Below are 62500 nucleotides of genomic sequence, written 5' to 3' on the forward strand. Positions count from 1 at the left end.
GAGTTTCATTGTGTTGGATGTCTTTGTCTCGTTCTATTTTAAAGTATTTCAGTATGTATTGGACTTTACACAACTTAACAGGCCAACTGAATGTAGGCTTATATCACATGCACCCAAAAGGTTCTATCTATACAAGAAAATCAGAAAAAGAGCAACACTGAGTCCCTTTTGATCATCTATCGCTCTTGAACATCACCAGTAGTGCTTTGAGATTGCCATGGTAATGTTGGCACAGAACCAGAAGAGAGTGGGTTGTGAGAGCGCCTGTCTGCTGACTCTCATGGTCACTGTAGCCCAATGTCTATCTAGTACCAGTGCCGAAGTGAGGTGAGGCAGGTTGTTGTTCGTAACACTGTGTACTCTGTGCTCCAGAGCTGTTGAAACGGCGCGGGTCACATGTGCCACTTCCCCCAGTGGCATATGGCGGTTCTCAGGGGGGATGTTGCTGGCTAACCGTTGCCCAGGCTGGGCTTCCGGCCTATGGGCAGCTCAGCCCACAGGTGCCCCTCTCGCCCTCCAGCACCCCCGCTATCATCCCATTCCAGACATCGTGCCAGGATACTGTGGTGACACAGCCCTGGGCCCTCGGTTCCTCCCATGTCAACAAGACTGAATATGGGAAATTGGCTCCAATTCCATTAATATGATTAAAATACTATATGCCAATCCCTCATCCATAGTTATAACAGGCAATATCTGCTCTGCTCTGTTCAGAATCATTAGAAGCAGCAGATGGCGATCCGATTTCTCCTTTGCTATTTTTATTATTCATGGAACCCCTGGCCCAGGCAATTTGTCAATCAAAGGAAATAACACACATTTCCCTTAAATATACTGATCCTTTCATCTCATTATACATTGACAATATTTTGCTTTATCTAGGCAATGTATCTCAATTTCTCCAAAATGCTTTGAAGATCATAGGATAAATTCAGATTCATCTCAAATTAGCCCCCAATGGACTCCATCTCTACTTATGGAATCCCAATAGTTTTGTAGAAAAATATTTGGGAGTAGATATATTTCCTCCCTTAGGTAAAACCATTGGCAGAAACTTTAACAGAGTGCTCAAATCAATTCAATTCAACCTCAGTAGATGGACAAACATTCCAGTTCCTTTAACCGGTAGAAAATCTATTGTCCAAATGAATATATTGCCATGGTTTAATTTCTGCAGTTCAATGTTTCCCATGTCGCCCCCTTCTGGCTATTGAGAAAAAATATATAAATGAGAAAACATAATTTAGAAAAATATTTAACATATTTATAGGGCCCCTCTTAGAGTTGTTTATTAACCATTATTCTACCATGTACAGTACATTCAGAAAGTATTCAGACCCCTTGACTTTTTCCACATTTTGTTATGTTACAGCCTTATTCTAAAATGTATTAAATTGTTTTTTTGCCCCCTCATCAATCTACACATAATACCCATAATAACAAAGCAAAAACAGGTTTTTAGAAATGGCTGCAAATGTATATATTTTACTCAGTAATGCCTTGCATCCCCCCAATGGTCCAAATATCGAATCCGTACCCTTGCCAATGTCATGGATAGTAATTCTTTGAGAACATTCACAAGATTTGAAAGACACAAACATTACCAGACAAATCCTTTTTTTCTATATTTACAACTTAGGTTAGCTATGCTGGTCTATGGAGTCCCTTGGGAAACCCAACCAAACCATCTAATGATGGGATTCATGAACAAATTATCTGGGCTACCGAAAGGACTCATTTCGGTAATATATAAACAACTTTTGGAAAGCTCATATTCTCAGCTAGCCATTAACAAAGTATGGACCACAAATGTAAGTGAATCTGAACAACCATTTAACTGGAACAGAATATGGAAAAATATGACCTTGGCATCTCGTAATCTGGGGGGGCGACTGCAACCAGGGGAGAACGACTGCCCTTCATTGAGGAGATGGGCAGTTGTTGGTTGGATTAGTTTGGGGGAATGGGATGGGAGGTTGGGGTGGAGATATGATATGAACTAACTATATGAATTTGTATATTCAACCTGTAACCCCCCCTCAATGAAAAAATGGCATAAATAAATACATTGATCAACAACAAAAAAACAACCCAGATGGGAGGCGAGGAGAAGGGGAGAGAGATGCTTACAGGTATGAGGAGTTACTGAGTGACAAGTGTTTTTAATCATCAATGTAGTGATCTTAATTGTGTGTAGTGATCCAATATTCCATTGCCATATGTTCATATGTTCTGAGATAGTCCTCTCAATTTGAACATGTTCAACTCAGTTCAGCGATTCTTGCACGCCCACAAAACATTGCCCTTGAATATTACTGTAACTCCATTATACTACATTTCCATTGATGTCATGTAATGTTGATTGTACCAGTGGCAGTGAACTTGTCAGTTTTGATCCTAACTAAATATTTTCAGGTCTGAGTTTGTCAGCACTAATAGGTAATGAACCTCATAGAGGACAATATGCCTGGTTTGGTTTTACTCTTTGTAACTCAACCCAGGTATCAGTGATTAACAGTTCTCTCCAACCACAAGGGGGCAGATTGTCTCTTATCCCACATCAAGTTACATTAAAGCCAGAACTGTCAATCAATGACATGGCAAAAGAGACATCACAGGAGTGTGTGTGTATGTGTGTATGTGTGTGAGAGAGAGATATAGATAGAGAGAGAGGGAGATAATGATAACTGAGGCGGTATGATCAAACCATGTCTGTGAGGGGAGAAGCCAGCTTGAAGCCTCTAATAGAGGCTTGTCTTTATTAAGCCAAGCACATCATGCACCTCCCATTCGTGTGTGTGTGTGCATGCGTGCATGTGTGTATGTGCGTGCATGAGCATGAAAGTAGTGTTTATGCAGAAGTACTGTGTGGTCAAGTTTGCGTATATAAGAACTGCACCGCATATAGTGTCTGCTATGCTGAGGACAGTGTTTGTGTTTGCTTTGCTGCAGGCAGTATGTGTTTGTGCTTGTCGGTTTGTTTGTATAGGTAGTGTGTGTGAAAACCTGTGGCTAGTTGAGAGCCTGCCTACCTGCTGTATGTCCGTCTGTTTAACCCAACTCGTAGTTATTATTAGCCACTCAGACTGGCAGCTCATCGCGAACACTGCTAAAACGGGCAAAGCAGTTAACACACCCCCTCACCCACCACCCCCACATAGCCTCACCATCCCCCATACACACACTCACATCCCCACACACCCTGTACACCCCCCCCCCCCCCACACACACACACACACACCGCTCACACACACACTCTAAACTCCCAAAAAAGCTCTGTGAACCACAGCCAGAGGGAGCCGCCCGTCTGACGCCAACTCCTAAGGACAGCCGGGGGTCAGTGTGTGTGTGTGTGTGTGTGTGTGTGTGTGTGTGTGTGTGTGTGTGTGTGTGTGTGTGTGTGTGTGTGTGTGTGTGTGTGTGAATATTTGAGTGTGTGTGTGTGTCTTTCTCTGTGTGTCAGAAAGTGTGTGAGCTCCTAACGCCATCATTGTGTGGGACATTGGTGTGGGACAGTGTGAAAGCTGTTACAGGTTATTTGTGGTAGGAGAAGGGGAGGCCCTTTACCAAAACTGAGCTGTTCTCTGTTGACTGTCATAGCATCATTTCAAAAGAAAAGACAGTTAGGGTTTGGCTGAGCAATCCCACAGCTGGAGTCAGAACACAGGGGCCTGGAGACCTAGGGGTAGAGAGCACTGAGTTGGCTGTCGGCTGCCCCTCTGTTGTACATTAGCACGTTAGCATGTTATCGGGCCATGGCTTTGAGGGGTCTGAGTATCACCCAACTGATAGCTGACCCCCCTCTGCATGAACCTGGCGCCAGCTGACCCTATATCCAGGGGGGAGAGAACAGGAGAAGCAGCCACCATGAAACTCTGACTATCTAAGTTTTATAGTGTCATTTTTTGTGAAACTACAGACCTGAAAAATGAAGAGGTGCTTTGCTAAAGTACTATACTCAACTGACAGGTACTGTCACATACTCTGTAAAATGTAATTTGTTACATGATGGGTGAGGGGTCTTTACTTAGTTTCCTGGTCAGCTAATTCTCCTGTTGAGACTGAGGCATTCCTAATATGGACACCTTAAGAGATTATCAGATGGTTGAAATGAATATGCTTGTTTGGGTGATTGAATTAAACCTGTGTAGAATGTCATATGTATAGACCTAACAGGACACATGGATGTCAAGTACCTTTCTTACATAACTTCAAACTGATTTTCAGGCCGAATCTGTTCATCTTTTATGTTTTTATATGTTGACATATCTTATTTACCCCAAATAATACTGGTAAACCATATTCAGAGACACAATAACTCAGTCATTGGTTATAAATGTTATAGAAATGTATTTCAATAATAATTTCTCTATACTAAAGGCCTGATTGTCAATGTACATTTCTACATTTCATTTTTGTGGAAAGATTTGCATAACATACTGTATGAAAACTTTACTGTCGTTTAAATATCACAACAAAAAAAAGATGTGGGGTGGCACAGTATATGGCTCGAATGATGGATAATAAAAATGAAGCAGGGGTGAGGAACCCATGAGCCTTTATGATCACATATTCTGCTGGTTCATGGTGTAATTCAACTTCTTCAACACATACTTGAATTATAAATAAGGATAGAGACATCTAACCACTTTTCCATTTAACACTATATACACTGCTCAAAAAAATAAAGGGAACACTTAAACATCACAATGTAACTCCAAGTCAATCACACTTCTGTGAAATCAAACTGTCCACTTAGGAAGCAACACTGATTGACAATAAATTTCACATGCTGTTGTGCAAATGGAATAGACAACAGGTGGAGATTATAGGCAATTAGCAAGACACCCCCAATAAAGGAGTGGTTCTGCAGGTGGTGACCACAGACCACTTCTCAGTTCTTATGCTTCCTGGCTGATGTTTTGGTCACTTTTGAATGCTGGTGATGCTTTCACTCTAGTGGTAGCATGAGACGGAGTCTACAACCCACACAAGTGGCTCAGGTAGTGCAGCTCATCCAGGATGGCACATCAATGCGAGCTGTGGCAAGAAGGTTTGCTGTGTCTGTCAGCGTAGTGTCCAGAGCATGGAGGCGCTACCAGGAGACAGGCCAGTACATCAGGAGACGTGGAGGAGGCCGTAGGAGGGCAACAACCCAGCAGCAGGACCGCTACCTCCGCCTTTGTGCAAGGAGGAGCAGGAGGAGCACTGCCAGAGCCCTGCAAAATGACCTCCAGCAGGCCACAAATGTGCATGTGTCTGCTCAAATGGGGGTTGTGCTTACAGCCCAACACCGTGCAGGACGTTTGGCATTTGCCAGAGAACACCAAGATTGGCAAATTCGCCACTGGCGCCCTGTGCTCTTCACAGATGAAGCAAGTTCACACTGAGCACATGTGACAGACGTGACAGAGTCTGGAGACGCCGTGGAGAACGTTCTGCTGCCTGCAACATCCTCCAGCATGACCGGTTTGGCGGTGGGTCAGTCATGGTGTGGGGTGGCATTTCTTTGGGGGGCCGCACAGCCCTCCATGTGCTCGCCAGAGGTAGCCTGACTGCCATTAGGTACCGAGATGAGATCCTCAGACCCCTTGTGAGACCATATGCTGGTGCGGTTGGCCCTGGGTTCCTCCTAATGCAAGACAATGCTAGACCTCATGTGGCTGGAGTGTGTCAGCAGTTCCTGCAAGAGGAAGGCATTGATGCTATGGACTGGCCCGCCCGTTCCCCAGACCTGAATCCAATTGAGCACATCTGGGACATCATGTTTCGCTCCATCCACCAACGCCACGTTGCACCACAGACTGTCCAGGAGTTGGCGGATGCTTTAGTCCAGGTCTGGGAGGAGATCCCTCAGGAGACCATCCGCCACCTCATCAGGAGCATGCCCAGGCGTTGTAGGGAGGTCATACAGGCACGTGGAGGCCACACACACTACTGAGCCTCATTTTGACTTGTTTTAAGGACATTACATCAAAGTTAGATCAGCATGTAGAGTGGTTTTCCACTTTAATTTTGAGTGTGACTCCAAATCCAGACCTCCATGGGTTGATAAATTGGATTTCCATTGATTATTTTTGTGTGATTTTGTTGTCAGCACATTCAACTATGTAAAGGAAAAGTATTTAATAAGATTATTTCATTCATTCAGATCTAGGATGTGTTATTTTAGTGTTCCCTTTATTTTTTGGAGCAGTATATTTACACCTAGAACAAGTGATTTTGTGGCCCACCATCCCAACATCATCCAGTGAATCAAACATCCAGTCATCTGCTGATTAACAATAACCTTCACACAATCTGCAACCAGATTAGGGTTTCCCTAGCTGGGGCAGATCACAAACAGATCTGGGACCAGGCTATATTTATATATACAGAACCTGGCTCGGAGTATGTAGTAGGCCTACATTTTACAGATTACTACTTCACATTAACTGTCCCATTTCAATCTGCTCCCAAGTCATTCTTTATTAGAAGTTGCGTGGGCGTGTCTTCATCGCCACACTCTTAAAGGAGTAGCGCTCTCCACTGCGGCTGTCTGTCAGGATGTACCAGGTGCCCCAGTAAATGCCGTTGGTCAGCCCGCTGTAGCGCCCGCGGTAGTACCGTCCATTCAGGTTAGCCGCCAGGCAGGCATCGAACCACCAGCCCGCACCGTAGTACTGCGCACAGTTCCCCGAGGTGTAGCGGTCATGATCACGGTCGTTGGTGCTGAACGCTCGGCCGTCGTGGTTGTAGTGTTTGCTATAGCTCAGGGCATTTCCCGCGTCACCAGCGTACTCCCGTGCTGTCAGACGGTACCTGGGAGAAGGAGAGACAACATTTACTCAGCGTTCATAACCAAGTGGGAAGGTGGTATTTACCACATACGACTAGGAAAATACACTTGAACGCCCCTCCAACTGGTAATTACTAGTGGGACACTCGTCTATCATCCCTGATCTCCGTCTTCTCCCACATACTGACCTCTGATGTCACCTACTAAGGAAATTACCTCAATAACAGGATTTTCAGCAGTTAAATCCAACAACAAAATACAATTTATAAAAAGCTATCTATTAAAAGTGTTTTTGAACAATATAATTTGTTTGCGAGCACGACAGTGTACTTTTAGTTGATGGTTGCCGCAACTTGTTTGCCATTAGCCAATCTCAATGAGTTCAAAGCATGTGAATGCATCCAACTCATATTTATTACTTCACAACTGGAAATTGCCACCTTCCCACTTGGTTATGAACACAGCATAACACCATGAGCGTATTAGTGTATTATATGTATTATATGTTAAAGAGATATTATGTTCACTCCAAAATCAAAGTTTGTCAGATGTTTACTGACGTCAAAAGAGGTCTAATGTTGAGATGAGTCCACGTCATACTCCATCAGTTGTGTAGATCCAGATACAAGCATTAAAGATAGGCACTGTCTAATTTCAGGCTGTGCCTATCTTCCTATTCAGATGCCGTGGGACCTGAACTGATCTTGACATTATCCCACTTTTGTAAAAAAATAAAATATATATATATATAATTGGTAATCTTTCATTTTGAGGCAAACAATTTCTTTAATTTGTGTATAATATACACTGTATATCTTAGTCTTCCTATCTATCTGTGTGTTTCCATTACTTCTGTGTCTCTGTTGCCACTCTAAAGGTGTTGTAGGTGGCTTGGCGTTTCTGCTTGTGCCAGTCCTCCAGTTGAATACGCAGTAGGTGTTGACCAGTGTTGGTGAGAGCATGCAGTGCTGCGTTCCCCAGCCAGTGTTCTCCCTGTGGGGAACCAAAACCCTCGCGGTACTCCTGCCACGTCCGATTGAAGTCCACCGAGCCATCTCTCCGACGCTGGAACATCGTCCACCCTCCGCCTGCCGTCTCCATGTCACACTCTGCCTGGGGAGGGGCAAAGGTAACAACTCTTGGACATCCGGCACAATAATGATGAAGTTTCCCTGACCATTGGCAATAGTAGAGAGAATATACGGGGTGATTATTGAGATACAGTATGTAACGCATTGAGAAATGTTTCTGTAATCAGTGGCCTTGTGGTTTGAGTGTCCGCCATGAGATTGGAAGGTTCGGAGTTCCATCCCCAGCCGAGTCATACCAAAGACTGTAAAAATGGAACCCGGTGCATCTCTGCTTAGCACTCAGCAGTAAGGAGATATATTTGGGGTAAGGCCCTGTGATAGACTAGCATCCTGTCCAGGGGGTGTACCTGTACATCAAGCTGCCTTGTGCTGCAGAAACAGGAGATAGGCTCCTGCTCCCGTGAGCCGTTCTGGCTTGCACAAGCAAGGCTACTTTACTACTGTAATCTGTAAAGTCAGCTCCCTCGCCTGTTTTTTCTCGCTGTACGTTCCCCTCCAAGCTCTACAGATGGTGCATAACACACATACAGAGTGTGTTAGTATTAGGAGGTACCTGGACTGCAGGTCTGCGTGGGTCAGGCTGGATGGTGTAGATTCCGTTCTCTCTGACCCCCAAACCATAGATCTCAGCACAGTCCTGAGGATGCAGCCTCGCTGAGGGGGCCACTGCAACACACACACACACTTGCGCTCTTACATCTGTATATTCTGTACGCACATGCGCACACATGCACTCAAGTACACACAAGCACGCACACACACACACACACACACACACACACACACACACACACACACGCACACACACACTGCTCTCACCTGTTGGAGGGTGTTGTGTGATGCTTCTCAATAGTAGTAGCAAGTCTTTCTCTCCCTCTCTCCCAACCGCTGCCCCCTCTAAACACATAAAACAAGAAGAGGTTGTGTGAGATTGAGGACCCATCCCACTGTCATTACATATAGAGTTATCTTCTGATCTGTTGTAGAAGTTATATGGTGGTTTTGTGAAGGTTAAAGAGTTGTGCACTGGGTTGTGAGATACCAGTGAACTATCTATCTGCCTTACTCATCCCACACAGAGCCTTGCATTCCTGTGCACTCACCTCTGACTGACACAGACCAGGCCTCACTACGACTTTGTTAACTGTGAGTGTGTGTGGCCCTCTTAAGAGATAGGAGAGACACCGTCATTGTGTGGAGAGGGATCAAGAGAATGAACAGGAGGATACACAAAAAGAGAGAAGATAGGTAGTAACAATGTGTGCATCTGTGTGTGTATGTATGTGTGTGTGTGTGTGTGTGTGTGTGTGTGTGTGTGTGTGTGTGTGTGTGTGTGTGTGTGTGTGTGTGTGTGTGTGTGTGTGTGTGTGTGTGTGTGTGTGTGTGTGTGTGTGTGTGTGTGTGTGTGTGTTCGCCATGCTCCTCACCCAGTCGTCTGGCCATAGCCCTGAGGGCCTGGCTGTGACAGTGGAGGTCACACTCTGTCAGCACTGCAGCCATCAGAGCCAGAATGGCCCCCAGCGTGTCCCCTCCCTGGCCTCCCTGGCCCCTGGGGGCCCACTGCTCCTGGAAGGAATGCATACAGCGCTGCAACTGGAACAGACGCTCCGACACATTCCCTGCCTGCAGAGACCACACACAACATTACAGTCATGACATGACACACACACGCAAGCATGTACCAGCATTACAGTCACATCACACAAACACAAACCGACACGAAGGCATGCAAAGTAGATGACTGCCACAGACTCAATCACTCAGTCACCCTTACATCCCTCCTAGCCATGTCAGTGGAACACCTGTCATTGCATGAGCTCAGCAAAGCCATATGATGAGGACATTTATAAACCCAAGCCTAATTTTACTCCCTCTTTGATCGTTATCTCTGGAAAGCATCTGTCAAGTGGTGCCAAGTGAAAAGTGCCCCTAATCCCCAGAGTAGGGACCTGTTGCCCGCTCTCCACATACTGTACCACTGACACTAATGCTTACGACACCAGACACTACCCACTGGGCACAGACGTCAATTCAACGTCTATTTCACGTTGGTTCAACGTAATTTCATTTAAATTACGTGGAAACGTTGATTCAACCAATGTGTACCCAGTGGGTGTCTATGCCACTATGCTACAGAGTTGGGCTCAATTCCATTTCAATTGGCTGAGTGACGTTATGTCCATAGTCACTGTTTCAGCGGCCTAAACTTTACACCCGCACCACACAAACCAGAGGGACATGGTGTGTCAGACTCAGAGACTCTGCACCAGCATTATCTAATCACTCCTACCAAGCAAACATTGTCCAGGCCTTCCTCTGTGCCACCCAGCTCAGAATGCTCATTGTTTGGTGTGTACAATACCTGAGTCAGTTATATCAATACCTCACTCATTCAACTGGGAAAAGCACAGGAAATGACTTCAGATTGACCTGGTGATGTCACTCACCTCGGGCTGGACCTGCCGGACTTCTTGTCTGTGTTCCTCCCTCAGAGGGGGGTCGGAGGCAGCCAGGGGGGCAACCACCACCCTGCAGCCCGCCGTCCCGGGGCTCCCCTCACACCACCCTGACCCTATGCTCGCTAGCGGAGCGGCAACCAGACTGTCCCTGCAAGGGGGGTGGGGACAGACCGGGGGTGCGTCCGGGGGGGACAACACGGCCCCCACACACAGGGACAGCAGTAGTGGAACCACGCCGATTGAGCCCAGTAGAATCATGTGAAAACTCCTAAAAGAATTTGAAAAGCTGGCAGAATTCAGTCTCTCAGACACCTCTGAGCTTCACCGTTTACTGTCCCTCCCGACACCGGTTTTCACCTTAAAGCTGTTCCATCTTGCCAGCCTCTTGGATTTGGGTGCCCACACCTCTTTGGTGCCACTTGTCCTTTTTTAAATTATTTTTTGTTGTACTTGATGGGTTTCTCCTCCACTCCTGAGTCTGTCGGCTTGATGCTTTGTTTGAAGCCTTGGATGGTGTCCCTCCACTCTCTGCCCATATAACCTTCTTCTATTTCTGTGTGAACTTCTTCATCTTTATCTGTCTCTCCATGTCTATCTCTTTTTTTAATCTAATCTTACTGTGATCCCGATCTCTCTGTCTGTCTCTTTCTATCTTTGTTTCTATGTAAATACCTATTTCATCCTCTCGACTTCTCTTCCTATTTTTTCTCTCTCCCTCTGTTTCTCTTTCTCTCTCTCTTTCTGTTGGTGAGGTTCTTTTGGCTCAAATTCCTAGATAACTGTGCCTCTCTATGCTGTCTGGCACGCACTAACGCACACACCTCCTGATTCACCACACACACACACACACACACACACACACACACACACACACACACACACACACACACACACACACACGGACGCGCACGGACACACGGTCACACACAATCCATCCATCTCCTTGACCCATCCCCTCTCTCTCTCTCTCTGACTCTCTCTCTCTCCCTCTCCCTCCCTCTGTTTCTGACTCTCTCTCCCTGTGTGTGTGTGTGTCTCTCTCTCCCCCTCTCTCCCTCTCTCTCAGACTCTCTCTCTCCCTCTCTCACTCTCTCTCTCTCTCCCTCTCTCTCTCACACAGTTTATGGACACAGAAACAAGAGGAGTGTTCGAGGAGCTTGTTGTAGAGTTGCATCCCTATCTCAAATGAACAGACATTTTCAGTAGACTGGATTTTTACTCGCCTCTCCATTTGTCTCTTATCTCACACACATGCTCAAGTCACATGTTCCTCCCCCTCCTACATCCCTCTCTCTTTTTCTCCTTCTCTCTGTCTCTCTTTATCTTTCCCTCTGACAGTCAGTGCCTGCCTTTAACTCTCCCCTGTTAGTGTGTCTTTGTGAAAAATGTGTATGTGTATATTTGTGACGCTTTTCCTCCAAGAGGCCAAATCTTTTCTAGCACTACCCTCTCTTGTATATCCTCACCCCATACCTTTAGTTTATTGCTGGATGTGTTTACCAACTGAGTTCCTACCAGGTCTTAAAGACTAGGCACTCAATAGTGTAGAGCAGTCAGGAATTCGTCCATTAACTCTAGGGTCATCCCGACTCATTAGCAATGGTGTAAAGTACTTAAGTAAAAATACTTTAATGTACTACTTAAGTAGTTTTTGGGAGTATCTGTACTTTACTTTACTATTTATATTTTGGGAAACTTTTACTTCACTACATTCCTAAAGAAAATAACATACTTTTTATTCCCTACATTTTCCCTGACACCCAAAAGTACTCATTACATTTTGAATGCTTAACAGGACATGAAAATGGTCCAATTTACTCACTTATCAAGAGAACATTCCTGGTCATCCCTACTGCCTCTGATCTGGAGGACTTACTAAACACAAATGCATCTTTTGTAAAATATGTCTGAGTATTGACGTGTGCCCCTGGCTATACGTACTTTTTAAAAACAAGAAAATGGTGCCATCTGCTTTGCTTAAAATATAAGTGATTTGAAATGATTTATACATTTACTTTTGATACTTAGAACCAAATAGTTTTTGACATTTACTCAAGTAGTACTTCAAGTAAAACTTCCACTTGTACTTGAGTAACTTTCTATTAAGGTATCTATACTTTTGCTCAAGTATGGCAATTGGGTACTTTTTCCACCACTGTTCATTAGGATGTGCCAAATGGACACACTAACAGAATACACACCCACGGACACACAGTCTGCCCACAGCCAAGGGGCAAAGACACTTCCAGTGAACTGACCCCCATTCCCTTTGACCTTTTCCCTCTCACTGTCAGACAGTTTGCATACTTCAACCACGCCCTCCCAGTACGTGTTAAGTCAGTCAGGAATGGAGAACAGTCCATCCTCCCTGTCCCAGTGTCCCTTCTTTGAATGCACATACAACCATGGAGGACTGAATGACTTCAGGGATTTCAGAATCTCAGAAAATATCAGGGTAAGATTGGACACAACAGCACTTTGATGATGAAGTACAGAGCTGAGCAGCTGCATTCTAGATCAAAAACCAGACACAGAACAGAACCTTGAGTTAGAATCAGAGAGTTCTATTATGGAGCCTTGATTGAATATAATTGTTATTTTATTTATGAGATTCATTATACAAATCATTCAGCTGCAGACAGTAGATACAACAGAGAGTAACTCCTCAACATCTGTGGTGATGATGATGCTCAGGCAAGATAGTAATGATGAGTAGATCAGTTCTCTCAATAGGCCCCCCCAAAAAATCAGTACTGGAGATGATTTTTGGCCTGCACAAGAACGCCCTCTTCACCAGTATTCAGAGCCTCTGCCAGAAATGAACGAAGACTGCCCTCTAGTGGTGCTCATATTTGCTGTCTTCATCACAGAAATGTGATAATAACCAATAGCACTCCTAAACTACATTTTCAGCCCTACATAAAAAACAAAATAGGCTACTCTTCCAGATATTAGGCTAGGGGATATATTATGCTATGGCCTATAGACTACAAATGTGTGGTATGTTTCGAGCCAGTCTGCTTTGGGTTACATAATAAATCCAATCAAATCAAATGTTATTTGTCACATACACATGGTTAGCAGATGTTAATGCGAGTGTAGCGAAATGCTTGTGCTTCTAGTTCCGACCATGCAGTAATATCTAACAAGTAATCTAACCTAACAATTTCACAACAACTACCTTATACACACAAGTGTAAAGGAATGAATAAGAATATGTACATAATACGCCATTGTTTTATGGAGCATAGACTGTCATGCCAGGTATGCTGTTCTTTTTTCCAAAACAAAATGCATCTTCCATAAAAACATGTTTAGGTGCTGTCTGCCTCTCTCCTAGTGCTCATGGTGTTATTTAGCCTGGCATGTTATATCAGAGCAAATGTGCTATTGCAATTTGGAGAACTTTTATGAATAGATTAATTTGTACAGTAAAAAAAAGCCAAGGTATTTACAAACTTACTATAGATCCATCTCTGGTGCAGTAAGTGGGCGTGGTGTATCCTGTTTGTGCGTGATTACGTTACAGCGCGGTGACGCAAGACTAGTTGTTTTGGAGGAAGTGAGAAAAATAAATCAGTCGCGAAAAGAAACCAGGGAAAAAGACAAGACAACAAAATCTGAACAAAAATTATATACCTAGATATATGTATTTACACTAATGTGAAGGGAATCTGAAAATACTAATCGGGGACGCTGAATATCAAAGAGCGATAAGCATCGCAAGCTACATAAACCAACTCGATACATTAACATTTTAACTGGGTAATCTAGCTAACGCATTAACGTTGACTAGCTATCTATTTCGCTCGTGACAGTTATTCAAATTCAACAAGAGGCTCACCTGAGTCGATACAGCGGTCTGGTGTGTTGGAAGTTGAAGGTAAGCTCTAAGATGTAATTTACTAACTAATGACTGCGACATAATATAACATTATTTCATACGGAAAGCTTTTGTTCATGGTCTAACGTTACCGGGGGAATACAAGAAATGGGCGACCGTCACAGTGGGGCGGCCTCTTGCAGACGAATTGAGCAATATGTTGGAAACGGTGTAGCCGTGGGCCTACTGTCCTGTCACCTCCGACGGAGTGAACATTGCGTTCTAATGTGGACATGACTGAAAATATTTTCTGTTGTCCATTAACCACTTGAAATGGAGTTTGAACAACGACGCCGCAAATGGAAGGTTCAGGACATTCCAAATAGCTAAGCTTCCATGTTTCAAAACAACATTTTATGGAACATTGCATATCATTTCTTTGTACAAAAGATTGATTCATGCTTTGTTTGTTAGATATGTCACACGTAGGATCCCAGTGAGTCGATTGTAAAACAAACGTCTTGTCGGCCCTGAGCTTGTGGAAATCTTTCTCCCATGTGATCCGACTTCTATAATGCAGTGTCATGGGTTGCAGATTAAGCGAGGACTGGGGTTGTTACAGTAACAACTAACTTTACAGTAGGATTCCTATAAATACAATTTAACAATTATACTAGTTTATATTATGACAACTATTCATTTGTATTTTGGTTATATTCAGTTGGTTATAGTTCCACTACAACCTAGGCATGATACTGTACTTTCCAGCTAGACATTTTGTCAGCATAGAGATGACTCGGCACCCTTTCCCCTCGTTAGAGCATCAGTGTGTCACACTCACAGTATCTCCAGCTGCTGGAGTCACACTAGCAGGGACTCAGGTGCAGCTGTCAACCTGGTAACATTGAGGGTGTTAAGTATGTGACATGTTTGGAAATGAGTTAATCTCATCAGGGTTATTTATGCACAACACATCTAGCCTATATTTAGACTTTGTTTGTGTCTGAATGTGCCACTGTATCTGTGGGTGTATCTGTGGGTGTATGTACATACAAATCATTGAAGTGACTGGTCCCAGCTGTCTCTCCACCTCTCCCTCCCTGTGCAGTGTTTAGAATCCAACATCATGGACAGAGGGAGGGCAGAGGGCATCAGACCATAACCAAAGAACACTGTTTGGGATTTGCTGGAGTCATCATGTTATGCATGATGTCATGCTACTCCCACAAGAGAACAATGCATACTATATTAATGACCGTGAAATATAACCATGATTCACTGCCTAGTCTAGCACAGTCAGACGATCAACCCAGTATTTTAGTAATCCATTCTTCACGTTATGGAGAACCTCTTTACATACTGGAACTCAAGGCTACCTGACCCCTAGCCTCTCTCAGTTGGAGGTCAATGGTCAGTAGTCTTCTCTGATAGTCATGTACGAGACTGTGGTGTTGGCAGGCCCAGTGGGCCATCCTGAAGGGCTGTTCTCCACGCTCCAGAGTCAATACACTGGCCCTGTTCGAATGCTTTAAAAGTTTGCTCTTTATTCCTTGTTTCCTTTGGGTAAACACAGGTCATAAGTGTTGCATAGCCAATGAGTCCTTCAAAGAAGTGAGAAAGCGAGGATTTTCATCAAAGTATTCAAAAATGGCCCCTACCTCACCACACTTCACTAGTTAATGGAGAGCAGAGCAGGAGGACTGAAGGGGTTCTTGTACTTAGAGGAGAACTAGAGTGTTTGCCAACTCTGGTGTCTGTGCAGTGCCGTAAGTTAAGACTATTTGTAAATATAGCCGTCATTATCATATCAATGTTGGATTTATGAGTATGGCTAAACAATCTTTAAAAGTCTCACAGGTGGAGCAGTTGTCTGTAGTTAGATGTCTGCTGGCGGTCGCCTATGGGTTGTATTATGAGTACAGATCCAGAGGCCTAGTTAGTAGTTTATCAATAGTAACACAGGGCTTGTTAATGCAACCGCTGTGTCAGATTTCAAAAAAACTTTACGGCGAAAGCAAATTTTGCAATAATCTGAGTACAGTGCTCAGATATCAAAACAAGCCGTACAGATACCCGCCATTTTGGAGTCAACAGAAATGACAAAAATTACATTATAAATATTCACTTACCTTTGATGATCTTCATCAGAATGCACTCCCAGGAATCCCAGTTCCACAATAAATGTTTGTTTTGTTCGATAAAGTCCATAATTTGTCGAAATACCACCTTTTGGTCGCGCATTTAGTCCACTACTCCAAATGCAGGAAGCGCGTGCAAAATGTCACGACGAAAAGTTAAAAAAATAGTTATATTTACGTTCGTAGAAACATGTCAAACAATGTATAGCATCAATCTTTAGGATGTTTTTATCATAAACCGGACAATTCCAATGTCTTCAAAAAAGAAAAGGAACACAGCTAACTCTCACGTGAGGCGCGCCACTGTGCTCATGTCATGTCATTTTCTCAGTCATCTGACTCCATATGCTCTTATTCTCTCCCTAGTCACAGTAGAAGCATGAAACAACATTCTAAAGACTGTTGACATCTAGTGGAAACCTTAGGAAGTGAAAAATGAACCCTAAGTCACTGTATATTGTATAGGCAATCACTTGAAAAACGACAAACCTCAGATTTCCACACTTCCTGGTTGGATTTTTCTCAGGTTTTTGCCTGCCATATGAGTTCTGTTATACTCACAGACATCATTCAAACAGTTTTAGAAACTTCAGTGTTTTCTATCCAAATCTACTAATAATATGCACATCCTACCTTCTGAGCCTGAGTAGCAGGCAGTTTACTACGGGCACGCCTTTCATCCAGACGTCAAAATACTGCCCCCTACCCTAGAGAAGTTAATGGCTATGGCTTGTTCACAGACCGAGACTAAGAGTGGGTCACAGGGCCTGGACACGAAGTGTCACTTACCCTGTTTCTAGGCTCTGACCCCACAGAGCCACAGCTGGGACAACAGAGAGAGAGAAAGACAGTGACCACTGTCCAGGGGGTTGTGTAAGTGTTGTTATTTTGGAACCTTTTTTACAAGTATCAGCTCTGAAAATGGAGAGAAGTGTCAGGCTTTGGCCAGATGGGACATCCCTGTGTTTCACTTAATTAAGGGTGAGTGGAGTGCGGGCTGTGGATGGTAGGCTTGGGCGGTATACCGGGGTATTTGGAAATAGCCGTTTAGAAGGCCAGCATCTTGGAATCGCCTCTTCACTGTTACATTTACGTCATTTAGCAGACGCTCTTATCCAGAGCGACTTACAAATTGGTGCATTCACCTTATGATATCCAGTGGAACAACCACTTTACAATAGTACATCTATATCTTTTTTTTGGGTGGGGGGGTTAGAAGGATTACTCTTAGTCAGTTGTGCACCGGGACCTCCCACTCCTCTTTCTATTCTGGTTAGAGCCAGTTTGCGCTGTTCTGTGAAGGGAGTAGTACACAGCGTGGTACGAGATCTTCAGTTTCTTTGCAATTTCTCGCATGGAATAGCCTTCATTTCTCAGAACAAGAATAGACTAACGAGTTTCAGAAGAAATGTCTTTTGTTTCTGGCCATTTTGAGCCTGTAATCGAACCCACAGATGCTACAGATACTCAACTAGTCTAAAGAAGGCCAGTTTTATTGCTTCTTTAATCAGAACAACAGTTTTCAGCTGTGCTAACATAATTGCAAAAGGGTTTTCTAATGATCAATTAGCCTTTTAAAATGATACATTTGGATTAGTTAACACAACATGCCATTGGAACATAGGAGTGATGGTTGCTGATAATGGGCCTCTGTACGCCTATGTAGATATTCCATTAACAAATCTGCCGTTTCCAGCTACAATAGTCATTTACAACATTAACAATATCTACATCCTCTTTTTGATCAATTTGATATTTTAATGGACAAATGTGCTTTTCTTTCAAAAACAAGTACATTTCTAAGTGACCCCAAACTTTTGAACAGTAGTGTACATATACAGTACCAGTCAAAAGTTTGGACACCTACTCATTCTTGGGTTTTTATTTATCTTTAATATTTTCTACATCTTGGCATTCTCTCAAACAGCTTCATGAGGTAGTCAACTGGAATGCATTTCAATTAACAGGTGTGTCTTAAGTTATTTTGTGAAACTTCTTTCCTTAATGCATATGAGCCTATCAGTTGTGCTGTGACAAGTTAGGGGTGGTATACAGAAAATAGCCCTATTTGGTTAAAGACAAAGTTCATAATATGGCAAGAACAGCTCAAATAAGCAAGAAATGACATGGAGGTCAGTCAATCTGGTAAATTGTGAGATGCAGAGTAGGTGAACGGATGATCTCCGCATGTGTGGTTCCCACCGTGAAGCATGGAGGAGGAGGTGGGATAGTGTGGGGGTACTTTGCTGGTGACACTGTCTATGATTTATTTAGAATTCAAGGCACACTTAACCAGCATGGCTACCACAGCATTCTGCAGCGATACACAATCCCATATCATCTGTTTTTCAACAGGACAATGACCCAACACACCTCCAAGCTGTGTAAGGGCTATTTGACCAAGAAGGAGAGTGATGGATTGCTGTATCAGAAAACCTGGCCTCCACAATCACCTGACCTCAACCCAATTGAGATGGTTTGGGATGAGTTGGACCGCAGAGTGAAGGAAAAACATCCAACAAGTGCTCAGCATATGTGGGAACTCCTTCAAAACTGTTGGAAATGCATTCCTCATGAAGCTGGTTGAGAGAATGCCAAGAGTGTGCAAAGCTGTCCTCAAGGCAAAGGCTGGCTACTTTGAAGAATCTCAAATAATAAATATATTTGACGTAAATGTAAATGTATTTTGATTTGTTTAACACTTTTTTGGTTACAACATGATTCCATATGTGTTATTTCATAGTTTTGATGTCTTAACTATTATGTAGAAAATAGTAAAAATAAAGAAAAATCCTTGAATGAGTAGGTGTGTCCAAACTTTTGACTGGTACTGTATTCAGTCAATTAAAAAGCTTTTGCCATTTTAATATTAATTTATCAGAACTGTCAACTTATATTACACTACTGGTCAAAAGTTTTAGAACACCAACTCATTCAAGGATTTTTATTTATTTTGACTGTTTTCTACATTGTAGAATAATAGTGAATACATCAAAACTATGAAATAACACATATGGAATCATGTCGTAAACACAAAAGGTGTTAAACAAATCAAAATATAGCCACCTTTTGCCATGATAACAGCTTTGCACATTCTTGGCATTCTCTTAACCAGATTCATGAGGCAGTCACTTGGAATGCATTTCACTTAACAGATGTGCCTTCTTAAAAGTTCATTTGTGTAATTTATTTCCTTAATCCATTTGAGCCAATCAATTGTGTTGTGCCAAGGTAGCCCTATTTGGTAAAAGAACAGCTAAAATATGCAAAGAGAAACGACAGTGCATCATTGCTTTAAGACATGAAGGTTAGTCAATGTGGAAAAGTTCATGAACTTTACAGTTTCTTCAAGTGCAGTTGCAAAAACCATCAAGTGCAATGATAAAACTGGCTCTCATGAGGACCGCCACAGGAATGGAAGATCCAGAGTTACTTCTGCTGCAGAGGACCAATTCATTAGAGTTACCAGCCTCAGAAATTGCAGCCCAAATAAATGCTTCACAGAGTTAAAGTAACAGACACATCTCAACATCAACTGTTCAGAAGAGACTGTGTGACTCAGGCCTCCATGGAGGCGCTCTCTGTGATTTATTTAGAATTCAAGGCACACTTAACCAGCATGGCTACCACAGCATTCTGCAGCGATACGCCATCCCGTCTGGTTTGGGCTTAGTGGGATTATCATTTGTTTTTCAACACGACAATGACCCAACACACCTCCAGGCTGTGTAAGGGCTATTTGACCAAGAAGGAGAGTGATGAAGTGCTGCATCAGATGATCTGGCCTCCACAATCACCCGACCTCAAGAGTGAAGGAAAAGCAGCCAACAAGTGCTCAGCATATGTGGGAACTCCTTCAAGACTGTTGGAAAAGCATTCCAGGTGACACTGGTTGAGAGAATTCCAAGAGTGCAAAGCTGTCATCAAAGCAAAGGGTGGCTTTTTGAAGAATCTCAAATATTAACTATATTTTGATTTAACACTTTTTTGGTTACTACATGATTCCATATGTTGTTGTATAGTTTCTACAGTGTAGAAAATAGTAAAAATAGAGAAACCCTTGATTGAGTAGGTGTTCTAAAACTTTTTGACTGGTAGTGTATGTCGTGGAACACCATCTTCAAAAAGACAGCAACCTCAGCAGTGGCACTTGCTTGTAGAAGACTATGACTGTGCTGTGGCATAGCCTTGTTTTGTTAATTTAGCAGGCAAGATGCTCTTTTTTCCCCGAGCCCTTATCACAGTCAAGTCACAGCTATTTTATAGTAAAAAACTATATGATGTAATATAACAGAATTAAATTGACCAGAATATTTTTCCTAATAAAAAAAGTTTCCAGTGCGAAGTGATGTGTATATCGTGCCTGGAACAGTTATTTTCTGTGATCATTTAAAACTGGTCTCAATTTAGCGAGTTGAAAGACAATTTTTTTTCAGTGTTACAAACCAAAATTTGTCTTTTCAATATACAGATATTCGATTTAGTTTATTCTGCCTGTTCTTTGGAATTTTCAAAATGGATTAACAATTCCACATTGAACACTGCATGGGGATGAATTATTGCCAGGACATCTGCTTGGTGAGTAGGCCCAGGCTTAATGATTCTGATGAAAATTTGCTCTGTCTTTATCAAACTAATGTTTTTGCATATTTTCAATGTGGAACCGGTCTATGTTTAGGGGGGTTGTAGCCTAGGCTAACCAATTCTAGATGGCACTAGCAGTTTGCAAAGTAGCTTACGCGGAAAATAGATGGGATGCAATTGCAGCTTGTAGCTGGAACACGTTTTCTACTTCAATGAACCAGTCCATTTTGAATTTGTGATGAAACTGTTTTTTTGGCAAGGAATGTAGCTCTTGTATCCCATCAGTTAAATATGTTTTTAAAGGCATTTATTTCTGTTGGCCTAACGGGAGCTTGTGTGCACACTCAGCACACGTGAGTGAATGAGACAGAGGGGAAAGAGAATTTAGGTGGAAGAACGGTGTGATGTTTGACTTGCTTTCTTTTTTGTTGTGCCCCGCCAATGCAAATGGAATACTAGAGTCAAAGCAAATTAATGTTGTGAAGACAATTTCACTTGCCTGTTTGGGCAGCCATAAATCACATTCCACCAAATAGTTTTACAGTATTGGATAAAAGAAATCTCTGGTTGAAGATCGAGATTTGACGTCCGTTCAAGTACTTGATTACTCATGGCCATCCCTACCTGCAAATAGTTTGTCAGAGACTGTTTGAAATGTTCACATTGTCCTCGTTAGCATTTAGCTAGAGTTCTCTATGAGATTGTATATGTATTTGTTAGCATTGTTAACCTTCGGATTCGAGGCTGTGTGGTCTGAAAGTAGTGCCCCTTGTGTCCAGTGCCAGTATTACCGAATATCCTGGTATGGCACAAGGTTGGTATGACAATCTGGATACCGCCCAAGCCTAATGGATAGTACATGCAGGGGAATGTTGGGGATTGTGTAGTGGTAGCCTAAACAGTCATGTCTTTCCTCCTTGCTAACTGGCTAGTTACTCTCTTTGTTTAGACGGACATATATCTTGATGGTAATAGGCCGGACAAAGGCTGTTGTACTCCTTAATCTGACTGTTGGCCTGGCTGTTACATTGTTGTTTCCCATGATAAGCACAATATGGATTTGAATGGGTCACTCTCATCATTGTTTCAGTATAACATTGGGGGGCTTTTCTATTATTCATTATCTCAGTCAGTGCCAGATAGGACTGGACTGGGTTATTTCCCATGACACTGCACCAGGTGTGTGTGCCTTTGTGAGAGATCTCACCTAGATTGCTCCATTGAGAGAATGTGCCCTCAAAGTTAGGATGTTTGACGTTTAGTATTGAAGCATAATCACTTATTAAAACTGCAGTTTGGGAACGGCCACCCTGGAAGTGATTGGGAAAGAGTAGAGTTTTGTGGTTGGGTCGTTCTCTCGCCTCTGACGGGAAACATGATCTAGTCCTCAGACTCACTGTGTGTGTGTGTGTGTGATATATATATATATATATATATATATATATATATATATATATATATATATATATATAAGGGAACACATGACTGGAATGAATAGAGTTCAAGTCTGATTGGCCCAGTGGAATAGCACTGACTCTACACACAGTGCTAAATCACACACATTATAGCATTTTCTGACGCTCATTGTGCGGAGCTATGGATTTCAACCCCAGCGATCAGTTTGAAACTATTTGAAAAATATAAAATGTCTAGAGAAATCAGGTCAATATACTTGCAAGAACTACTTTTTCCAGGTATGTGCATGTTTTTGTGTTTAGGTAGGGCAGGGGTGTCAAACAAATTTTGCCCCAGGGGCCACGCTGAAAATTTGTTATTTCCTCGCCGTCAAAGTGTGCAAATAATGATCCACTATCCATCATTTTTGGAATTTCAGATGCTCCCTTACTGTCTAGCTTTAGTTTTGATGATTGTTAGCGAGTTGGACACATTGAAGATACATTATAATGTCTACACAGTTTCGATTTGGTTTTAGTCATTTGGAAGAAAAAATGATAAAAATGATATATTTTTTTGTAACTTAAGACATCATGGCGGGCCTTATTAAATAATCTCGTGTGCGTGCATAGTCCAAGTCCTGGGTTGCATCCAAATAATGAACTTTCTCCCAAAGTATGGATTTGAAAGGAAATGACTGGTAAATGGAAAATCCCTCTTGGCCTACATCAATACAATGCTTTTAAATGTGTAGGGAGTAGTGAACGAGTGCACACTTCAGGAGGAAGGAGAGATTATTGAGACGCAACCCTGATTTTGTGTGTGTGTGTGGTCTCTCCTCAGACACGACAGAATGACGTCCAGGAAGAAAGTGCTCCTGAAAGTCATCATCCTTGGGGATTCTGGGTTAGTCACCAAATATTTGTGTTCTCTTCCTGTTTGACCAGTGTTTTGTTTTCCACTTTGATAATAGACTGCTGTTTGGGTATTCCAGATTAATTAGAAACTGCAGTCTACTACAGTCTTCCTGTACAATCAGACTGCTGTTTGGTTGTGCCACACATCTACAGGTAACTGCCAAAATAAAGGAAACACTAGAGTAAGTGAGGGGTACAAAGTATATTGAAAGCAGGTGCTTCCACACAGGTGTGGTTCCTGAGTTAATTAAGCAATTGAAACATCCCGTCATGCTTACGGTCATGTATACAAATCCCAGTTGACCATTATTTTGGCTACCATGGCTAGAATTAGAGAGCTCGGTGACTTTGAAAGAGGGGTCTCAAAGGAGCATAGGGGGTTTAAAGGGTGTGTGTATGTCTGTCACCAGATCTCAACCCAATTGAACACTTATGGGACATTCTGGAGCGGCACCTGAGACCTCATTTTCCACCACCATCAACAAAACACAAAAGTATGGAATTTATTGTGGAAGAATGGTGTCGCATCCCTCCAATTGAGTTCCAGACACTTGTAGAATATATGCCAAGGCACTTTGACGCTGTTCTGGCGGCTCGTGGTGGCCCAACGCCCTATTAAGACCCTTTATGTTGGTGTTTCCCTTATTTTGGCAGTTACCTGTATGATTTATGACTGTACTTTTTATTTCACTTTCCCTCCCCTCTCACACTGTGTAATCTGATGCTGCTGTATTGTCATTGTGTCACTGCATGCTCAGCACTGCAGAGGAGAACTAGAGAGTGTGAGTGTCCACAGTATTGCATCAGAGCACCTCTAATGGGGTTTTAATGGTGTCTGATCTCTCTCTGCTCCTCATTGAGTTTGGCTCATGAGCCATCGGCCATGGTTCCTCTTTCACTGTTAGGACTGAATGGATAGATGGAATAATGCAGCCATATCAAATAGATGAATAATTATCTGAACACCTTTCCCCTGCTTGTTGTCCACCTCTCTTTCTCTCCGTTCATATCTCTCTCCTTCTCAGAGTTGGGAAGACCTCCCTGATGAACCAGTATGTGAATAGGAAGTTCAGTAACCAGTACAAAGCCACAATAGGAGCTGACTTCCTGACCAAGGAGGTGATGGTGGACGATCGGCTCGTCACAATGCAGGTACAGAAATGTGGCTACAGCACCACCATCACAGCCACAATATCCAATAATAAAGATGGCGCCGACAGACATGGCCGCCTTGTTTCAGGCTCCTAAGCTACTTTGTATTTTATTTTTATAATATTCTTTCTCACGTTATTAGCCCAAAACGTTCTTTGCATTATTACATACAGCCGGAAAGAACTTTTGGTTATCAGAGAGGCGGTAACTCACCAGCATTTCGACTTTCCTGAATTGGATCCTTTGTTCGTACCGTCCAAGGAGTTTTAACTTATCCCAGAGGCTGCTCCAAGACGCCGCCGGCGCAGAAGAGGTATTCGGAGTGGATTTTTAGTCCGACTCAGGAGGTGTGCACACCATCCACCGCTTCCGAGTATATTAGTCGCTAATGTTCAGTCCGTGGAGAAAATAAAGGATCTCCTTCCAGAGAGACATCACGGAATCATGGCTCTCTCCGGATATACTGTCCCCGTCCATACAGCCAGCTGGGTTTTCATGCAGATAGGAATATAGTACTCCAGGAACAAGGAAGGTGTATGTTTCATGATTAACTACTCATGATGTGATTGTGGTAACGTACAGAACTTAAGTCCTTTTGTTAACCCGACCTGGAATACGTCACAATCAAATGCCGACTGCATTACCTCCATACAGAATTTTCTTAGGTTATCGTCACAGCCGTGTGTATATCTTCAAGTCAATACCATGACCGCTCTCAAGGAACTACACTGGACCTTGTGCAAACTGTAAACTGCATATCCTGAAGCCGCATTTATTAAAGCTGGGGACTTTAATAAAGCAAATCTGAGGAAAACGCTACCGAAGTTATATCAACACATCGAACTGCAGTACTCGCGCTCCAAAAACTCTTGACCATTGTTACTCTCCCTTCCGGGATGGCTACAAGGTCCTCCTCCGCCCTCCCTTTGGCAAATCAGAGCACGACTCCATTTTGCTCCTCCCTTCCTATAGGCAGAAACTCAAATAGGAAGTACCCATGCTAAGGTCTATTCAACGCTGGTTTGACCAATCAGAATCCATGCTTCAAGACTGTTTTGATCACGTGGACTGGGACATGTTACAGGTTGCCTATGAGAATAACATTGATGTATACACTGATACAGTGACTGAGTTCATCAGGAAGTGTATAGGGGATGTTGTTCCCATTGTGACGATTAAAACCTATCCAAACCAAAAACCATGGATAGATGGCAGCATTCGTGATAACTGAAAGTGCGAACCACCACATTTAACTACGGCAAGGTGACTGGGAATTTGACCGAATACAAACAGTAAAGTTATGCCCTCCGTAAGGCAAACAGGCAAAACGTCAATACAGAAAGAAAGTGGATTCCCAATTCAACAGCTCAGACACGAGATGTATGTGACAGACCCAAGATTATCACAGATTATGAAGGGGAAAACCAGCCACTTCGCAGACACCGATGTAATGCTCCTGGACAAGCGAGCCTTCGCCAGCTTTGAGGATAACAGTGTCACCGACATGGGCCGCTCCCAAGGACTGCCAGCTCTCGTTCTCCGTGGCTGACGAGAGTAAGACATTTAAGTGTGTTAACCTTTGCAAGGCAGCCGGCCCAGGCGGCATCCTCAGAGCGTGCGCAGACCAGCTGGCTGGAGTGTTTACGGACATATTCAATCTCTCCCCATCTCTGTCTGCTGTCCCCACTTGCTTCAACATGTCCACCATTGTTCCTGTACCCAATAAAGCGAAGGTAACTGAACTAAATGACTATCGCCCCCTACCACTCACTTGTGTCATGAAGTGCTTTGAAAGGCTAGTTAACCTACACAGGATCGGTGTCTCCCCCGTGGACGGTTGAGCTAACGTAGGCTAAGTAACAAACAAAAAATTCACAGGACATAGACATATCTGATATGGGCAGAAAGATTAACAAGAATTTAAGCTAACTGCACTGTCGAATTTACAGTAGCTATTACAGTGAAAGGATATCATGCTATTGTTTGAGGAGTGTGCACAATTATGAACTTGAAAAATGTATTAATAAACCAATTAGGCAGGAATCATAAATTATGGCCTTTCTCTTGCATTTAAAGAGTAGCAAGTGTAGCAAAATGCTTGTAGAACAAACAAAAAAATCCTAAAGACTAGAAGCGAAGCAGCCCTCTCTGTCGGCGCCATTTTTCCCTGCATACAATCCAACAATAGATCCACAGATGATGCATTCGCCGTCGTACTGCACACACTGCCTTACTCCATCTGGACAAGAGGAATACATACAGTTGAAGTCGGAGGTTTACATACACCTTAGCCAAATACATTTAAACTCAGTTTTTCACAATTCCTGACATTTAATCCTAGTAAAAATTCCCTGTCTTAGGTCAGTTAGGATCACCACTTTATTTTAAGAATGTGTAATGTCAGAATAATAGTAGAGAGAATGATTTATTTCAGCTTTTATTTCTTTCATCACATTCCCAGTGGGTCAGAAGTTTACATACACTCAGTTAGTATTTGGTAGCATTGCCTTTAAATTGTTTAACTTGGGTCAAACTTTTCGGGTACCCTTCCCACAATAAGTTGGGTGAATTTTGGCCCATTCCTCCTGACAGAGCTGGTGTAACTGAGTCAGGTTTGTAGGCCTCTTTGCTCGCACACGCTTTTTCAGTTCTGCCCACACATTTTCTATGGGATTGAGGTCAGGGCTTTGTGATGGCCACTCCAATACCTTGATTTTGTTGTCCTTAAGCCATTTTGCCACAACTTTGGAAGTATGCTTGGGGTCATTGTCCATTTGGAAGACCCATTTGCGACCAAGCTTTAACTTCCTGACTGATGTCTTGAGATGTTGCTTCAATATATCCACATAATTTTCCTCCCTCATGATGCCATCTATTTTGTGAAGTGCACCAGTCCCTCTTGTAGCAAAGCACCCCCACAACATGATGCTGCCACCCCCGTGCTTCACGGTTGGGATGGTGTTCTTCGGCTTGCAAGCCTCCCCCTTTTTCCTCCAAACATAATGATGGTCATTATGGTCAAAAAGTTATATTTTTGTTTCATCAGACCAGAGGACAATTCTCCAAAAAGTATGATCTTTTTTATGGTGGTTTTTGAGCAGTGGCTTCTTCCTTGCTGAGCGGCCTTTCAGGTTATGTCGATATAGGACTTATTTTGTCTGTGGATATAGATACTTTTGTACCTGTTTCCTCCAGCATCTTCACAAGGTCCTTTGCTGTTGTTCTGGGATTGATTTGCACTTTTCACACCAAAGTACGGTCATCTCTAGGAGACAGAACACGTCTCCTTCCTGAGTGGTATGACGGCTGTGTGGTCCCATGGTGTTTATACTTGCGTGCTATTGCTTGTACAGATGAACGTGGTACCTTCAGGCGTTTGGAAATTGCTCCCAAGGATGAACCAGACTTGTGGAGGTCTACCATTTTTTTTCTGAGGTCTTGACTGATTTCTTTAGATTTTCCCATGATGTCACGCAAAGAGGCACTGAGTTTGAAGGTAGGCCTTGAAATACATCCACAGGTACACCTCCAATTGACTCAAATGATGTCAATTAGCCTATCAGAAGCTTCTAAAACCATGACATAATTTTCTGGAATTTTCCAAGCTGTTTAAAGGCACAGTCAACTTAGTGTATGTAAATTTCTGACCCACTGGAATTGTGATACAGTGAAATAATCTGTCTGTAAACAATTGTTGAAAAAATTACTTGTCATGCACAAAGTAGATGTCCTAACCGACTTGCTAAAACTATAGTTTGTTAACAAGAAATGTATGGAGTGGTTGAAAAACGAGTTTTAATAACTCCAACCTAAGTGTATTTAAACTTCCGACTTCAACTGAAATTAAATTGGGGTTTCCTCTTAATTTTAGGCTATGCTGCTGCTGCCTCTGCTGCATTGTTCTCAATCCCAATATGCTGGTTAACTTTGCAATTATGCACGTAGCAACATGGGGAAAGGCGCCAATTCTATGGCATACTGAAGATAATATTTCAGAACCAGCAACCGTATTCAACGCGGGAGAAAGTGCATTTGTTCTAAATAATATTCAATTTATTAGTGTTGCACCATTATTTTTGCATAATCTAACCATATACAATTTCAGTATCACATGGAGTGATGGACTATGCCATCCCCGTGGTCTCCGCAATGGATTAGTCCACTGAGACAGGTGCGAATCAGACAGGTGTCTTGTGCACCATTAGAAAAATTCTAAATTGCTACTGCTCGACTAAAGAAATGTTGGTCGACCAACAGCCTATTGACCAAACAATCGACCAGTCGACTAAATGAGGTCAGCCCTAATAAACAGTATATCATTGGAGCACTTTATATTATTTTTTATATATACCCTTAATTTTGACAGGGAGTAATGTTGAGACCAAGGTCACTTTTTAAAAATGAGCCCTGTACAAAGATACACATAATTTTCAGGCTGAGAAGAGCCTTTGTAGACTGGGGAAGTGATTATGACCTGGCTACACCAGTACTGCCAAACAGGTACACCTGTTTTGTCTGATTTACATATATTTACATTTTAGTCTTTTAGCAGATGTTCTTATCCAGAGTGACTTACAGTAGCAATTAGGGTTAAGTGCCTTCCTCAATTGCACGTTGACATATTTTTCACCTAGTCAGCTCGGGGATTTGAACCAGCAACCTTTCGGTTACTGGCCCAACACTCTTACCCTTTAGGTTACATACTAAGGAAATGCAAACAACTTGTCATACCAATGGGTGATCAGCATGATTTGATCAACAGTTAATTATGAAGTACGCTTTTGGTAACACTGATGCAAACTTGAAGTGGCAACCAAACAAGTCTGATTACATGACAGTGTGAGTGTGATTAGTTTAAGATCTTAGTTCAGAAGAAAACATGTTTCCCAACAATAGTTAACCCTCTTTCCTTCTGTCACGGTTTCCCTCCCTCCTTTCTTCCCTTCATCGCTCCCTCCACCTGTCCTCGTGGTCAGATCTGGGACACGGCAGGGCAGGAGAGGTTCCAGTCTCTGGGTGTGGCGTTCTACCGCGGGGCAGACTGCTGTGTGCTGGTGTTTGATGTGACTGCTCCTAACACCTTTAAGACTCTAGACAGCTGGAGGGACGAGTTCCTGATCCAGGCCAGCCCCAGAGACCCCGAGAACTTCCCCTTTGTGGTGCTAGGCAACAAGATCGACCTGGAGAACAGACAGGTGGGTGACAGATGACTATAGGCGTTACCACATCTAATGTTACCACCTCTAGTACTACAGTCATTGGCCCTAATGCTAATGTCATCTCCAGTGGAGTTTCCATACATATGATTCAACGTTTCTCAGTAGCAGGGTACGATCTAATGTGTGTTTTTCACCAATATTGGGGTCTCCTCATAGTTCTCATCTGATGTTTGTGAATGTCTTTCCCTCCACACCCAGGTGACGACCAAGCGAGCTCAGGCATGGTGTCAAAGTAAGGACAACATCCCCTACTTTGAGACCAGTGCTAAGGAGGCCATCAACGTAGAGCAGGCCTTCCAGACCATCGCACGCAATGCCCTCAAACAGGTGGGTGGGGCCAGGATCATCATAGCAGCTCACAGGAGGGAATTTGGGTTTTTGGTGAATGAATGACGTTATTTTTGTGTCAAATCGCCAGTTGGCAACCCATTCCTTATGGGATTAATTGACACACAAACAAACATTACAATAATTCACTGTGATAATTCAGTGCGCATTGCATGAAGAGTAAAACAATAAATAAGTTAAATAAGGTTATCCAAACAATAATTATATCCCTAGAGCAGCACAAATATATAGACAGATACAGAAAAATGAAACAGAAGGCATTTGAACCCAGTCTGGCACAAAGAGAAGATTCAAGTGGGAGACGGGCCTTTGTTTTGTTGACTGTTCTTTCAGAGGACTACTTAAGTAGAAGAGCAAAACTTAGATCCCAGTTTCTCTATCTTCTCATCGTTTCTCCCTCTTTTATTTTTTTCAGGAGACAGAGGTGGAGCTGTATAATGAATTCCCGGAACCCATCAAGCTGGACAGGAATGACCGAGCAAAGCCTTCAGCAGAGGCCTGCAGCTGCTGAGGCGCAACATGGACTATCTTCTGTCTGGCTTTCAGGAACAACCCCCTTCTCTCTTTCTAAAGGAAAGGACTGCCCCTCTGGTTTCTGCATGCACCCATGTCACATTCCCCTCCCACCAGAATCCCAACGAGTTTCCAGTTATTTACATGTACTGCACATGATGGGTGTATACATACAACTCTAACACACATTCATTCACTCCCACACATACACATCTTGATGAATCCAATGCCGTTAGAGAAGAATTGGTACACCCCTGTAGACTCCACTATTCTTGCCCGTTCCTGAATCCATATCATGAGTGAACCCACAGCCTGGCCCACCCTGTCTGACTGTGTCCCCTCTCTGTCTCTCACATTGGGGGTCCAGATGGAGCCATGTCCTAGGAGTGCAGTGGAGAACTCTAAAGTGGTGGCTGAAGCTTCTTGACATGAGATTATGATGATGATGATATTTTTGTCTCATTGCCCTGAGACATCTAATCCTCTGTATTTTCTGTTCTTCATAATTGTTTTGTTTTCACTTGAAGTTCTATATTGCCTACCTTACTGTTGACAAATAATTAGCTGTACTATCATTTTTTGTTCGTATTGGCTGTCGATGTTAAGTCTTAAGCCAATCGGAAGCTTATACTTGTCTTTGCACTGTTGTTTTACTGATATTTGTTATAAACTCTTATTTGGGCTTGACTGACAACAAGCCATTAACAACACTGCTCCCACCATCCTTCTCTACTACCCCCAGGAAGCCTGTTGATGCTATAAAAAAAAAATGCACAGGTGGCTGACAATGACCTTTGTTGGGAGTGCGCATTGGTTGGTTTAGTAGCTTATGTTGCAGGGGAAATATTCATAAGTAGGCGATGACAAGAGAAAAGCTGACGATGCAAACACAATGAAAGACATGGAGAAACTGCTACTACTATGTTCTATATGTCCTTTCCTTTGTCAGCCAATGTGTTTCAACACTAGAATTACAGCTCTTTCCCTCTTTACATCTGTCCACTGTTATGCCTGTATTGTCTCTACTGTATCTTCCTCTCTGCTGGTAGCTCAGGTTGGCAAGAGTTTGTTAGTAAGTGCTTGATATGACTTAACAGATTGTGTACTACTATTGAGTCTGGATATAAAAGGAACAGTGGGGAAAAGATGAGATTAAACAATTGGATGTTATTTCTATCAATCACAAAGAAACAGTCCAAGGATTTGCCCTGGTATTACTCCTCTTCTTAACGAAATAATCAGTGCTATGCCAATTCAGTTGAGTATTGGGATTTCAAAAGTAATGAAAATAAAAAAGTTATTCAATATAAAAAAAAATGTATGATTGTTTTACTGCCATGTGTTTTAAAATGCTGGTGAGTGAGTTGAACAGTAGGGGTGTGTGGATAAAATCACTGAGGAAGCAAAGCCAGTAAAAAATCCATATTACAAACGACTGTAATTGCGTTGTTTGCTTTATAACCCATTTGTTCATATGCCAGCATGGTATACAATAAGGCTGTGACAAAAAGAAAAGTCACACAGTGGTGCAATGAATTAAATTACCCACATTTATTTTGTCACAAAACCAGAGAGCAACATCTGTCCAGTGAAATCTACAAAGCAAATATTGCATGTAACAAACAGTTATGACCTGCAACATGGTCAAGGAAGTTCATGTTTTAGACAGTTTACTAAACAACTACTGATTTAGACCCACGCAAGTCAGCAAAAAGACAACAGGAGCACTGCCTCTGCTATTTCAGCACCATTTCATCTTAGATATGATCAAATCAGCAAGGCAATATATAGTTTAATACACTGAAAACAGAGTTAAAGATACCAAAAAAGATTTAGTCCAATCAATGTTACAAAATATCATGTTGCTGTCCATGGTACTGATTTCTCTGTGTGTGTGCACAAGTAAAACATTTGGACTCACCCTACTTGTAGACTAGTTGAATGTCAATGCCATCCTCTCTTTCACGTTGGCAATACGGTTTATGGCTCTGTCATACAGTACACTTTTAGTTTTTGTTGTCATAGGCTAGCAAGCCTAACTTCCTCACATGGGCAACAATGATACAGGTAAGTTAGCTAGCTAGTTAATGTAAGCCTAAAAGGGATAGGCTACATCTAGGATACTTATTGAACTTCAATCGTATCAGGCCAGTGGCACAATATATTAATTTATGGTTAGATCAGAATTGCCATCTTAATCATTAGCCTGTACAGAAAATTAAGTCAAAAAGTCAAAATCCCCAGCTTAGGAAAGGGCTGATTTAGCAAGCAACCTACTGCAGGATATCAACACAAGCAGACCAGAAATGAAAATAAAGATTTGCTTAGGATGTGATTTGATTGGGTGTGAAGCCAAATCCAAACTTGCCTCCCTTGGGGGCATTTTGCTGCACCAGGACAACCGACAGTTGAGCTCAGCTCAACGCTCATTTGGCTAATTATTTTTTTAAATGATACTTGCTGACAATCAAATGCTACAGCTGCAATGTCATACTTTTTTGGTCCAGACAGCATCAGATACATGGGCTACACATTCTGAGACAGAGGGACGCTGTTTCTCTCACTCTGATTATTTCTCCTGGGAGATTCAGCCACTTGCGAATTGACAGAAAATTATAAAAACGCAGAGAGACTAAATAAAAAATATTTTACATTTTTTATTGGTCAAATATTTGGGGAAGCCTGTCTTCCACTGGCATCCATGAATACATGCCACTGGAGTTAATGGGATAGATTTATTTAGAATATGTCATCAGCAGGTAGCCTAGTGGTTAGAGCATTGGGCCGGTTGCTGGATTGAATCCTCGAGCTGACAAGGTAAAAATCTGTTGTTCTGCCCCTGAACAAGACAGTTAACCCACTGTTCCCCGGTAGGCCATCATTTTAAATAAGAATTTGTTCTTAACTGACTTGCCTAGTTAAATAAAGGTTAAATAAAAAAAAAATGGTGTTGTTTTATTTACCTTTATTTAACTAGGCAAGTCAGAACAAGTTCTTATTTTCAATGACAGCCTAGGAACAGTGGGTTAACTGCCTTGTTCAGGGACAGAATGAAAGATGTTTACCTTGTCAGCTCAGGGATTCGATCTTGCAACCTTTCAGTTACTAGTCCAACACTAACCACTAGGCTACCTTCCGCCCAATGAAGACTGAATTTATGAAGACTGAATTTAGCCATTTCCATTTTGCTACTCAAATAAAGTTGAATAGGGGAAAGCATGTTTACCTGATAGCATGTTTTAGACACTCTTAAAAGTACTTTTTTAAACCCCTAGTCAACATATAGGCCTACAATGATTTTTTTATGACTACTTTCTTGCCAAATCCCTAATGCTACAAGTTGTATGATTGGAAGTTGGAATCACATATTTTTCTTAAACTATTTCGCTTAATTGTGTGCATTAACTAGGTTTGTAAGGAATGTCTGAGAATTCTTATCTAATAGTATCAGGGCCTCATGTGATGAGGCACAATATTACATTTACATTTACATTTAAGTCATTTAGCAGACGCTCTTATCCAGAGCGACTTACAAATTGGTGCATTCACCTTATGATATCCAGTGGAACAACCACTTTACAATAGTGCATCTAAATCTTTTAAGGGGGGGGGGGGTTAGAAGGATTACTTTATCCTATCCTAGGTATTCCTTAAAGAGGTGGGGTTTCAGGTGTCTCCGGAAGGTGGTGATTGACTCCGCTGTCCTGGCGTCGTGAGGGAGCTTGTTCCACCATTGGGGTGCCAGAGCAGCGAACAGTTTTGACTGGGCTGAGCGGGAACTGTGCTTCCTCAGAGGTAGGGGGGCCAGCAGGCCAGAGGTGGATGAACGCAGTGCCCTTGTTTGGGTGTAGGGCCTGATCAGAGCCTGAAGGTATGGAGGTGCCGTTCCCTTCACAGCTCCGTAGGCAATCACCATGGTCTTGTAGCGGATGCGAGCTTCAACTGGAAGCCAGTGGAGAGAGCGGAGGAGCGGGGTGACGTGAGAGAACTTGGGAAGGTTGAACACCAGACGGGCTGCGGCGTTCTGGATGAGTTGTAGGGGTTTAACCTGTTAGGGCTAGGGGGCAGTATTTGCACGGCTGGATAAAAACATTTACCCGATTTAATCTGGTTACTAATCCTACCCAGTAACTAGAATATGCATATACTTATTATATATGGATAGAAAACACCCTAAAGTTTCTAAAACTGTTTGAATGGTATCTGTGAGTATAACAGAACTCATTTGGCAGGCAAAACCCTGAGACAGATTCTGACAGGAAGTGGATACCTGATGTGTTGTATTACCTTTAAACCTATGCCATTGAAAAACACAGGGGCTGAGGAATATTTTGGCACTTCCTATTGCTTCCACTAGATGTCACCAGCCTTTACAAAGTGTTTTGAGTCTTCTGGAGGGAGATCTGACCGAACAAGAGCCATGGAACGATGATGGCCCATTAGACACCTGGCGCGCTAGGTCATGCTGGGTACCCTCGTTCCAATACGTTTTAAAAGATTTTGCATTCGTCCGCAGTGAATTTTATTCATGTTCTGGTTAAAAAAGGCCCTAATGATTTATGCTATACAACGTTTGACATGTTTGAACGAACGTAAATATATTTTTTCCCCTCGTTCATGAAGTGAAGTCCGGCGGGCTTAGATCATGTGCTAACAAGACAGAGATTTTTGGACATAAATGATGAGCTTTTTTGAACAAAACTACATTCGTTATGGACCTGTGATACCTGGAAGTGACATCTGATGAAGAGAATCAAAGGTAATGGATTATTTACATAGTATTTTCGATTTTAGATCTCCCCAACATGGCGGCTAGTCTGTATCGCAACGCGTATTTTTCTGGGCGCAGTGCTCAGATTATTGCAAAGTGTGATTTCCCAGTAAGGTTATTTTTAAATCTGGCAAGTTGATTGCGTTCAAGAGATGTAAATCTATAATTCTTTAAATGACAATATAATATTTTACCAATGTTTTCTAATTTTAATTATTTAATTTGTGGTGCTGACTTGAATGCCGGTTATTGGAGGGAAACGATTTCCTGAACATCAACGCCACAGTAAAACGCTGTTTTTGGATATAAATATGAACTTGATAGAACTAAAAATGCATGCATTGTCTAACATAATGTCCTAGGAGTGTCATCTGTTGGAGATTGTAAAAGGTTAGTGCATAATTTTAGCTGATTTTATGGTTTTGGTGACGCCTGTCTTTGAATTGGCACAACATTACACACAACTCTTGTAAATGTACTGTCCTAACATACTCTAAATTTATGCTTTCGCCGTAAAACCTTTTTGAAATCGGAAAACGTGGTTAGATTAAGGAGATGTTTATCTTTCAAAGGGTGTAAAATAGTTGTATGTTTGAAAAATTTGAATTTTGACATTTATTTGGATTCAAATTTGCCGCTCTTGAAATGCACCTGCTATTGATGGAGTGCACCACGGACCTGCGCCGCTTCCTGTGTGAGGCAGGGTCGTACTCTGCGAATGTTGTAGAGCATGAACCTACAGGATCGGGTCACCGCCTTGATGTTAGTGGAGAACGACAGGGTGTTGTCCAGGATCACGCCAAGGTTCTTAGCACTCTGGGAGGAGGACACAAGGGAGTTGTCAACCGTGATGGCGAGATCATGGAACGGGCAGTCCTTCCCCGGGAGGAAGAGCAGCTCCGTCTTGCCGAGGTTCAGCTTGAGCTGGTGATCCATCATCCACACTGATATGTCTGACAGACATGCAGAGATGCGATTCGCCGCCTGGTTATCAGAAGGGGGAAAGGAGAAGATTAATTGTGTGTCGTCTGCATAGCAATGATAGGAGAGACCATGTGAGGATATGACAGAGCCAAGTGACTTGGTGTATAGCGAGAATAGGAGAGGGCCTAGAACAGAGCCCTGGGGGACACCAGTGGTGAGAGCGCATGGTGCGGAGACAGATTCTCGCCACGCCACCTGGTAGGAGCGACCTGTCAGGTAGGACGCAATCCAAGCGTGGGCCGCGCCGGAGATGCCCAACTCGGAGAGGGTGGAGAGGAGGATCTGATGGTTCACAGTATCAAAGGCAGCAGATAGGTCTAGAAGGATGAGAGCAGAGGAGAGAGAGTTAGCTTTAGCAGTGCGGAGAGCCTCCGTGACACAGAGAAGAGCAGTCTCAGTTGAATGCCCAGTCTTGAAACCTGACTGATTAGGATCAAGAAGGTCATTCTGAGAGAGATAGCAGGAGAGCTGGCCAAGGACGGCACGTTCAAGAGTTTTGGAGAGAAAAGAAAGAAGGGATACTGGTCTGTAGTTGTTGACATCAGAGGGATCGAGTGTAGGTTTTTTCAGAAGGGGTGCAACTCTCGCTCTCTTGAAGACGGAAGGGACGTAGCCAGCGGTCAAGGATGAGTTGATGAGCGAGGTGAGGTAGGGGAGAAGGTCTACGGAAATGGTCTGGAGAAGAGAGGAGGGGATAGGGTCAAGTGGGCAGGTTGTTGGGCGGCCGGCCGTCACAAGACGCGAGATTTCATCTGGAGAGAGAGGGGAGAAAGAGGTCAAAGCACAGGGTAGGGCAGTGTGAGCAGGACCAGCGGTGTCGTTTGACTTAGCAAACGAGGATCGGATATCGTCAACCTTCTTTTCAAAATGGTTGACGAAGTCATCCGCAGAGAGGGAGGAGGGGGGGGAGGGGGAGGAGGATTCAGGAGGGAGGAGAAGGTAGCAAAGAGCTTCCTAGGGTTAGAGGCAGATGCTTGGAATTTAGAGTGGTAGAAAGTGGCTTTAGCAGCAGAGACAGAAGAGGAGAATGTAGAGAGGAGGGAGTGAAAGGATGCCAGGTCCGCAGGGAGGCGAGTTTTCCTCCATTTCCGCTCGGCTGCCCGAAGCCCTGTTCTGTGAGCTCGTAGTAAGTCGTCGAGCCACGGAGCAGGAGGGGAGGACCGAGCCGGCCTGGAGGATAGGGGACAGAGAAAATCAAAGGATGCAGAAAGGGAGGAGAGGAGGGTTGAGGAGGCAGAATCAGGAGATAGGTTGGAGAAGGTTTGAGCAGAGGGAAGAGATGATAGGATGGAAGAGGAGAGAGTAGCGGGAGAGAGAGAGCGAAGGTTGGGACGGCGCAATACCATCTGAGTAGGGGCAGAGTGAGAAGTGTTGGATGAGAGCAAGAGGGAAAAGGATACAAGGTAGTGGTCGGAGATTTGGAGGGGAGTTGCAATGAGATTAGTGGAAGAACAGCATCTAGTAAAGATGAGGTCAAGCGTATTGCCTGCCTTGTGAGTAGGGGGGGAAGGTGAGAGGGTGAGGTCAAAATAGGAGAGGAGTGGAAAGAAGGAGGCAGAGAGGAATGAGTCAAAGGTAGACGTGGGGAGGTTAAAGTCACCCAGAACTGTGAGAGGTGAGCCATCTTCAGGAAAGGAACTTATCAAGGCGTCAAGCTCATTGATGAACTCTCCAAGGGAACCTGGAGGGCGATAAATGATAAGGATGTTAAGCTTGAAAGGGCTGGTAACTGTGACAGCATGGAATTCAAATGAGGAGATAGACAGATGGGTCAGGGGAGAAAGAGAGAATGTTCACTTGGGAGAGATGAGGATTCCAGTGCCACCACCCCGCTGGCTCGATGCTCTAGGGGTATGCGAGAACACGTGGGCAGACGAAGAGAGAGCAGTAGGAGTAGCAGTGTTATCTGTGGTAATCCATGTTTCAGTCAGCGCCAGGAAGTCTAGGGACTGGAGGGTAGCATAGGCTGAGATGAACTCAGCCTTGTTGGCTGCAGACCGGCAGTTCCAGAGGCTGCCGGAGACCTGGAACTCCACGTGGGTCGTGCGCGCTGGGACCACCAGGTTAGAGTGGCAGCGGCCACACGGTGTGGAGCGTTTGTATGGCCTGTGCAGAGGGGAGAGAACAGGGATAGACAGACACATAGTTGACAAGCTACAGAAGTGTTGTTTCTTGTATTATTGTCTCTTGTGTCTTTAGAGAACTGTTTCACTTTGATATCCTTTTTCTTCTGTCCTGATTTTCTCACACCTTAAGTCTCTCTGTCGATCAGAAGCAAGGATGGTTCTGTGCTATGTACCAGATTGTAACAACTACTACGATAAGCACACGTGCATTTTATCATTTTCCGACCTCTGTAGTCCAGAGAAGTCCCTGGAGCCATGTGATTAGGTAAGCCCTGTTTGTTAGCTGCTAACAAGCCATTTTGATTAGGTCAAAGATTTGTGGTTAGCTAGGTGCTCATGAAAATTAGCTAGATAACCATCGACTGTAGTTACGTGTACAACGCACATTACCTTCCTTACAAGCAAAAAGAATACCAGAAAATTCAATTTTATTGGTTGCATACACATATTTAGCAGATGTTTTTTGAGTGCAGAGAAATGCTTGTGTTCCTAGCTCCAACAATGCAGTAATATCAAACAATACAAATCTAAAAGTAAAAGAATGGAATTAAGAAATATTCGGACGAGCAATGTCGGAGTATACACACCACCACACACACACACACACACACACACACACACACACACACACACACACACACACACACACACACACACACACACACACACACACACACACACACACACACACACACACACACACACACAACCGTTCAAAAGTTTGGGGTCACTTAGAAATGTACTTGTTTTTGAGAAAAGAAAAGCACATTTTTTGTCCATTAAAATAACATCAAATTGATCAGAAATACAGTGTAGACATTGTTAATGTTGTAAATTACTATTGTAGCTGGAAACAACAGATTTTTTTATGGAATATCTACATAGGCGTACAGAGGCCCATTATCAGCAACCATCACTCCTGTGTTCCAATGGCACGTTGTGTTAGCTAATCCAAGTTTATCATTTTAAAAGCCTTATTGATCATTAGAAAACCCTTTTGCAATTATGTTAGCAAAGCTGAAAACTGTATTTGTGATTAAAGAAGCAAGAAAACTGGCCTTCTTTAGACTAGTTGAGTATCTGGAGCATCAGCATTTATGGGTTCTATTACAGGCTCAAAATGGCCAGAAACAAAAGACCTTTCTTCTGAAACTCGTCCAGACTTGTCCCAAAGCCACTCCTGCATTGTCTTGACTGTGTGCTTAGGGTCGCTGTCCTGTTGGAAGGTGAACCTTAACCCCAGTCTGAGGTCCTACGTGCTCTGGAGCAGGTTTTCAGCAAGGATATCTCTGTACTTTGCTCCGTTCATCTTTCCCTCGATCCTGACAGGTCTCCCAGTAACTGCCGCTGAAAAACATCCCAGGTTTTGGCAGGTTGGCAGGTTTCCTCCAGATATGATGCTTGGCATTCATGCCAAAGAGTTCAAACTTGGTTTCCTCAGACCAGAGAATCTTGTTTCTCATGGTCTGTGAGTCTTTAGGTGCCTTTTGGCAAACTCCAAGCGGGCTGTCATGTGCCTTTTACTGATGAATGGCTTCCGTCTGGCCACTCTGCCATAAAGGCCTGATTGGTGGAGTGCTGCAGAGATGGTTGTCCTTCTGGAAGGTTCTCCCATCTCCCCAGAGCAACTCTAGAGCTCAGTCAGAGTGACCATCAAGTTCTTGGTCACCTCAATGACCAAGGCCCTTCTCTCCCGATTGTTCAGTTTTGCCGGGCGGCCTGCACTAGGAAGAGTCTTGATGGTTCCAAACTTCTTCCATTTAAGAATGATGGAGGCCACTGTGTTCTTGGGGACCTTCAATGCTGCAGAAGCATTTTGGTAACCTTCCCCAGATCTGTGCTTCGACACTATCCTGTCTCGGAGCTCTACAGACAATTCCTTTGACCTCATGGCTTGGTTCTTTCTCTGACATGCACTGTCAACTGTGGGACCTTATATAGACAGGTGTGTGCCTTTCCAAATCCATCCCAATCAATTGAATTTACCACAGGTGGACTCCAATCAAGTTGTAGAAACATCTCAAGGATGATCAATGGAAACAGGATGCACCTAAGCTCAATTTCGAGTGTCATAGCAAAGGGTCTGAATACTTATGCAAATAAGGTATTTCTGTTTTTTATTTTAAAACATTTCCAAAAATGTCTAAAAACCTGCATTTGAATTGTCATTATGAGGTATTGTGTGTAGATTGCTGAGAAGAAAAAATAACAATTTAATACATTTTAGAATAAGGCTGTAACTTAACTGTAACGAGTGTGCTGAGAGTCGGGAACCAAGTCCAGGGAGTGAGAGTTTTAATAAATAAAAGAAACAATGAATACGAAACACAAACAACGTACCGACATGAAAACAGAGTCAATAACACCTGAGGAAAGAACCAAGGGGAGTGACAGATATAGGGAAGATAATCAAGGAGGTGATGGAGTCCAGGTGGGTGTCATGAGGCGGAGGTGCACGAGACGATGGTGACAGGTGTGCGGGATAATCAGCAGCCTGATGACCTAGAGGCCAGAGAGGGAGTATAGTAACAAAATGTGGAAAAAGTCATAGGGTCTGAACACTTTCCGAAGGCACTGTCTATATATATACCACGTGGTGGTAGAACGCGTCGATTTCCAGACCAAAAAGAGGCTGCCATTATGCAAATAGTACTTGAAAATAATGCCATTAGACTGTGGTAAATCCAACAACAGATTATTGAAAAGCCTGCCATCTTCCATAATATCAGAGTGAGCTTATCAACCATAGCCTGCATCCTTAAAACCTCTTATGGATAGGGGGCAGTATTTTCACGTCCGGATGAAAAGCGTGCCCAGAGTAAACTGCCTGCTATTCAGGCCCAGAAGCTAGGATATGCATATTATTAGTAGATGTTGTCACGACTCCCGCCGAAGTCGGCCCCTCTCCTTGTTCGGGCAGCGTTCGGCGGTCGACGTCACCGGCTTACTAGTTGCCACCGATCGATGTTTCACTGTTCGTTTGGTTTTGTCTTTATTGTGTACACCTGTTTTTCATTTCGCTGATCATGTTCAATATTTAACATCTGCATTTCCTGTTTGTCTTGTCGGTGATTGTTTGTCTGTTTTGTGTAGTTGGAGGTGTTTCTCCAAACTATGTATTTTTCGATGAGAAGATTTATTGATAATTTTAGTAAACACGTTTGTTTACCTTTATCCCTGTGTCCTGCACCTGACTCCTCCACTTCTCTAAGAAAACCATTACAGATGTGGATAGAAAACACTCTGAAGTTTCTAAAACTGTTTGAATGATGTCTGTGAGTATAACAGAACTCATATGGCAGGCGAAAACCTGAGAAAAATCCAACCAGGAAGTGGGAAATCTGAGGCTTGTAGTTTTTCAAGTGATTCCCTATCCAATATACAGTGTCTGTGGGGTCATATTGCACTTCCTAAGGCTTCCACTAGATGTCAACAGTCTTTAGAACGTTGTTTCAGGCTTCTCCTGTGAATGGGGAGAAAATAAGAGCTGATGGAACTAGGTATCAGAAAAAAGAGAGAGCGAGCTGAGTTCATCTTCATTCCTAAAGAGAAAGGAATTGTCCGTTTGGAATTTTATTGAAGATTTATGATAAAAACATCCTAAAGATTGATTCTATACATCATTTGACATGTTTCTACAAACTGTAGTATAACTTTTTTGACTTTTTGTCTGGACTTAGTAAGCATGCGCCTTGCGCATTTGGAATAGTGAACCTAATGTGCAAAATGGAGGTATTTGGACATAAAGATGAACTTTATCGAACAAAACGAACATTTACTGTGGAACTGGGATTCCTGGGAGTGCATTCCGATGAAGATCAAAGGTAAGTGTATATTTATAACGTTTTTTCTGGCTTCTGTTGACTGCACAACACGGCGGGTATCTGTATAGCTTCTTTTGGTGTCTGAGCGCTGTACTCAGATTATTGCAAAGTGTGCTTTCGCCGTGAAGCTTTTTTGAAATCTGACACAGCGGTTGCATTAAGGAGAAGTGTATCTTTAATTCTGTGCATAACACTTGTATATTTTATCAAAGTTTATGATAAGTATTTCTGTAAATTGATGTGGCTCTCTGCAAAGTCACCAGAGGTTTTGGAGGCAAAACATTACTGAACATAACACGCCAATGTAAACTGAGATTTTTGGATATAAATATGAACTTTATCGAACAAAACATACATGTATTGTGTAACATGAAGTCCTATGAGTCCTATCTGATGAAGATCATCAAAGGTTAGTTATTAATTTTAGCTGTATTTCTGGTTTTTGTGACGCCTCTCCTTGCTTGGAAAATGGCTGTGTGGTTTTTCTTGTCTAGGTGCTGTCCTAACATAATCTAATGCTATGCTTTCGCCGTAAAGCCTTTTTGAAATCGGACACTGTGGTTGGATTAATGTGAATCTTACCTTTAAAATGGTGTATAATACTTGTATGTTTGAGGAATTTTAATTATGAGATGTTTGCTGTTTTGAATTTGGTGCCCTGCACTTGCACTGGTTGTTGTCAAATCGATCCCGCTAAAGGGATTTCATCCAACACCATCTCCGGATGAAGCAAATCTACAGAGTCCCATTTGAAAGGAATTCCCAAGGAGTGAAGGATAAATATGAATATGTGCAAGTAAGTAATGTACTAGTATTACACTCTTGAAACATTAGAGACTCATTGATGTTGCCAGTGAACTTTACTACACAGAAATTACAGTATTTACCCTCATTTCAGAGAATCATGGATTTGGATGCAAGTCCCATGCCCCAGGAAATCATATTCATAGATGAGGCTGGATTCAATTTAGCAAAGACGAGGAGGAGACGAAGGAACATCATTGGTCAACGTGTCATCATTGAGGTACCTGGCCAGTGCAGGGAAATGTCACCATATGTGCAGCTATGAGCCACAATAGGGTCCTCCACCGACATGCCACCCTTGGACCATACAACACTGCCCATCTCTTTAACTTCCTGAACACTTTACAAGACAATCTTTTTCAGCCAGAGCAGAGAGGGCCAGGTGATCCTGAGCAGCAAATGTATGTTCTAATTTGGGACAATGTGAGTTTCAATTGGGCTGCTCAGGTCCTCAATGACCATCCCAGGTTTACAATTCTCTATCTCCCACCATATTCCCCATTTCTCAACCCCATTGAGGAGTTGATTTCAGGATGGCGGTGGAAGGTGTATGATCGCAAACCCCATAAACGTATGGCCCTTCTCCAGGTAATGGTGGAAGCCTGTGGTGACATTCCAGCAGAGTCCTGTCAGGGGTGGATGCGTCATTCCAGAAGATATTTCCCTAGCTGTCTGTGATGTTAATGACAATCTGTGACTGGGCTAAAACAACAGACATGACTGATTTTGTTTTTTCAATGGAGTATTTGTTTCTTGAATTATGATTTAGATTTGACAGTCTCTTTATCCATTCCATACAATTGATCTAACATAGAGTACAGTAGTACAAATATAACTATTTTCTTCCTTTGCATATGCAAAATATATTTACTGCATGTTTGCATTTTTACTGTATGTGTGCTTACAGTATGCTGTTTGACATGTATTGGGTCATGTTGAAATGTTAAACATACACTTTTGCATTTCTGTTCCTTTCTTGTTTGAGTACACACAAACAATATACATTATAACAACAAAATCTTAGTCTTTACACTGAAATAAGTTTTGATAGTAGTGTTTTGAATAAGTCACATTAGTGTGATCTTGGTTGTCACTGATTTATTTGATGTGTTTGTGTCTCATTTGTGTGCAGTTTCATTTTGAGTGGTGTGATCTTTTTGGGTGGATAAAATTAATTATGTGAGAAAGGCAGTGGAAACGCCTTTATGCGCAAATATTGATATAACAACCATCATATCCAAGTAAACTTGGAGTCACACCATGATATGGTGTGTGGTACTCCCGCTAGGACTTGGAAAACCATGTAGTTCATTAGGCTAAATATTAAATAATTTATTTTGAACTTCACTGGTTGGTGAAAGCGCACTGGGATCTTGATGAGCCTTTCCAATAAATATCGAGGGTCTTATTCTGGTGACATGAACTGCTTTACCCCGTCTAAGCCAGCCAATACCTCCATGAAAACCGCAAAAGCATTGACTACAAGAAGGCAACCGTAGCCCAGACAAAGGCCAAGAGCTGCCCAAAGAAGGGGCCAGCTGCAAAGAAGCCCTAAGAAGCTGGGTGCCAAGAAGGTGAACGCTGCACCGATGAACAAATAGCCAAAGAAGGCCAGCAAAGCCACCAGCCAAGTCACGAGGATGAAGAAGCCTAGTCGCTATCGCATACATAACTTTATTTGATATTTTTAAACATCTTGTAAACATTTCATTGAAATACATGCATCATCAATGGCTTATTATAGTCTACATGTTTGTTTTCTGTGTGTATACTCTGCAAGGCAGTGATTGGCTCAGTGGCGTATTGTCAGAGGGACCATAACATCAGATTCAGATTGAGAGTGTTTAATAGTCACATGTATAGGGTTGCAGTTGTGATTGCAGGGTACAGTGAACATCTTAGGCTCCGAGCTTCAACATACAGAACTAAGTGAAATAAAATAATGAAATGGTAATAAAAAAACAACAATGTAAATAGAATATCACTATATACATCAGAGCAACTGTAGCTGTGATGAATAAATACATCTCCATTGGGGTGGAGGCAGGTAAAAGACTGTTGAGGGGGCGGGGGGAAATTACCACAGGGGGAGCTGCATGACCATTGACGTTGTTGGGGGCCAAGTGAAATAAAAACAAAAATGATTATAAAAAATCTACAGTATATACACTACCGGTCAAAAGTTGTAGAACACCTACTCATTCAAGGTTTTTATTTTATTTTTTACTATTTTCTATATTGTAGAATAAAGTGAAGACAAACTATGAAATAACACATATGGAATCATTTAGAAACCAAACAAGTGTAAACAAATAGACCTACTCCAATTCGCATTCTGCCCCAACAGATCCACAGATGACGCAATCTCAATAGCACTCCACACTGCCCTTATTAACCGTGGTTGCTATGTGTATGTTTATTTACATTTATTTACATTTATGCACAAAATTAACACCTATGTGAGAATACTGTTCATTGACTACAGCTCAGCGTTCAAGACCATAGTGCCCACAAAGCTCATCACTAAGGTAAGGACCCTGGGACAAAATAACTCACTCTGCAACTGGATCCTGGACTTCCTGACAGGCCGCCCCCAGGTGGTAAGGGCAGGCAACAACACATCTGCGGCGCTGATCCTCAACACGGGGCCCCTCAGTCGTGAGTGCTTAGTCGCCTCCTGTACTTCCTGTTCACCCATGACTGCGTGACCAAGCACACCTCCAACACCATCATTGTGTTTGTTTGCTGATGACACAACAGTGGTTGGCCTGATCAATGATGAGTGTGAAGAGGGTAAGACAATGCATTTTCCCCCTCAGGAGAATGAAAAGAAAAAAATATATCTATGTTTTTTTTATTGCAACAATAATAACGATATTACACATCAGAATAATTGAGGACATCATTAATATGTGACAAGGCATTGAGATATTAACAGACATTCAGAGACATCACTTCTAATAATTTTTCAACTTTTTAAGTTTCACAAGTTTGAGGGATTTATAAGACCTATGTACCTCGATCCCCAGTTTATCTTATAAGGAAGAGCTCCCTTTACCTTATAAGGAAGAAATCACCAGCCACACACATTTTGCATTAATACGAATAATGAGACAAAATCACTATCAATCAGTTTAACATTTTCTAGATTCGTGACGTTTCTCATATGAAGAATGAAAAAGCCCCAAAAATTGTCAGAATGTACTTTTACATAAACATTTTGAAACTGTAAAGGATATCATCAACATGTTCTCATCCTTGTAAATTGGGAAATTATGTAACCAAATAATGAAAACCCCCTATTTACCAATATGACACTTTTAAATAAATAAAAATAATGTATTCAATGTTCGTGTCTGCTAGATACAATCCATTACTTGTATAGAAACATCTTTGTCCAACTGATATAGGCTCCCCTATAAAGTCTTGTACATGGTGTGTTCTGGATAGTGCATAGGGTCATGGAAAAGCCATGACAAGTGTACTACTTCCGTCTTCTCCCCCTCAGCGGATATAGAGAAATGGTAAGATAATTTATGTGGTTTACTATGAAATAAAGACATTTCGACATCAGTCATGCGATGAGCAGTATATTGAATATGACATTATTCGTGGTTTACGCGAGGTCTGCGTTAATGCGTATGTTTATCGCTAGATTTGGTTTGGTAGCTAGTAAGCTAGTTAATTAGCATCCCCACCCAAAATGTGAAATCATCTGTTTTTAGCTAGTGATGTAGCTCTAAGGTAAGTTTGGAAGCTAGTCCCAAATACTGTAATCTAAAGTATCCTTTCAAATGTATTCATAAATATAAACATAACTTAGCTAGTTACCCGAAAATGTATCTGTAGTAGTGCATCAGGGAGGTCACATCTGTTCTTGGATGTCACTATCAAGCGTGTACATTTAAAAATGAATACCATGAGTAAATATCCCCATGCCCCATTGAAATATATACCGAACACTAGCTGGTAGAAGAGGGTAACAAGCAAACTATCTCGCAAGTAAGGCAGCCAGCCTAGGTATTTAAGACAGCAAATGTTGTCTCACATTTGCTGTCATTTGTTCTCACCAGCTAGCTGGATCATTCCCACAATGCGGTGCATTTTCTGGCCCCAGGAAATATCCGTTCTAATTTAGTGTAAAATGTGGATTCCAAAAGGCTTTAAATATCCTTTTCCTTTAACACCAAAAAATGGATTCTGAAGGGAACTTTATGCATTTTAAAACGTTGTCAGTGTATGTAGGCGTTTCTGCGATGTCCCCAGGTGTTATTTATCAAGTTCCACGACATATAAACCATAATGTTTAATCTATCTTTTATAGTCCTAGTTAGTCTCTTTATATTAGTTTTTTTCATGGTTATTTTATTGACGATTTCCTGTGTCCCTGATCACTTTCCACCCTGTTAGTTTGTAAGTCTCCATCTTAAGAAAACAACCCCTTCCTACAATGACACCACATTCAGGAAGTGTCATTTCTTTATATAAACACAGTTGTATCTATTTGTTCATGTTAGTCTGTCACATACATTTCCACCCTGTTAGGCTAAATGTATTTTTTTTATTTTAATGCTAAAATATGTTTTATAGAGAAGTTAAAATCCTGTTCAAGTTTTCACAATTATGCTAGCTCAATCTTGCTCACGCAGCGCTATGGCTGATTTAGGCTCAACACTTCCACCCTGTTAGGATTATGCACCTAACAAACTGGAAAATGCACCCAAAAATGTTGTAAGTACCTGAGCTTGACTAATTTAGTTTTTCTGAAAGTCAAACATGTCCCTTTTCTGATAGAAAAAAAAAACGGTGTGTGTGTGTATATATATATTTTCTCCAAGTTGAGGTGCAAATGGCACCGCATAGTAGGAATGACCCAGCTAACTATGCACTAGCCACTGATCATGACTCTAGGTTCCATTACAGTCCACATAAGTCATCTTCTGTATGGGGGTGTTTTGGTTAGAGCTAGCTTTGTCTGAACTAGCCCAAAGGTTGGCAGATGGCAATATTGATCTGGTATTGAGGGTTTCATCTTACCATCGAAACGCATTGTATGCAGCTGGCAATACACTTGTATCCCCGTGGACTGGTTCGTACCAAAAACATTCTCCATCCAGGCTGTAAAGGCATCAATTTCATCCTTAACTAGATGTATTAATGGGGGGGGTTATATTGTTACACAGCTGCTGAAGTGCGTGTTTATGAAAAAGACGAAGACAGCCGACTACCTGTGCTAATTAGCTATCTGCGTCTCCTAACACGTGTGTAAATGGAAGATAGACGCCATAAATGTGATGTCACTGAAAAATACTGTCGACTGCAAATGTTAAAACAGTTTACAGTAAGTGTGTGTTTTGCATTTGTGAAGTTATTTTGATATAAGAATTGATTCATGTTCCAGAGCTAATTTGCCTGTAAACAGAACATATAAGGTCCTTGGACTATATGAAGTAACATTAGGCTCCTTTAGTCCATTGTAGGACTAGCTATGCACCTGCATCTTGCCTGAATTATTTTTGCTTTGCAGTAAGTAGGTCCAGAGTCTAGATTTCCCTTCCTTAAACTCCACACATATAGGGTTGCTATAACATACTTGTCCACTGAAATATTTTCTCGGCCCAAATCGGATGCAGGCTGGATTGAAGTAGCTAGATATTTTCATCCTGAAAATGCATGTAGTGGCAGTGCATTCTACAGCTGTAAGGCCTTAGGCCTGAGCCAATGTGTGCCCACTGTCCTTATCTATTATAGTCATTAGTCAATGTGAAACGGTGGTGCACTTTTAAAGTCACAGTTCACCATACGACTGTAATGGTGCAATTGTTCAGACCATGAAAGGCTTCAGCATGACTAGGCTGTATTCTAGGGGTTTCAGTATGTACTCATGCGGTCAATATACTTCCTCTTTACATTTGAGGGACGCAGGGCGTATCATATTAATGGTGACTTCACTAATGTTCAGCAGTCAAAGATTTTGTGTATATATTTTTTTTGAATGGGGTTGATAGGCCTTTTCGAACTTTTGCTGACTAATGTGTTGGTGAGTTTCTGTGATAGTGAAATCAGTGTAAAATCTGCACTGCAGCCCAAGCCCAGCCATGAGCCATTGCTATGGAATAAACATTATGCCAGGAATTCTAGCTACAAGCCTAGGTCTGCATGCTTGACCGTACTTTTGCCTTCAGTTCGTAAGGAGGTGTCGGGATAAGGGCCATTTAGCTAGTAGTTTGAGGATAGTAGGGTGGCGTGAGGCGGTATTTGGTCGGCAGGGGTAGAGGCTTCCCTCATCTAACGTTTCTTTCTCCACTCCCTTTCCTCTCTCCCTCAGACAGCGACTCTGCGCCCGTACCTCAACGCTGTGCGTGCCACGCTGCAGGCCGCCCTCTGTCTGGAAAACTTCTCCTCTCAGGTGGTGGAGCGCCACAACAAGCCAGAGGTGGAGGTCCGGTGAGTGTCTTTGTTCGTGTGTGTGTGTGTGAGAGTGTGTTTGACCTTGGTGTATGCTATCCCCCCTCAGGAGCAGCAAAGAGTTGCTGCTGCAGCCAGTCATCATCAGTCGTAATGACAAGGAGAAGGTTCTTATCGAGGGCTCCATCAACTCAGTCCGAGTCAGCATCGCTGTCAAGCAGGTCAGGGATATTATTTATTCCAGTGTGTATAGTCTATAACCTGTCCTTTACAGGTGCAGTTGACGGGCTTGATTTTGGTGACTTTCATACTTTATTTAAACAATAAGGCCCGATGGGGTGTATATGGCCATTATACCACGGCTAAGGGCTGTTCTTACGCAACGCGGAGTGCCTGGATACAGCCCTTAGCTGTGGTATGTAGGCCATATACCACAAACCCCTGAGGTACTTTATTGCTATTATAAAAGGGTTACTAATGTAATTACAACAGTAAACAATACGTTTTGTGTTATACCTGTGGTATATTGTCTGATATACCACAGCTTTAAACCAAACTACCTGCTTTATAATTAAGCAATAAGGCACGAGGGGGTGTGGTACATGGCCAATATACCACGGCTAAGGACTGTTCTTAATCTAAAATCGATTTAAATAAATACAATTCCACAGCAATCTACACACCATACCCCATAATGAAAAGGCAAAAACAGGTTTTTACAATGTTTAGAAATGTATTATAAACAGAAATGCCTTATTTACATAAGTATTCGGACCCTTTGCGATAAGACTTGAAACTGAGCTCTGGTGCATCCTGTTTCCATTGCTCATCCCTGAGATGTTTCTACAACTTGATTGGAGGCCAGCTGTGGTAAATTCAATTGATTGGACATGATTTGGAAAGGCACACACATGTCTACATAAGGTCAACTGTGGGACAGTGCATGTCAGAGCAAAAACCAAGCCATGAGGTTGAAGGAATTGTCCGTTGAGGCCCACTTGGAATTTGCCATAATGCACCTAAAGACTCAGACCATGAGAAACAAGACTCTGGTCTGATGAAACCAAGATTGAACTCTTTAGCCAGAATTCCAAGTGTTACGTCTATAGGAAATCTGCCACCATCCATATGGTGAAGCATGGTGGTGGCAGGATTATGCTGTGGGGATGTTTTTCAGCGGCAGGGACTTGGAGACTAGTCAGGATCGCGGCAAAGATGAACGGAGCAAAGTACAGAGAACCTTAATGAAAACCTGCTCCAGAGCACTCTGGAATTCAGCCTGGGGTAAAGGTTCACCTTCTAACCCTAAGCACACAGCAAGACAACGCAGGAGTGGCTTTGGGACAAGTCTCTGAAAGTCCTTGAGTGGCCCGGACTTGAACCCAATCAAACATCTCAGGAGAGACCTGAAAAATAGCTGTGCAGCAACGCTCCCTATCCAACCTGACAGAGCTTGAGAGGATCTGCAGAGAAGAATGGAAGAAACTCCAAGTACAGGTGTGCCAAGCTTGTAGCGTCACACCCTTGTAGACTCAAGGCTGTAATCACTGCCAATGGTGCTTCAACAAAGTACTGAGTAAAGGGTCTGCATACTTATATAAATGTGATATTTCAGTTTTTGTATTTTATTAGGAAAAATGCCTAAACCTGTTTTTGCTTTGTCATTATGGGGTGTTGTGTGTGTAGATTGACGGGGGGGATTTAATCAATTGTAGAATGAGGCTGTAACCTAACAAAATGTGGAATAGGTCAAGGGGTCTGAATACTTTCTGAAGGTACGTTGGCCATATACTGCAAACCCCTGAGGTGCCTTATTGCTATTATAAATGGGTTACCAATGTAATTAGGAGTAAAAATACATGTAATGTCATACCCATGGTATACGGTCTGATATACCACGGCTGTCAGCCAATCAGCATTCATGGCTCGACCCACCCAGTTCACAATAATATTTGGAAACGCCTATCTTTTTGTAGTGTCGTTACCCAAACAGAAGTGCAGCTGTACTTTTTTTAAAAAATGTTTCTCTATTCTTTCTCTCGGTTCTGTGAGGCTGTGTTGGTTTATCAAAGACATGAAATGTACTACTGTGATTTTTTTTTTTTTTTTTTTTTTACAACCTGGTGACAATTGGTGGCTATTAGAGCTGCTGTCATGTGATTGGTGGGTGCGGAGTCTGACTGCTGTGTGATTGGTGTGTCACTGCAGGCGGATGAGATTGAGAAGATCCTTTGCCATAAATTCATGCGCTTCATGATGATGAGAGCTGAGAACTTCTTCATCCTGAGGAGGAAACCGGTGGAGGTGAGAGGCGATGACTGGTGGTACAACCAACATCTCAAACTTATCACATTATCGAATGACTTGGAAGTCTGTTTTCTTAGAACACAAATTGTTGGCTTTTTTTTTTTTTTTTTCACTCAGACAAAATTCTGTAAGAATTGGGATTTATTACCCCCCCCCCCCCCCCCCCCCCCCTCCCTTTTCTCCTTCATTTGTCTGCAGGGTTATGACATCAGTTTCCTCATCACCAACTTCCACACGGAGCAGATGTACAAGCACAAGCTGGTGGACTTCGTCATCCACTTCATGGAGGAGATCGACAAGGAGATCAGCGAAATGAAGTTGTCTGTCAATGCCAGGGCCCGTATCGTTGCAGAGGAGTTCCTAAAAAATGTGAGTGTCTTCATATCTGTCAGTCTTCTCACCTAGAAGTTGAAGTTTTATCTGACATCCATGTTTTTGACATGCGCAGTTCTAAGAAAATTCCCAAACATTCCTCACGCTGATCACGACCGTCATCATGGTTTCTGAGGGGTCCGCATCACAGGACGGAGAGGGGGAGGGGCAAACATTGTGACCAGTCATTCGCAATGGAAAAAAGTAAAGATGCATCAGACCAATGGGGTGTTGCCCTACATCATTGAGGTATCCCTGTGCTCAGAAATATTGATGTTTGTACAGAATTAATATTCACAGCCTCATTTAATTTCTGCCTTTTAGAACAAAGCATTAAATCAGGGCGGGTCCTTAAAATAAAATCCTAATCAATATTAATGAGCACAGGGAAATGCATGGAGATTTCTGATAATTGAAACTTATATATTTTTTTTATATATATAAATATTATATTCACAGAATGTTTTGCTAAGTTTGTTACGACACCTGTTTCTTGTCTTAATACACACAGAGCAGACCCTATCATTGATGGAAATGATTGTGATAATAGTGCTGGCAGTGATGAATAAATCCCTTTATTGTTTGTTTGTATTTTGCTGTGTTATTATACCATAATAGTATATTGCACTGTGTATTGCTTGGACCTGTTTATCTTTATGAAGAGAAATTTGACATTGATTAATGAATGTAAACTATTTACATGCTATAGAAATGTTGGTAAATTTGTGGACAAAATGCCAGCTAGCTTGTTGGGACCTGTCAAATGTAATGTTTGTTTCTACGTAACATGCCATAGTAGATATAGTACAACTGTATGATGCATGAGAATGGCACCTTGTTAGCTACTACATCATAAATATCCTCAACTATCTAGTAGGCTTTGGTTTGAATTCATATCGTTATTTTATATGGCTGTTGGTAGACCATGGCATTTGCAAGGCCAGGATAGGGTGACCCTGGGTATCAAACCCACTATGTAAAATTTATGCACGCATAACTTTAGGTCGCTACTTACTAGCAGTAAATCATTGGACAGTAAGGTAACACTATTTGGATAGTCAATCTGTAGATGCTCTACAGAGTAACATTTTCAACTATCTCTAACCATAATTCTAAACCTAGCCCTGAAGGTAACCTTGGCAAGCAGTTTATCAACAGTGTTGATAGTCCAGATTTTCCATCTGTCATACTATCCAAATAAAGTGTGACTGAAATTAATAATTAGGCTACCAACATTCTCAACAACTGCGTGGCCATGCACGCCTCCAACTCAATCAAGTTTGCAGATGAGAGAACAGTAGTGGGCTTGATCACCAACGACGACGAGACAGCCTACAGGGAGGTGGTGAGAGCACTGAGTGTGGTGTCAGGAAAACGACGTCAACGAAGCAGATGATCGTGGACTTCAGGAAACCGCAGAGGGAGCACCAGTGGAGAAGGTGGAAAGCTTCAGGTTCCTTGGCGTACACATCACAGACAAACTGAAATGGTACACTCACACAGACAGTGTGGCAACAGCGCCTCTTCAACCTTAGGAGGCTGAAGAAATTTGTCTTGTCACCCAAAACCCTGACAAACTTTTACAGATGCGCAATCGAGAGCATCCTGTCGGGCTGTATCACCGCCTGGTACAGCAACTGTACAGCCCTCAACCGCAGGGCTCTCCAGAGGGTGGTGCGGTCTGCACAACACATCACTGGTCTCAAACTACCTGCCCTCCATGACACATACCGCACCCGATGTCACAAAGGCCAAAAGATCAAGGACATCAACCACCTGAGCCACTGCCTGTTCACCCCGCTAGCATCCAGAAGGTGAGGTCAGTACAGGTGCAACAAAGCTGGAACCGAGAGACAAAAACAGCTTCTATCTCAATGCCATCAGACTGTTAAATCACTAGCACATTAGAGGCTGCTGCCCTATATACAGACTTGGAATCACTGGCCACTTTAATGTTTACATACGTTTCATTACTCATCTCACATGTATATAGTGTATTCTACTGTATCTTAGTCTATGCCGCTCTGACATTGCTCGTCCATATATTCTTAATTCCTTTACTTTATATTTGTCTATTGCTGTGAAATTGTTAGATATTACTGCACTGTTAGAGCTAAAAACACAAGCATCTGCTAAATGTGTATGTGACAGAGAAAATGTGATTTTATTTGAAGTAAGACAGATCCTGCTGCTGTTGCCTGTTTGAGTGTTTAATAGCCTACTGATTCCGGGAGCAACAAGCTTCATGCAACGGCATAATGTCGGATAAAGCAATTTCACAGATTCAGCTGTTTTTAATCTTTGCTATGCTTGTAATTAAGGCTTTACTTTTTTCTCTCGTTAGAACAGACTGTTATTACTCATTTATTTACTGTTGTTTACACTGTTCCAAACAGGCGAAAAATAATATTAATCTAACAGCACCTGTTTGTGACAGACAATATACACGCAGCTCTCACTCCTATACCCTCCTTTTTCTTGATCTCCTTCTTGTAATTATTACAATTATTATTATAATCATTATAATAAGTAATTTCATTATCATTAGTAGACTTTGTACAGTAAGTAGCCTTGTATAACTACCATCGAGCTGTAGGCCTAAAAGCGCATCCTGTTTAGTCTTACCATAACTTACTTAGGCCTATATTTCAACATATACGCTACTGTATAAATCATTCATCCATTTGTTCATGCTATCACACAGAATAAAATACATTCATGCTTTGAAATGCAATTAAGCATTTTAGTTTTGAAATTAAATAACAAAGGGAACTTTGAATAATTAGCCTAAACAATAAATAAACCGCAATTCACGAATGCATGCAACTGTTTTTAGTCTGCTTTAATAAAGGCTTTATATATTCCACGTATTTATTTACTGTTTACACTGTTCTAAATGGTCTGAAAAAATTATATTGCAATCTATCAGCAACTGTTAAGCACACATAATCACACAACGCTTGATCCTATACCCTCCTTTTTATTGATCTCCAGTAGCTCCCACAACTAAGTCAAATGTCTTTCCCTTTCGCCCGTTTCAAGTTTATTTTTCACGTCCTCCGCATCCATTTGCTGTTGACATTACTGTGTCGAGTTTGTTTTAACCAATTTATTGATGTGGTTATGATAGGCTATAGATCAGGCCCAATTAGTCACATCCATGCAATGCTAACATCCTTTTAACACATTGTGACCATTGAGCTCTTTCTTGAGTCATTTGTGTGTCTTATTTATTTAAAAAATGAGCTTAAAGCATCAGACGAGGTCAGTGCATATGTAGTTGATTTAATTCAAACACATAGGGTGTCTGTCTATATATGGAAAAATACATTTAAACATTTCGACCAACCAATTGGTCGAATGAACAGGACGACCAACAGATTTTTCAGCTTGGTGATTAAGAAATGCTGCACCATGACTGAAGCAAGCGTTTGTACATTCACTCTGCCAAAACAGTACACAGTTAGTCACTCACCCTTCTACATAACTTGAGGGCCCGGTTTCAAAAGCATCTTAACTCTAAATTCATCATTAGAACTTAGCCTAACGATGAACTTAGCCTTAAGATGCTTTTGGAAAACCGGCCCAGGTCTTGAAGTTGCCTAGGCTAGGTAGTGCTAGCCAACTTCTTTCACCAATTAGCTTCAGCTGACTGGTGTGTGACCATGACAAAACTGGTTTTACATTGGATAGTCTATCTCTGGGGCTAGTTAGAGACCATCAATAAATTACACAATGTAAATGGGACAATATTTTAATGTTGAACATTGTTTAGTTGTCTCATTAAATGCTTTCAATATTTGTAAACTCCCCTTTTTCAGGACCCTGTCTTTCAAAGATAATTCGTAAAAATCTAAATAATTTCACAGATCGTCATTGTAAAGGGTTTAAACACTGTTTCCCATGCTTGTTCAATTAACCATAAACAATTAATGAACATGCACCTGTGGAACGGTCGTTAAGACACTAACAGCTTACAGACGGTAGGAAATTAAGGTCACAGTTATGAAAACTTAGGACACTAAAGAGGCCTTTCTACTGACTCTGAAAAACACCAAAAGAAAGATGCCCAGCTCATCTGCGTGAACGTGCATTAGGCATGCTGCAATGAGGCATGAGGACTGCAGATGTGGCCATGGCAATAAATTGCAATGTCCGTACTGAGACACCTAAGACAGTGCTACAGGGAGACAGGATGGACAGCTGATCATCCTTGCAGTGGCAGAGCACATGTAACAACACCTGCACACGATCGGTACATCCAAACATCACACCTGTGGGCACAAACCCACCGTCGCTGGACCAGACAGGACTGGCAAAAAGTGCTCTTCACTGACGAGTCACGGTTTTGTCTCACCAGGGGTGATGGTCGGATTCGCGTTTATCGTTGAAGGAATGAGCATTACACTGAGGCCTGTACTCTGGAGCAGGATCTATTTGGAGGTGGAGGGTCTGTCATGGTCTGGGGCGGTGTGTCACAGCATCATCGGACTGAGCTTGTTGTCATTGCAGGCAATCTCAACGCTGTGCGTTACAGGGAAGACATCCTCCTCCCTCATGTGGTACCCTTCCTGCAGGCTCATTCTGACATGACCCTCCAGCATGACAATGCCACAAGCCATACTGCTCGTTCTGTGCGTGATTTCCTGCAAGACAGGAATGTCAGTGTTCTGCCATGGCCAGCGAAGAGCCTGCATCTCAATCCCATTGAGCACGTCTGGGACCTGTTGGATCGGAGGGTGAGGGCTAGGGCCATTCCCCCCAGAAATGTCCGGGAACTTGCAGGTGCCTTGATGGAAGAGTGGGGTAACATCTCACAGCAAGAACTGGCAAATCTGGTGCAGTCCATGAGGAGGAGATGCACTGCAGTACTTAATGCAGCTGGTGGCCACACCAGATACTGACTGTTACTTTTGATTTTGACCCCACCTTTGTTCAGGGACATTATTCCATTTATGTTAGTCACATGTCTGTGGAACTTGTTCAGTTTATGTCTCAGTTATTGAATCTTATGTTCATACAAATATTTACACGTTAAGTTTGCTGAAAATAAACGCAGTAGACATTGACAGGACAATTATTTTTTTCCTGAGTTTATATTCATTTCTAAAATGTATAGCTGGTTTGAGGTTAAGTCATTGAAGTTCAGAGCTATTGACCATTTAAATATTGTCCTTGCGCAGACCAACCTTCAAGTGTCTTCACTGACATTTTCAACCTTTCCCTGACCGAGTGTAATACAGTCGAAGTAGGAAGTTTACATACACTTAGGTTGGAGTCATTAAAACTCATTTTTCAACCACTCCATACATTTCTTGTTAACAAACTATAGTTTTTGCAAGTCGGTTAGGACACCTACTTTGTGCATGACACAAGTAATTTTTCCAACAATTGTTTACAGACAGATTATTTCACTTATAATTCACTGTATCACAATTCCAGTGGGTCAGAAGTTTACATACACTAAGTTGACTGTGCCTTTAAACAGCTTGGAAAATTCCAGAAAATTATGTCATGGGTTTAGAAGCTTCTGATAGGCTAATTGACATCATTTGAGTCAACTGGAGGTGTACCTGTGGATGTATTTCAAGGCCTACCTTCAAACTCAGTGCCTCTTTGCTGATTTCTTTTGATTTACCCATGATGTCAAGCAAAGATCCCAGAAAAAAAATGGTATACCTCCACAAGTCTGGTTCATCCTTGGGAGTAATTTCCAAACGCCTGAAGGTACCACGTTCATCTGTACAAGCAATAGTACTTAAGTATAAACACCATGGGACGACGCAGCCGTCATACCGCTCAGGAAGGAGACGCGTCCTGTCGCCTAGAGATGAACGTACTTGGTGCGAAAAGTACAAATCAATCCCTGAACAACAAAGGACCTTGTGAAGATGCTGGAGGAAACAGGTAGAATGTATCTATATCCACAGTAAAATGAGTCCTATATCAACATAACCTGAAAGGCTGCTCAGCAAGGAAGAAGCCACTGCTCCAAAATCGCCATAAAAAAGCCAGACTACGGTTTGCAACTGCACATGGGGACAAAGATCGTACTGATGAAACAAAAATAGAACTGTTTGGCCATAATAGCCATTATGTTCAGAGGAAAAAGGGGGAGGCTTGCAAGCCTTAGAACACCATCCCATTCGTGAAGCATGGGGGTGGCAGCATCGTGTTGTGGGGGTGCTTTGCTGCAGGAGGGACTGGTGCACTTCACAAAATAGATGGCATCAAGAGGAAGGAAAATTATGTGGATATATTGAAGCAACATCAGCCAGGAAGTTAAAGCTAGGTCGCAAATGGGTCTTCCAAATGGACAATGACCCCAAGCATACTTCCAAAGTTTTGGCAAAATGGCTTAAGGACAACAAACCCAAGGTATTGGAGTGGCCATCACAAAGCGCTGACTTCAATCCTATAGACAATTTGTGGGCAGAACTGAAAAAGCGTGTGAGCAAGGAGGCCTACAAACCTGACTCAGTTACACAAGCTCTGTCAGGAGGAATGGGCCAAATTAAATGGCAATGCTACCAAATTCTAATTGAGTACATGTAAACTTCTGACCCACTGAGAATGTGATGAAAGAAATAAAAGCTGAAATAAATCACTCTCTACTATTATTATGACATTTCACATTCTTAAAATAAAGTGGTGATCCTAACTGACCTAAGACAGGGCATTTTTACTAGGATTAAATGTCAGGAATTGTGAAAAACTGAGTTTAAATGTATTTGACTAAGGTGTATGTAAACTTCCGACTTCAACTGTACATTGTGTAATTTACTAATGGTCCTTAACTAAGGCAGCAAAATGTGAAGACTACACAAAACAGTTCAATACTTTGAGCAGAAGACTACAGCAAGAGACTTAACTCAAAATATTTATTACATTTGGATGATGTAGATATTTACATTGAAAGAATCATTCTTGACATGTTGACAAACAAGTCAAAATGAACAAACAAGACATGGTGAACATGCTGAAAACGATAAAATCAGTGAGCGATTTAATGACATTACGGACAACTGATTATGGTGGTCATTACATACACAGGCATCATTTCAATTGATTTGTTATGATACCACAGATGCCAACAACTATTCCTGTGCTACTGAACTACAGCAGCATTTTAGATAAAGAATCCTTCACTAGTAGACATTGAACAATAGATCCAAACACATTCTAGATATAGCAGATCACTGATGCAACATGGAAACAAACTTGTCAATCTTTTTAGATTTTAACTAGATGAAGATTCATTTAATTGAAAATGATAGATACGCAAAACTGCCTTTATAGGAACAGCCTGATTTTATACCAGACATAAAAATGACTAGCTACAATTCGTGTCCCCGCTTTAGAGTCTGCATATCACAGCCTCTGAAACTTGTAATGCAAAAGTTAGTTGAATAGGAAATTCAACAAATACATTTTTTAATTATTATTATTATTTTTTTAAATGGGGTGGACAAACACTAAAATACTAAGAACAAGAAATATACAATGTCACCATATATGGTTCTTAGACTGTTTGCACAGGCAGCCCAATTCTGATCTTTTGACAAATTATTGTAAAAAAAAGAGTTGATCTGATTGGTCAAAAGACCAATTAGTAGAAAAAGATCAGAATTGGGCTGCCTGTGACAGACACGATTTCAGAAAAGCTCAGCTCTACAATTTGATGAAAAGCCATATGTCCTGTATTTAAAATAGGTTTCAAATCAGATTGTCCTTATCTTGATCATATACACTCACACACATACAAAACACACTCACATGCACACACTCTCACACATACCCCGATAGTGGGGCGAATCACCATTGAACTGGATTCCAGTTGTCTAGACTTTCATTGCTCAGAAGGAAAGAGAAAGATCAGGTGAACCTGAACGAGGAATATGTCCAATGAAAGATCCGGATGCGTTTTTTTCCAATCCCACTGCAAGGAAAAAATGTAAAGAGGAATTTGGAGTGATTGCTGATTGAGTAGAGGAAGTGGCCATGGTGAGTGATGTCACTCTGTAGTCTTGGGCACTGTCACTAATCACTGGTGGGCGGGGACTGTGAACAGGGCTTCCTCCGGCATCCGTGAAGTGTCTACATTCTGTACAATGAAAAGAGATCAGTCAGCATGAGGACACAGATAAGGTTAGTCCAATTGAACCTGAACCTCTTTCTCACTCTGTTTTAGAGTGCAAGCCCAGTGAGGGCACTTGTCTGGGGTACCTACCTCTGGCCTGTCCCTGTGGGTGTTCACAGCTTCCACATTCAAAAAGACAGGCTCTACTTTACAGCCTACAAGGACAGGAAGAGAAGAAAACAAAACAATAGAGACAGAAATAGAAAGGGAAGAGATTGAGGACAAATGTGTTTTTATGTTACTTTGTCCGAAAACTAGTGGGCAGCAGCAGTATACTGTTTAATACATAGACTAAGGCCAGGGATCAATTAGATCAGTGTTACCCCACAGTAACCAACAATTGCAGGTTTAACAGCGCTGGAGATGTCAAATTAGTGAGCAACTGTTCTTGTGTTCTTTACATTTACGTCATTTAGCAGACGCTCTTATCCAGAGCGACTTACAAATGGGTGCATTCACCTTATGATATCCAGTGGAACAACCACTTTACAATAGTACATCTATATCTTTTTGGGGGGGAGGGGGAAGCCACACCCATCCCACCCACGTTAGAAGTTAAGAATGAGAAAATGTAGGCTATATACAGTGCCTTCGAAAAGTATTCAGACCCCTTGAGTTTTTCCACATTTTGTTACAGACTTATTTTAAAACTGATTAAATTGGTTAAGTATTCAGAACTTTTACTCAGTACTTTCTTGAAGCCCCTTTGGCATTGATTACAGCATCAAGTCTTTTTGGGTATGACGCTACAAGCTTGGCACACCTGTATTTGAGGAGTTTCTCCCAATATTCTCTGCAGATCCTCTCAAGTTTTGTCAGGGTGGATGGGGAGCGTTGCTGCACAGCTATTTTCAGGTCTCTTCAGAGATGTTCGATCGGGATCAAGTCGGGGCTCTGGCTGGACCACTCAAGGACATTCAGAGACTTGTCTCGAAGCCACTCCTGTGTTGTCTTGGCTGTGTGCTTAGGGTTGTTGTCCTAATGGAAGGTGAACCTTCACCCCAGTCTGAGGTCCTGAGCGCTCTGAGCAGGTTTTCATCAAGGATCTCTCTGCACTTTGCTCCGTTCATCTTTTTTTGTGGGACCTTTTATAGACAGGTGTGTTTCTTTCCAAATCATGTCCAATAAACTGAATCTACCACAGCTGGACTCCAATCAAGTTGTAGAAACATCTCAAGGATGATCAATAGAAACAGGATGCACCTGAGCTCAATTTAGAGTCTCATAGCAAAGGCTCTGAATACTTATGTAAATAAGGTAACCGTTTTTTATTTTCTGTACATTTGCTAAAATGGCTAAAAAACAGTTTCGCTTTGTCATTATGGGGTATTGAGTGTAGATTGATGAGGATTGTTATTTATTTAATCCATTTTAGAATAAGGCTGTAACGTAACAAAATGTGGAAAAAGTCAAGGGGTCTGAACACTTTCTGAAGGCTCTGTAGAAGTAATTACACTCAAATTGAATATCATTAAATAATAAGGATTTACATCAGCCTAATGGAGGAGTAGATAACATCACACATTCCAGTGTTTCAACTTGTAACACGGCTACTTGGGATTTCTACTAATGTGACTACTCATGTGACTACTCATGTGACTACTCATGTGACTACTCATGTGACTACTCATGTGACTACTCATGTGACTACTAATGTGACTACTAATGTGCAGCCAATGGAAATGTTCGCAATAGGTATAATGCCAGGAGCCGTTTGTGGATTTGACAGATCCTACATTGCCTAAACAAAAACAATGACATGCTATGTGATTGCCAGTTACTGCGGGTTAAAGCTGATCTGAATCCTGGCATAACACTACTACGGTACATTTAAACAGTGGTACTGGACTTTACTGAACTGGATTAAAAGTATCCAGGCGATCCGAATCCAAGGGATGAATACATGTAAATATGCATGGAATAAAGCATGTCATTGAAACCCTTATGCTGTGTTACTAATACACTTTTAATGCAGTTATTGATAATAGCGTACTCACCATAAGCCACAGGTGTCAGCTTCAGTACAGTGTGCAAAGGGCACTTCAGGTAAGGCAGCTCCTCTGAAGAACAAAAACAGAACGTAGACGATGCCTAAATAGATTCCATTGAGTTGTATTAGAGCTAATGCAATCCTATATCAATGCTTATCTGATCATGACAGGTGAACAGGACATGCAGAACACTCACTCTGAAAAATGCTCAGTTTGTTTTATAGTATAAATGAAGCTGTAATACTGTGGCGTATTACCTGGCCTGATGACCCCTGGCTGTCCCCAGTCCACCTGGTCACTGGGGCATATTACCTGGCCTGATGACCCCTGGCTGTCCCCAGTCCACCTAGTCATGC

At 42.1% G+C, this 62500-nt stretch overlaps 4 protein-coding genes across 8 annotated transcripts in view; 2 read left to right on the top strand and 2 right to left on the bottom strand.

Annotated features, from left to right (window-relative positions):
• Nucleotides 1-4330: 4330 nt before the first annotated feature.
• Nucleotides 4331-11155, bottom strand: LOC106583207 (fibroleukin). Its single transcript, XM_014167113.3, has 6 exons — nucleotides 10317-11155; nucleotides 9297-9492; nucleotides 8689-8766; nucleotides 8423-8535; nucleotides 7629-7891; nucleotides 4331-6801 (listed from the first exon to the last, which is right to left on the bottom strand). The coding sequence occupies exons 1-6, from the start codon at nucleotides 10584-10586 to the stop codon at nucleotides 6471-6473; spliced, it is 1251 nt and encodes a 416-aa protein (XP_014022588.1). The 5' UTR covers nucleotides 10587-11155; the 3' UTR covers nucleotides 4331-6470.
• A 1575-nt stretch (nucleotides 11156-12730) lies between these two features.
• On the top strand, nucleotides 12731-31734 carry LOC106583206 (ras-related protein rab7). 2 transcript variants are annotated; one of them, XM_014167111.3, is made up of 6 exons: nucleotides 12731-12783; nucleotides 23112-23174; nucleotides 24211-24337; nucleotides 29314-29532; nucleotides 29755-29883; nucleotides 30320-31734. In XM_014167111.3, the coding sequence occupies exons 1-6, from the start codon at nucleotides 12746-12748 to the stop codon at nucleotides 30413-30415; spliced, it is 672 nt and encodes a 223-aa protein (XP_014022586.1). In that variant the 5' UTR covers nucleotides 12731-12745; the 3' UTR covers nucleotides 30416-31734. The 2 variants fall into 2 exon arrangements, with proteins under 2 accessions (XP_014022586.1, XP_014022587.1); XM_014167112.3 differs by lacking the exon at nucleotides 12731-12783 and adding an exon at nucleotides 13857-14211.
• Nucleotides 31735-46335: 14601 nt separating this feature from the next.
• Nucleotides 46336-52604, top strand: arpc4 (actin related protein 2/3 complex, subunit 4). Its single transcript, XM_014167110.3, has 6 exons — nucleotides 46336-46450; nucleotides 49255-49373; nucleotides 49444-49555; nucleotides 51543-51638; nucleotides 51840-52010; nucleotides 52090-52604. The coding sequence occupies exons 1-6, from the start codon at nucleotides 46448-46450 to the stop codon at nucleotides 52093-52095; spliced, it is 507 nt and encodes a 168-aa protein (XP_014022585.1). The 5' UTR covers nucleotides 46336-46447; the 3' UTR covers nucleotides 52096-52604.
• A 6276-nt stretch (nucleotides 52605-58880) lies between these two features.
• The window catches only part of pfkfb4b (6-phosphofructo-2-kinase/fructose-2,6-biphosphatase 4b), a 55593-nt gene continuing 51973 nt past the window's right edge, over nucleotides 58881-62500 (bottom strand). For all 4 annotated transcript variants that reach the window (XM_014167109.3, XM_045705433.2, XM_014167108.3 and 1 more), the window contains 3 exons: nucleotides 62151-62213; nucleotides 60244-60308; nucleotides 58881-60117 (listed from right to left, as the gene is read on the bottom strand). In XM_014167109.3, the coding sequence (XP_014022584.1) occupies nucleotides 60058-60117; nucleotides 60244-60308; nucleotides 62151-62213 (188 nt within the window). In that variant the 3' untranslated portion in view covers nucleotides 58881-60057. The remainder of the gene's footprint in view (nucleotides 60118-60243; nucleotides 60309-62150; nucleotides 62214-62500) is intronic.

The sequence above is a fragment of the Salmo salar genome, chromosome 22, assembly GCF_965601325.2.
Source record: "Salmo salar chromosome 22, fSalSal1, whole genome shotgun sequence".
In the NCBI taxonomy this organism is placed as follows: Eukaryota; Metazoa; Chordata; class Actinopteri; order Salmoniformes; family Salmonidae; genus Salmo; species Salmo salar.

Coding starts and splice junctions, on each gene's coding strand:
- LOC106583207 (XM_014167113.3), bottom strand. CDS start 10,586: ATGATTCTACTGGGCTCAATCGGCGTGGTTCCACTACTGCTGTCCCTG. Junction 8,767..9,296: donor GGCTATGGCCAGACGACTGG/GTGAGGAGCATG, acceptor TTATGTGTTTAG/AGGGGGCAGCGGTTGGGAGA. Junction 7,892..8,422: donor CACGCAGACCTGCAGTCCAG/GTACCTCCTAAT, acceptor GCCCCTCCCCAG/GCAGAGTGTGACATGGAGAC.
- LOC106583206 (XM_014167111.3), top strand. CDS start 12,746: ATGACTTCAGGGATTTCAGAATCTCAGAAAATATCAGG. Junction 29,533..29,754: donor TCGACCTGGAGAACAGACAG/GTGGGTGACAGA, acceptor CTCCACACCCAG/GTGACGACCAAGCGAGCTCA. Junction 29,884..30,319: donor CACGCAATGCCCTCAAACAG/GTGGGTGGGGCC, acceptor TATTTTTTTCAG/GAGACAGAGGTGGAGCTGTA.
- arpc4 (XM_014167110.3), top strand. Junction 49,374..49,443: donor AAGCCAGAGGTGGAGGTCCG/GTGAGTGTCTTT, acceptor ATCCCCCCTCAG/GAGCAGCAAAGAGTTGCTGC. Junction 51,639..51,839: donor TGAGGAGGAAACCGGTGGAG/GTGAGAGGCGAT, acceptor ATTTGTCTGCAG/GGTTATGACATCAGTTTCCT.